The sequence below is a fragment of the Pollachius pollachius genome, assembly GCF_949987615.1.
Source record: "Pollachius pollachius genome assembly, chromosome: 8".
Taxonomy (NCBI): Eukaryota; Metazoa; Chordata; class Actinopteri; order Gadiformes; family Gadidae; genus Pollachius; species Pollachius pollachius.
The window spans coordinates 9707382-9762526 of NC_136941.1; the positions used below are offsets into that span (position 1 = coordinate 9707382).

Here is a 55145-nt window from a genome sequence, read left to right on the forward strand (position 1 = left end):
CACCCACACACACACACACACACACACAAGCACACACCCTCAGATGATCTTCACAGAGCTTGCCATTTTTTTGTGCTCTTTATTTACCGACTTAGTAGTCCGTAAATAGGGGAGGGAGGGGGGAGGGGAGCTAATTTTATTTAAAGGTGGACATTTAAAAATGGAATCGATCCAAAATAGAGTCATATTACCAGATCGATAACACTGATGTTGTCAAACACTTACACTATCTTATCCTAGAAATTATGGTTAGGATGGTTTACAAATGATCCTATAAATATAAGTAAGAATACAAATAGCAGAAGTAGCAAAACAACTGGCAACTATTTTGGCAGGAACATTGTTTTAAGTTAAATAATGTATGTGAAGGTGTTTGTGACTTGTTTAAAATGTTCAAAAGTTCCAAATGGATAACCTGACTGCAAGCCTATCACAGCGCGGTCTGTCATGTGATCAAAGAAAACAGCTGGAGAATTAAAACCAACGATGGCCAACAGGGAGAACGACAGGGTTTCGGTAAATTGTGGGGTTTGTGTCAGTTATGTTATGAGTAACTCAGAGAACAATAAGCAAAGGGGTTTTCAGGGGTTCAGAAAACCAGCTATGATGACAGCAGTCTCTATTCAATTTAGTCTTGATTGCTCATGCCTGTCCTTGGAATGCCTGCTACTTCAGTTTGCTACTTAAATTTCTGGTCCACTTGAATATGATTAATGCATATCGTAATTTAAATATCTTGAATTTTTATATCTTGAAGCACTGAAAAATTTATATATTTGTTTTTAAATGGACTAGAAATGCCAAATATGAATTTCGAAGTATACATACAGCTGACCTCGTCTTCAAAGTATTATGTTTCAATGTTGAATGAATTCAATGGCGTTTACATTTCCATACATTAATATAATTGAAAACATTAAGGCGGTGACTTGCTTCCATAGTTAGTGTAGTCTTTCAGAAAAACGAGGAACATCTCAGCGAATAAACCTAAATGGAGTGTTCTTCGTCAGGGATAATGCTAAGATCATACAATATTCATACGGCAACCACTTCTTTGCCCAAAACAAATAAAACTCAATTTATATATATAGAGCGAAATGCTGTTGTCTGACCTCCTATTTGCAGAACATGCATGTCTTCTGTATAATATCTAACCCGTTCAACCCACAAGTGCTTTAACTTGATCCACCGTGTCGAGGTCATTGTGACAAAGCAGTACGCCCGAGCTTCAGCCTGGACAAGCCCAGCGGGGAAGACAGCGCCCAGTCCTTAAAGACTACCACAGCAAACTCTCTCCACTGCCCTTTATCTTTCCCTAGCAAATTAATTCCTGAACAATTAGAAAAAACCCTTCATGTGGAACCACCGTCTTTCAATGGTTACCAGCCATGACCTTTCCCCCAAAAGCCCAGGAGCCACAGAGACATGGAGCAACCTACGCAACAACATGGGTACTACCCAGCTCCCCATAGGCCCCTCAAGGAAGAAAACATAATGACGTTACACCACCTCATCAAGGAATTAGATGAGACGACGCGCTCAGCCTACCTGCCGGATGTGCAACCGACTCAAGCCATTGTGTGATTATGATGATGATCTCGCCTTTGACGGCTTCGGTGTGCTTTGTACAATTCATTCACAAATCATGTTGATAATAATGTCATTACTAATTTATTAGTAATGACATTAGAGAGAGAGAGAGAGAGAGAGAGAGAGAGAGAGAGAGAGAGAGAGAGAGAGAGAGCGAGAGAGAGAGAGAGAGAAAGAGAGATCAATTGATAAGAATGAATGTACTCAGGAATATGTATTGGGATTCAAAAGGACGGGCGGCAGACTGCTTCACCATGAAAATCACTGTGCACTGCAAACCAAATACAGGTTGCCCAGCAGTGCGAGAGAGACGAAGGAGGAGGAAGGGCAACTCACTTTCTGAGTGGCCGCGTAGAAGGGGTCGAGGTCCTCCAGGGGTACCGCCACCAGCCCTTTGGGGATCTCCCCGTAGATGAAGGGCAGGCTCTTCCCGGCCTCCAGGTCGCTGTTGGGCTTGGGCTTGTTCTCGTCGTCATCGTCGCGGTAACTGCTGTCCTGCCGGGGAGGCTTCTTGTTCTTCGCATCCTTGAAGCGCAGCTCGAGGTTCGCCAAAGACTCCAAAGTGAACTCCTTGATGCTGTTAGGGCCTGGGGGTGCGAGAAGGGGTGCGGCCATGTTTTCATCCTGTAGCTACTTGGGTCCTTGGGGTCTGAACCATCCGCCGGGCGGCTGCTCTGGAGGAGGAGGAGGAGGAGGGAGAGAGAGGAGGATGATGAGAAGAGATAACACGTGCACTCATTTTGCAGAGGCCAGCTGGAAGACCAGGGTGCCTAGTGTAGTGAACCTTCATTTAAAGCTCGAATTAGAACCCTCCTGAGGGAACCTTCCCAAGGGATGAACAAAGTTCCTATCTAGAACAATATTAGATTTGAAAAACAACGTTTTGGGCTGAGAGTCTTAGGAAGGAGGGGGGGTGTGTTATCCTCATAGTTACGAAACCCATGGTGAGTTTGTGATTGTTTTTTACTACAGTCGTTGTGTATGAGCTTTATAACGAGCAACGTGCATGAAATCCGCCACATACGTAGCGCTGCACTATCAGTGTCAAAGAAGCGTTATCGTCTTTTGGACGCCAACATCCAAATCAACCGCTGGCCAGACGGCGAACAACACACACCATGACTTTAAGGGTCCAGGAAGCTTGACCCTCTCTCTCTTAACCAGCGCGGCCCGGACGGAGCTCCACACATTCACACACACGTGAATGTGTGGAGAAAAATGACCTTGGCCTTATTTCCGTAACAGTGATATCATTGCATAGATTACAATGTTCAAGATCATATAAGACATATTGCCAATTTAAAATAAATAAAAAGAACGTTCACAACCCCTTTAATGTCAGATCCAAACTGGCCTCTGGACAGCAATATTGTGGGTCTGAGCGAGGGCATAATATATGATGCAATAATACTATAAGTAAGAGTGATTTGCTTTTGTAAATACATTTGTAAAGATGTAATATGCTTTATACATGTTACCATATTATAATTGTATGGTTATTACACTGTAACATTGTAAAAGTCCAAAGGACGGGCTTATTGAAGAGGGTTAGAGATTAGCGTCTGTATTGTAATGGTTCAACAACATTAAGATCAGCCTCACGCTTAGCATGTTGGTTTTAAAAACAATGTAATAACATGACATCCAATTAAAGCTCTAACTAACGAACATTTTTGCGCACAGTGTCAGTGTCATAATGTCCTATTTTTTCAGTCTAGCCAATAGCAGTACGTTTGTTGTCCAGCAAAACATTCAAACAAGCCAAAGAGGTACATTTGGCCCCAAATAATCCACTATCATTATCCTCATTACGATTTGTTTACTCATCCTGATTCATCCAACAACACATGTGCTTAGTGACAGCGATGAAGACGAAGAAACAGCAGCAGCTTTCTCGCGCCCTTTGAGCTGCCTTGCTGTGTCTTGACACAGACATTGTGGACGTGCATGAGGGAAACATGAATGATAGGTATTGACTCTGCTGAGCAATGCAACGGGGCGGCTCTGTGACTGGTTGTAATCATAATAAAATAGCAATAATCTACTCGAGCGTGCGTGTGAACAGGAGCAGTTGGTTTGTAATACTTGTTGTTCATTGGCCATAAGACAAGATAATAAAATAATACTGAATTGTTGCAGCCATGTCTTAACAAGGCTTTTCCTGTTTATATCGCTCTTTCAATTATTGAAATAAATCCTTCGGTATAAATACAGATTTTGTTGATATGACAACATCCACCACGGTTACAAAAGGCATGTCTGTTTAAAGGGCACTGGGGAATGGGGATGCCTACTAAATGTCATACACAAGCTGAATACTCCATTCATCTATACTGTATTTTTAACAGTCTTCTGATAACAGAGATGTTTAGGCTAGTAACAAAACCTAACCCTGGATGGTGGCTTGCTGCCCAATACAACATTTTTCAATAGCAGACCTTATAGGAAAATTGACAGGACAACTGCTTATTAAAACCACAATTAAGGCCTACCCTTATATTTATTTATTTGAAGCAACCTACTGCTAAAAGCCCAAATCGACTAAGGATTTCAATAAAACAAAATAAACAACCTAAACACCGACTTTGACATCTTGCAAAATCAGCCGTCCCCGGAGCAGCGATAACATCAGCATCAGAGCGTTCCTGCCTTTCACATTCTGACAAATGCCTGTGTAACCTGGTAGGATATCCATCTCATAGATTCTCATGGATAAAATCGATAAGAGCCAAACGGATGCCATGAAAAGGGTAAGCTAGGACACAGTCAAGCCTCCCATGTGAGGGGAACCGAACGTCTGTTTATAACGTTCCAGAACGTTCCGGTCCTCGGAGCTGCGCTTCTTCTGCTGCTCACGGGCGCTGTCCGTTTCAGAACCACACCACACACACTCGACCTAGTTCTGACTGAGACGACACCAAATAACCAATATTGCATTCCCACTCACGTCGGCCTCAGACAACACACACACACACACACACACACACACACACACACACACACACACACACAGAGACAGAGACACAGCCACCCAGGCACGCACGCACGCAAACACACACACACACACAAACACACAGAAACGCACGCACGCGATCGCACGCACGCACACAAAAACATACACACACACACACACACACACACACACACACACACACACACACACACACACTACCCACTAAGCAGCGTCTAACGAAAGAAACCATTTCACACGATCGCCTTGCCTTGGTTTTAAGCAGGCCTAAATGGTCATGATAACACTCAGTGATCCGTGCTCCAGGATGAGCTTGTAGAGGCATTTCGTTTGAGTTCCTAGCGTCGTGCAGGCCTAGGAGGCTCAACACGGTCCTTTCTCGCCGACAAGGCCAATACCCTTCACCGATAGGTGATGTTGCCTATGTGATGCTCCTATCATAGCTTATCATATAACCGAGGGCTAGGCCTGCCTGTATCCATGCGGGCTTCACTATTTACATCGCCGCACGTATTGTTCACTCGTTCCAATTCGCCATGGATGAACGGTGAATTGTTTTGCTATTTTCCCCGATAAGGACACCACGCTGAACCCCATTCTATTAATAGACATACAGCCTACACTGAACGGTGTTTCTGTCCAGCGACCGGTGGAGCTCCGGTGGAGCCCCACATGAAGCCGCAGCATTGCGCACATAAAAAGCCCCTTTACACCAAACTGGCCGAATTATCGCTTGCTGCAGTGGGTGGAATCTGTTGGACATGTCCTGCTGTGATTTTCTAACCTGAACGAATCTAAGTCAATGGTCTGATATTGCGATAGATCGTCAAGCCTGAATGAAATGCCATCCCGTAAGCACGTCGTTGAACGCACCTGGGTGTGTTTTTTTTTCTCCCTTCTATTCTTTAGGTTTCATATAGCGTGGAGAGCCGTGCACCACACCCGGGGTCCGCGTCGACCACCCGATCAATACGCTGCTCCATACGGGGAGAGATGGCATGAAACACGAATAATAACGTCTATATAACTAACAGCGATTAACAGCGATTAGATTTTTTTAAAAAAGGTGATCGGAGACCGTGATCGACTGATACACCCATAAGAGCATTTAGGAAGATGATATCGATGATGGAGGTATCGCCTACTCACACACCAGTCACATATTCCAAGCTGTATGGAGTGACATCATGTAAAAGATGAATTCAATATTGATTGATTGATGAACTGGCATTGTAAAGCTTAAGATTTTACCGAGAATACTCTCCGCCGGCCCGCTTACCTTTTTGAATGAATCAGTCCATCCAGTTTACACACACCTCGGATTTGCTTTCCCGATATCTAATTCATGCCATATAAACGATGATTAAATTGAGCTAAAGACATAAACCGAACACCATGTTCCAGAACGATCGGTATTTTTTTTCCTCCACACGCCAAAAAAAAATGCCCATGTATATTTGACACGCATGGAGTCTTATTCCCATTCACCTGGAAGATGAAGACCAGCTCTGCGACATTTATTTATGCAAGCATATTGACGCGACGGAAAAACATATTTCCTCACGAAAAATCGTCCTCGGGTAAAAGAAAAAGAAAATACTTACTTTGTCACCGTTACAGAGAATCCAGAAAGGCGTTGTTGGACTGCAGATGTGGAAAAGATTGGGGAGAAACTGCGGTTGTCGCCATATTGTTGCTGGTATCCGTCCCCTACATAATTGATGACCCTCAGCAAAATGTAAGGGAGCGTCGCCAAATGCGTTTCTTAGAATCACGAAGGGAATGTCGCCAAGTGTGTTTCTTAAAATCACAGGTAATTTGAGCAATCGAGTTAGGAAAAGGTATTATACATCCGAATGCATCATGGGATGTTTTGTTGGTGAAAGGGCCATTTTCAGAGGACGAAATTGAAAATTGTAAATCTTAAATCAACGTAAATATTCCGTAACCTAATAAAACCCTTGTTTTTCCATGTCCAGACTGAGAAACACTGTGGAGGTTTTAAACCTAACAGTCTTCCTGTAACAACAAATAATTTCACGATTAATAACAGTGACCAAAAAACTTCGGAATTGAATTCACGAAAAGTATAATAGCCTATTTAGTGGTTTACGTTTTCAAATACATCATCAAATACATTTGTTGATATGTCATATCCCTCAAAATTTTGAATTAGAATCGAAAAAAATAAATGAATGCCAATTTCCATCATCCATTTACTTGATTTCTACCTCACATGGAACACAGTAGGTCTATTTGCGGAGCAGTAACTTCAGGTATGTGCTGAGGAGGGCGGCACTGCACCTGTCAGGTCATTCTAGTTGTGGAAGTTGGTGGACTGAAACACACATGAAGGTAAAAGGAATTGACTTGCTCTTAATTCAAAAATAGACACAACTTGCTTGAGATAAATTTTAGGGAGTAGTTTAAGTACTTTGAGGAGTCTAGTAGTGATGGGTTCATTAATGAGTCGGCCCGAAGAGCTGGCTCCTGGAGATGAACGATGGGAGCTGACTTGTCTATCTGAAGTGCTGAAAGAGACATGTTTGGTTTTTATATACATTATATAGCAGTTTTGGAAAGTCAGGGGCTTGATAGCTGGACGCTTTTCCAAAGGCCTGATTTATTATATCAAACTGTTAGATGGGAATAACTTTAATCAGAGCAAGTGGCATGGGCCACATTTACAATTCGGTAGCCTTAGATCCAGCCGTGTTTAATTCCATCCAACAGAATTATACTACGAAATAAAAATATCATAGAACAAAGACCCAACCATCGACTATTTTCGAGCCGAAAGAGTTGGCTTCTATTGGTGAGCTGAGCCAAATGATCTGACTCACTGAAAAGAGCCGGAAGGCTCATCGTTGTAGTCCAGTGACAAATGTTGAATTTGAAAGCATGGTTGTTCTCCTTAAATGCTCTTCTATCCTACCAGGGACAAGGCCATAACAAAATATCATTGCCATCTATAAAGTATTTTTACGGTTTGTTGAGGATAGGTATTCGCCACAACGCCTGATTCAGTTGGACTCTGCCCTTGGATTGTTTTGTTCAGAAGTCGAAACAATATGAGGCTACTTTCATCAGTCATCGATCCTGGCCCCCGACGTCAACAAAGCCATTCGTATTTTCAAAGAGGACTTATTAGTGTTTGTACTCAACGTCTACACATATTTTAGAAGCAAAGATTGGCCTGTAATCACATACATGCAAACGGGGAGCTGCATATTTTATGGATAAAAAGCACTGACAAGTTATAACTTTTACATTTCTCAATAGATTTCAATGAGTAGTTTTTATTGAAGGGTTTGTGAGTAAAAGTATGGTGAGTAAAACATTAATTTCATGTAAAATATATAAAATTGAATAAATATGAATAAAAAAATGACTCATTGAAATCTGATGAGAAATATAAACGTAATACTAGCCAAATTTGTATCCAAAAAAAAAAAAAGCTCTCAGTTGACTTCAACTGTTTCCAGGCAGTCTATGCCTCAAACATGGCGGCGGCGTTAACGTATCGACGTTAACGTATCGTAGCAACATGCCGAAGCATTCAATGCGGCGTTTGATGCGCGTCGTTTCAACCTCCCAACATGGTCAAAATGTTGGCTGGGAATACGGGGTGCTTTTGCTTTGAAGTAAAGTACGGTATTCCTTTATTTCGACCAAAACTTTGTTATTGTGCTGTTCTGTTGCCAAATTCCCATTTATGGTAATCTGGTCAGAACGCATTTATCCAACGATTGAAAAAAAAGTAGAAATGGATTTTAGGGCATTTCTGAAGATGCTCAGTGTGTTCGTTATATTTCCTAAAGTTTCATCGCACGGTAGGCAATTAAATAACTAACAATCTGATCAAACGCAAGTGTCCCACTTGAAAGCAAACGGTATAATCGACGTTGTTATATCTAAATATTTGATATAGCAGGCTGTGGGAAACGGAGCCTGGTGGCCCCGCCGGGTGGATCGCGCGTCGTTGGGGGTCGGGAGGCCCCCATTGGGGCCTGGCCCTGGCTGGTGAGCATCCAGATCAAGGCGAGGCACCTCTGTGGGGGAACGATCCTCAACAGTCTCTGGGTGCTCACAGCAACTCACTGCTTCAGAAATTACCCGTAAGTAACGTCTATTGACATTGTGGATCGACATTCCTAAAACGGTATTGTAGTTGACGGTATGCACACACCTTGCTCTATATAGATCGGACTATTTGTTCAATATACAATTCAACACATATGCTGTTTATACAAAACATTATATAAGGAGCTAGCCTACACCCTGCCTTCTCCATTCTGTGTCTGCCTCTGCAACCTACTCAGTTATCTATCCCTATCCCTGTCCACAGCTGGGGCTCACCCTCAAGGTGCAGTTGGTAGAATTGAGGGGCTTTATGTGGAACCAACTTGGTGGAAATTACTTTATAATTCATACATTTGTTTTTATTTCTGTAATAAATTGGTTGAATTTGCTCTTTTTAAAACTCATTGAGATTAAAAAAGTTCTAGGAAGAAGGGGGGACGTGTTATCCCAATGGTTATGACCCACACCAACTGTGATTATGCGTTTGATGCAGAGTGGAACGTCCACAAACTGGTTTGCAGAGAGTGGCAAAAACATAGACATACTCTTGATTTCTTTAAATTATGGTCTTATTTTAGCAACAATGACAAAATGGCATAGATAAGAATGAGGATATGTTCCACCAAAACACACTAACACACTAAATAGCTTAACACAATAACTAAATGGTTGCGATCTCTTAAATCTAAACTCTGTCTTAGTAATTGGAAGGCGCAGTCAACTCAAAACAGAAATTCAGTTTCACTCTCTCAGAGCTGACTGACTGTTCATGCCATGTCTAACAAACTATACTCTTAATGTAGCTCTTAAACTATGCCTTCAGCGGCCTTAAACTGTGTCTATGTGCTTCTCTTTCTAGCACTGCCAGCCACAGACACTTCAAGGTGGTGTCCGGATTAGACGTGCTCTCCACGCCGGGAGAACAGTCTCAGAGCCGGTCCGTGCACAGCGTGAGAGTGCACGAGCGTTTCAGCGCGGCGACGTTCGACAACGACGTGGCCCTAGTGCGTCTGGCCTCTCCTTGGACCTTCGACGACTACGTGCAGCCCGTCTGCACCCCCCACAACCTGACCCACGAGCTGGGGCTCAACCTCAGCCTCTGCTTCGTCACGGGGTGGGGGAGCGTGTCGTATAATGGTGGGTGTGAGGATGGATGTAGGATCCAGGCCCACCTCACTGAGGCCAAAAAAGCTAAACTTGTAATGCACGTGCACAGTTTTCTGTAGGGCAGGACGGAGATCCTCTCTGTTTAGCCGAGACTCTGCTTAACAGTTTCATGTTGGTTGTTAAATGGTTCTGATTGGAGTGGGCAGGATCATCTAGTGGTTAGGGTGTTTTTTTTCTAGAATAGTTTGAAACAGTGATATTGTGGCGGGTGTTGTCTGTGAAGGTGTGGGCGTGGACAGACTGCAAGAGGCGGAGGTGGAGATCATCCACACCTCAAGGTGTAACCAGGCGGATTGGTACAACGGTGTCATCTCGGACAACATGATCTGTGCCGGGTCAGAGGCAGGGGCTGTGGATACGTGTCAGGTGACCCCATCATCCGACCAATGAGAGCGGAAAACCTTGAATCAAAATTCAAAAACAACAACGTTGGTGGTCTTTTTATATGGTGGTTGTTTCCAGGGGGACAGTGGTGGGCCCCTGCAGTGCTACAGTGAAGACGAGGACAGCTTCTACGTGGCCGGGGTGACCAGCTTCGGGCAGAAGTGTGGCCTGCCTCACCGACCAGGGGTGTACGCCCAGACCAGCAGGTTCAGCAACTGGCTGGAGAGAACCCAGGCAGACGCCTCGTCTGCACCGGCACGTCGCCTAGCAACAGCTGCCTCCATCACACTCCTCGGCACGATTTTGATACTAGTCTGAGGAGAAGGACGAAGTCACCTACAAACCACTTGGCTCCAACGTCTGAGCGTTTAATTAAAATAGTATATATATATATATATATATATATATATATATATATATATATATATATGCAGTATTTATGTAAAATGTTCTCAACCATAGCTGGATTAAATGTGATCATGATTTTCAGTATCAAGTAACAGTGAGAGTTGGTTAACTATAAGAAAATATATCCATACAGCATATTGTTTATCGTTTTCAGAATGCTTCACTGTTTTAGACATATACCGGTAGACATTATGTGAATGTTTTGAATGACTACACCAACAATTTCAAAATGTATGCTACATGCGGCGCATTAACTTAACAAATGTTAAGTTATTTCCAAACAAATATTATTTGACATGGTAAGATTATGTTTAGACATGGTTATAACCTGCCACAACAAATCTTGAATAACCGCTTTGGGATCAAAACACTTTAATTTAGTTATTAATTTTAAGCCTCCATTTGATTACATATTTAGTTCTTCACAGATTAATACTTCTAAAGACCCTTGTTTTATAAGGACAGTTTAATACCGATTTTAAGATGCAATTTAATTTTCATCAATGCCATCAAACCTATCCTTATGTAAACCTAATATTGAAGCCTAGATGTGAAGTGAGATATGTTCTTCAGTCACATAATGACTGCGGAATATATTAGTCATATCCACCTCAATGGAGCTATAATAAAGCCTTAAGGTGAGGATAAAATCAAAAATAACTGATGTAATCACTGTGGAACCATTAGTTTGAAAAAAAAGCGCGCATTACTGCCTCCTAGCGGAAGAAAAGAGATCATATGTTGCAATACTAAGCAACTTGAAAATAAATATAAATATGGTTTGATCTTTGGTTAAAATGTTTGGATAGTTATATATACATGGTCGATTGAATAAATCGATATATATAAATAAATAAATTCATTATTCACTTACTTCATGACACCAGCTTTGTCCAACCGGATGAAAACGTATCACTGGTCTGAGGAGCTCTATGATCTTCTAAATCAATAATTAAGAACATGTGAAACCAGAGGATCTTAACATTAGACGGGTTTACAGTAAAGGGCCAAGACATTTTTGACAAAGCCTTTTTTTATTTTACACGAAACATCAACTGACAGCATAACAGTGTTTGACAAGGATGTACTTTCAGAGTTAGAAGTTTTTGCACCATTGACTATTGTGGAACATCTGGTTGATGCACCTTGACAATGCATAGTGTACAGACTGTTGAGGTATACATTTTTGGGCCCTTGATATGTGATACCCTTACCCTAGTTTCATGACCTCACAGGTACAACAATACAGACTGATGATGTGCTTACAATATTAACTTTGGAGGCTACTTACGCGCTCAATTCTACATTAAGTTTGGCGTGAATTAAAAAGATTTTAAAAGAATTTAAAAATAACTTGAGAAAAGATCAAAGATAAAAGTGTAGCAATAATTGTGGTAGAGTGCAAAAGGTAAAAAAGTGAAGAAAAACCCCACTGATATTACGCTCATTTGAGCTCACTGAAAAAGTGATAAATGTTTAAAATTGTTTTCCGACCCCGGCCTAACCATTCTCTATATATAGCACCATAGTCCATGAAAAAGGCTTCTAGGCCGTTTTGAAATTATAAAACTTTATTCAAACGTGATGAAGTAAAACAATAGCGACAAACAAAATAACATAAAAAAACATAACACCTGTTGCTATAAAGGCTTTAATTACAGTTATTTATGAATTAACCAACTTTGTTCAAAAGACTAGCTTGCAGACATTTCAATGTCTGCCAGTGAAGTAGTTAAACTACTTCTGTGTTACAATCTTTTGTAAATGTGCAGGTTCTTAGAAAGAATCGTGAAGAATAATTGCTGAAACTCACAGAATATATTAAGTTCCAATTTAGATGGAAGAGTTACGAGTAAAACTACAGTGGGGGCGACATGAAGGAACATAATAAAAAGGAAAATACCTTTTGTAATGAATGGTTTCAAAAGTTTGCGGCATAAAAAATTATATATTTAAACTTAATGTGCACTGTAACTGAACAAATAGTCTCCCTCTCTGACACTCACACAATGTATTATGAATTAGGGAAAGTGCATTTGCACTAATTGCCAATTATATTTAATTTTCACTCCTGTAACGTCCTACTGTGAAAATGACGATGCATCAATAATTCTGTCAAGTGTGAGAACGGTCAAGTCATCAAAAATGTAATGCATACAATAGAACCAGTCAGTTTTCAACCTCAAACTTATGGTACAGACAACATTCTCGCCCTCCTTAAATAACAACCTGCCCTTCCCCTTCAGAAGGAGGATTTGATCTTTGTCTGACAGACCTTGATTGCTGTAGATTTCCTATGGTCAGGGTATGTTGTTTCAGTGTAATTGACATTCATAGACAATGGGTTTCAATGGTGACGCCAAAATGTGAACATCATTTTAGACAAATTCAACCCTGCTTAAAAAAATCTGCAGGGAAGAAACGGGTGGGCCAAAATGATGGAGCCCTCCATGGGGAATCCACACGTGAAAGCTTCGACCAACGGAAATATCTCTTTTAGTTCCACAGGTTTAATAAGGCAAAGTTCTGTCCTCATTCTCGTCTTTGCACCATTTAAAGAAAAAGGGTTAGGAACACCAGTGTTTCTTCAACGCCATGCATGCCGTGATGGTCTGATACAAAAGGCACTGACTTGCCTTCAAATAACCAACGTCTTCCTGGTCAGCTGTGATGCTAATTGGGGGGGGGGGGGGGGTTAACTGCGAGACGCACTGCTTAACCATTGAACATGATGAGTATATGACTATACTCTTGTGTTAAAATGTGTTAACAGTAGTTTCAAAATTAGCCCTGCATACTGACCTTTATGGCTGCCAATAGTCATTAATACCCTTAACAATGGGTGGGTACACAATCAATTAAACATCTAATAGCTGGAGTTAGTGTGTCTTAAGCCAATGATTAGTACTATAACAATTATTCTTACAACTATTGCATTATTAATACTCCTACTCTTACTATGCTATCGACGTATTGCAATTCTCCACATCCAAGAGAGAAAATGCTTGCATTTTATTCATGATGTAGATTCTATTTTTTTTTCTTTTTCCCACGCACTAACAAATCTTAATTCTGATGTACTTTATAACACACCACAGGACTAATGGACTTCCACCTCGTTGAAGTATTTTGCGGGTTGCTGTCGAGTTCTTATGAAATCCATGCTGCGGGCAGAAGGTCCTGGAAAGGCGCGTGTGTACTTAAATGCAGTACTGCCGTACTTTAAATGAAGTATCGTTGTACTCTTTTGGATGAAGGCTTTGTCCAGGCGAGCTGCGTCTGCTGGTGGTACTGCAACACTGTGACGTGAATTGTTTTGAGTGTTTTTTTTGTAGAGCACCAAAAGTGTTGGGGGGGGGGGGGGTGGGTGACGATGCAGGGAAGCCTTGGGACTCCGGACATGGGCGGGATGGGGACAACGTAAAGTGCATGAGGAAGGGGTCCAGGTCCTTGCACTGGTGACCTCCCTGGAGGGGAGCTGGGCAAGGGGCTCAGGGGGACACTGGTGACAGACTAGGCTCAGTCGGGGGGGGGGATAAAAAGTGACCGAAATGAACGAGGAATTAATTAATGTCTAGTTAACAAAAAATCGAAACGGCTAAAATCATAACGAACGACCAATGTATAAAATAGTAAATCGAGGGGAGCAGTGGCGGCGGAGAATCGGGCGAAGGCCACCTTCCTACAGTTTATGAAAGATATGTCTTATCAAAAGAGGAGGAAGAACTCTTTTTCTTTTCTTAGAACCCAAAGTAAAACTCAGCAGCGGACAGGGTCATCTACTGCATAGTCACCGAGAGAGAGGCCGAGAAGGAGAGAGAGTGAGAGAGAGAGAGGGGTGTGCTTAAATCTGTGCTGCCCCTCCAACACCCCCACTCTCACATGTGCCGTCCTGTGCTTCAGTGTCCGAGTTTACATCCCCACGTCTAACTAATTGTGCACAATCTACTCACCACCGCCATCCCCCGCCCTCCCTCTCCTCTCCCACCCTGGTTCCTCTCCCATGTGTGTCTTGTAGCTCAGTTTCCCACCTTCCCCCCCCCTTCACCCTCCCCATACCCCCCGCCCCCCCCCATCCGAACACCCTGATCATCAGTCTGGGCTGGTGGGGGTGACCGGAGGGCGGGGCCGGTGGGGGGCTCACATGTTGTAGGCCACGTAGATGGGGTCCAGCTGGTCGGCCAGGAAGGAGTCCCGCAGGTGCATGCGCTGCTTCTCCCCCCGGGAGTTGATGGGGATGACGCCGGGGTCCACGATGACCACCACGCCCACGATGAGGTGGTGCTCCTCCAGCACCACGTTGGTGACCAGCGGCACCAGGTCCAGGGCCTCCTGCTCCGAGCCGCTCAGCTCCGCCACCACCACCAGCAGGTTGGTCCATGTGAACACCGCGCTGTGGGAGGGGGGGGGGGGGAAAGGGGTTAAAAAGAGCCGGGGTGGATGACGACAAGTGTTCTGCGGAGCTGTTTTTTTTCTGTTTTTACGTTAAGCTGTGGAGGACATCACTTTAGACTTAAAGGTTCTGTTGGTATTTGAAGCGAGATCCCAAACAAACAGAGCCAACTCGCCCCTCCCTTCCGTGTTTCGTGCATCCAGTAAAAACTACAATGAACGCAGCGCAAAACCCCACAACACCCACTCCTTGTCGGTGATCGGTTGGAATACTATTTATTTTGGTTTTGAGTGGTTGGTAGTACCATTTGTTTTTGTGTAAAATCTCGGAGCATAGGCTGCCTACACGGTTTTTGACGGCCTGCTTATGAGGCGGGCAGCTAGCGGATCTTTAGGAAAGATCAGATTAATGTGATCATTTATGTTTCGGCCTTCAACCTTTAAGCTGCATATAAATCTGCTTTCGGTGTCCTTAAGACAAGTCGTGTCTTTCCCTTAAATCTATTTGATGTGAAGCAAAGGAGGAAGGGAGGGGGGGAAGCAGGCAGACCTCTCGGCGATGCTGCGGTGGGCCCGGGACACAGAGGTCTCGATGTCGATGGGGTGATACCTCAGCCCCCTCAGCTCCAGGGTCTCGTCCAGAGAGCCCACCACGAACAGGGCGTCGTGGAGATCTGGGGGACACCAGGTCCAAGGGTTAATGCACGTCCACCACGGAACACAGATACATGCAGCACGCATGCAGCAATAACACAATTATTATTAAGAAAGAATAAGTACAAAACAGACAACAGCTGACAACATGGCAACCTGCTAGACTAGCTGGTAAGCATGAGGAAAGCTAGCTCAATAGACATCTGGCTCATCTCCATACAGATATCACATATTAATAAGACGTGCATGTAAGACGTGTTATACACGTCTTATTAATTATATGTGATACCTGTATGATTTTCCAATGTAAAAACATTACATTTGTATCCTATTCCTATTTATCTATTTCATATGTGTAACATGTTTTATTCACCACTGGTAGCCCACAACATCCATTTTAAAATGTACGTTAAAACAAGGCTCATTGACGGCTGCATTTACTTAAAGAAAAACCAGCCTCTTCTACCATCACAAGTGAGCGTGTCCACCTAGATGTGTGCTGGATGGATCAGCCCACCGGCCTACCCAGTGGACCGTAGCAAACGCTGCTCATCTGTCCGTCATGCATCTAGGTGGACACGCCTGGTGGTACAATATGTCACCTTGGACCCCCAAAACACACAAACACATTGAACCGATTGGAACCGCTCATGGCTCCCGGGGGCACCGGGGAGCCATGAGCGGGACGCCTCACCCCCAGTGGAGTCCAGCAGCTCCGTCCTCTTGACGAAGCCCAGGTAGCCGGTGCGGGCCCACAGCGTCTGGGGCTCCCCGAAGCTGAGCGTGGTGTTGAAGTGGTCCGCCTGCAGGCTCTCCTCGCCGTAGATGGTGTAGTAGCCACTGGCGCTGTGAGTGCTGCTCACCCAGACCTACACACACAGCCACCACCACACGGGTCAGGGCTCACATGGGGCTTTCGTGGTTTCAAAATACAGGGCAAATGTTCCCGCCGTGATTCCTTTAGGTCGATTGTCTTTGCATAGTTTGATTAACACATTGAAGGGATGGGAAAATGATAGCCCAGGAACGTATGATGACAAGGAATCTAGGTTTGGCCAGCGTGTGTCTGCCCACTCACCTCCCCCAGGTGGGAATCTCCAAGAGGCCCTCTGGTCTCAGGGTTCACGATGATCACCCGGACCCCTGGTAAGATCTGACCACCAGAACGCAGTCATTTCACTTTACTAGTTCAAGGCAAGGCAACTTTATTCATGTAGCACTTTTCATACACGAGACGGACTCAATAGCTATCTATATCTATGTCTATATATTTAAGTGATAACGTTATCACGCAAACGACCACACAGCCCCAATCCTTTGAAAGGGCTCCTCGATAATACTTTATGATAACAAATAATAACTATTTCCAATATTGTTCTGATATTGTTTTAACTCTATACTTACAGTGCCGGACTCCATGAGAGGCAGACTCTGTGGCGCGCCTCTCTCCACCAGCCTTACCCTGAAACAGACAACATGTTAACCATGTGCTCTCATTTGGATTACCCAGGTTCCCCTGGGGTGGTCCCTGGGGTGGGTTTGGGTAGTTACCGGTCTCTGGGTCTTACCTGTCGTGCCGCAGAGACTTCATGTCCACATAGACAGTGGAGGGGTCTGGACCAGCCGTGCCCTGCTCATGGAGATACAGAACAAAACACACACTGCCACCATTAATACATTTGGTGACTTCTTTGAGTGTTTCATTATTTTCACTAGGTCCTTTGTTGCTTTGCCCCTGGTTTTCACGATTTGGTCAATGTTAATATACATTTTCCATGATGATGATGCTCTTTTGAGTTTGATTGTGAGGGCTAGAGTCAGACAAAGATATATAGTTAGAGATAGAGACAAACAAACAGACAGTTAGAGAGATAGAGACGGACAAAAACAGTTAGAGAGATAGAGACCGACAAAGAAAGACAGTTAGAGATAAGAGACAAAAACAGAGACAGTTGGAGAGATAGAGACAGACAAAGAGAGAGAGATAAAGACAAAAAAAAAGAAACGGATAGATAGAGACCAACAAAGATAGACCGTCATAGAGATAGAGACAGAGAAATGGAGACAGACAAAGAGACATTTATGGAGGTATAGACAGACAAAGAGACAGTGAGAGAGATATAGACGGACAAAGCTTGAAAGCAAGAGACAAAGTGACGTAAACAGTGAAGTAGAGCTAAGCAGAGAGGCAAAGAGAGACCAGCGCTGGGGACAGCAGACCTGCATGCAGAGGGCCAGGTTGACCCTGGAGCCGAAGGCGGTGCTGACGGCACGGGGAGAGAGGCCCAGGTCTTTGAAGAGCTTGGAGAAGGACTGGGTCAGCAGCAGGCGAGGGCGCTCCTCCGCTATCACCACACAGCTCCGCACACACGACAGGTTCAGCCCCCGGGCCTGGAAACACACACACACACACACACACACACACGTCAAACCATGTTTTGATTTGATTTGTTTTTAGGCAATGTATTCAATGTACATACAACAAGTATAGTATTGTTATTCATTATATATCATTATATTGTGATAACAATACAGATAATTATAGGGTATGTATATATATACATATATATATATATATGCAGTATATATGACTTCTTTGTTCCGGCGTGGGAAAAAACATTCGGTACTTCTAATTGCATGAAACCATGTAACAAGGAGCTCAAACCGCAGCCCTATTAGCCATGTGATAGACACTGTGTTTCAAAGAAGAGCGATCGTGGTGCGAGGCTGACCTTGAGCATCTCGGTCTGGGTTCCCAGGCCCTTGGTGCACAGCTCCATGACGGAGTAGGAGCAGAAGGTGTCTCTGATCTTGTACTGGCTGAGGGTGCTCAGCCACACGGACAGGGAGCTCTCCAGCTCCAGGGGGGGGATGAGGATGGACTGGTGGCCCGAGTAAACACTGGGGGATGAGAGCAAAGAGCCGGTGGTGAGGATTCCCTCCTGTGGGGACGCGTGGTGTGCACGCGTGGTCTGACCTCGGCTGTGTGTGGACGGCGGGGGTTTATGAATACATTGAAAATGTGTTGACGTAACAACAGTTTATTTCAAGGGGGCCCACAAAACACACCTCTCAGGAGCCTCCGAAGTAAGACACGGTACATATGGAAATATACAAGAGCTCCCCTTTCTGCCCCATTTCACATTTGACCCAACCATTTCCCCTCAAATTGAATCAAGTTAAAACCTATAGAAGCAGTCATGGAAAAAGGCTTGTGTGTGTGCCTGTGTGTGTGTTGGTTACCTGGAGAGACACCACAGGACAAAGCCCAGGCCGCAGTAGGGGTCCAGGCAGATTGCTATTTGGCGAGAGGAGTAGAGCTCACACTGGAGCTTGATGGAGCGACAGAGAGTGCTGACGGCCGCGTGCGACATCTGAGGAAACACACAGAGAGCATAGCGGGCAGCTGATGAGCTAAGAGCATTCCAAGGGCTCATCTATCCGGCGTTTGGATACGGCCATTCAAAAACAATTGTAAACTCATGTTATCGTTATCAAATCTACAGCTATTGAACTAAACTATAACACATTATCGTTTTTTGTAAAAGCTATTTTTACATTGTACGTATAACATGCATCATTTAGTCGTTACCTTGACGCCAGTCAACATGCCCGTGGTGGACACACTGAAGTCCAGGTAGGCCAGCATCTCCGCTGTGGGGGGCTTGTAGATCTGGGGAGGACGCTTTCGAGGGAGGTCGTCTGGGAACGGAGGGAGGTCAAGACGTTACAGACTTGTTATTATCTTACTATATTTCAAACAGCAATCTGTTGAAGAACCTTTATTTTACTTTTGATTGAACCAACAATAATCTAATCGAAGAACATGTGCTGTGGACCCTTTGGTCTTACCTAGTCCCAGAAGTATATACTATATATAACTGCCAGGTACCTTACAGGATAGGACACGGTTCAGTCAGGTGCCGTACCTGTGTCTATGATGGTGGGCCAGGTCTTGATGTTGACGCTGGCAGCGGCCTCCCTGGACCTGAGTATCCTCATGAGGGGCTGGGTAGTGAGGATGCAGGCTGCTTTGCTCACCTGGGAGTCACAGCATTACGTTTGGTTAACCTCATTCAGATCCAGTGAAATGCTTCACATAGTGCAAGAAGAAGAGAAAACTTGATTTAAATGAAAAGGAAAAACACAATCTCATCCCATTTGCTATGCTATTCTGATAAAATTCTACCCTAACAACTAAAATACAGCCTGAACAACACAGAAAGAAACAAGATGGAGAACTGGGCTGCTATGTGGCTCTGCATATTGGGAGAGTCAGAGAAGAGTGCATGTTCTGATATAACTGACATAGATGGACGGTTTGCACTCTAGTCGGCCTCTTGTTCGCGTGCTGGGACAGGACTAGGTGCACTTACATCGATGATCATACGGACGGTGGGGAGGGTAGCAGTCAGGTTCTGTGGGTGGGGGGGTCTCACTGTCACCGGGACCACCCCCGCATACAGACAGCCATAGAAGGCAGCGATCAGGTCAATGCCTAGAAAGGAGAAGAGAGGAACCAGGAAGGAAATGAGTGCCTTATGCTAATTATTTAATTGCAGTACAGATGAATGAACCAGAGTGTGTGTGCACATATTGTGTGTGTGTGTGTGTGTGTGTGTGTGTGTGTGTGTGTGTGTGTGTGTGTGTGTGTGTGTGTGTGTGTGTGTGTGTGTGTGTGTGTGTGTGTGTGTGTGTGTGTGTGTGTGTGTGTGTAGATTACCAGGGGGATAAAGCAGCACCACGTTGTCTCCTGTGTTAAGGCCTCCTCTCTCCATCAGGGCAGCGGTGATCTTCTCTGCTCTCTTGTGAAGCTGGAGACAAGTGGATGTGCACACTGCTACCCCCTAGAGGACGAATGGAGAATGTTAAGAGGAAATGTCAAACAGAAAATATAAAAACAATGCACATATCCAATAAAGCTAATAATACATCAATTAATTACATATAAGTGAGTGTGCATGTGTATCTGTGTGTGTCGTGTGTGTTCTACCTTGGCATTTAGCAGCACATAGAGGACATGATCCGGGTCGGTCTGGGCTCTCCACTGGAGGGCTTCAGACAGGAACTGGTGCTGAGCGGAACACCAGGAGAACCAATCAGACTCCATGCACAACATCCACCAATCAGGGCAGTCAGAGTCCGTTAATGACCGGTTAGGGGATGAATGTTTAGTCCAGTAAGTTAAAGGAGGATGAAACATAATGAATATGATTCTATGGTATATTTATTTCATATGACTCGAAGGTGGCTGAGATGAGTGGAAAGGTCCTTTTAGATATGATGAGAAGAAAATGCACAATGCTATAAAGTGATCCAATGAATTTAAAGGACTCAATTATATGGAGTTTTCTTTTTTATCCCATTTAAAAGTGTCTGAAGATCATCTTTCCTATTATTCCGTTTCAGTCTTTTTTTCAACAATAAGATTGCTGTGGTGACAACATTGCAAGGGTTTCATAATGAAAAATCATTGGTTTCATCCACCTTTAAGAATATTCCATTACATGGCCGACTTCCAGTGGGAAATCACACAAGAAGCGCATAGTCAACACTAGCCAGAAAAAGGATTGACAGGACAATAGTCAAACAGTACTACAAGACAGTGTTTATAACCAAAGGTAGTACACGTACGTGACACTACAGCACAGTACATAATATAAATAAGAACAAACACTACATGTGTGACGCACATCCACACAGAGCGATCACTAGCTGCACCTTGGTGCCATCCACACACTCTGGTTATTCAGACAGAGAGGGACTCCGGGGGCCACACCCACAGTAGAGGACACCATGCAGGCCGGCTGCCCTGACCAGGGGCCACATGGGAGCAGCACAACAGAGCTGAACTGATGCAGCGAAGCACAATTGCATACAAACAGGCCCAAATGTAGCACTTGAAGCGGTTTGCTCATTTGATTGATTTCATTACTAGCACTACTCTTGCAATTTCTGGGATGTATCTACATGGTTGAGTGCACGTATTGTGAGTCACTTTGGATGAATGCGTCAGCTAAGTACATGTCATGTAAAAACAGGAACACTGATATGCTAATCCAGTCATAATGACCCTTAGGCTTCTGAATTAATAATGACTGCTGGAATCCTCTATAGATCTGTAAAAGAGGCAATAGTCCAGCTGTCTATTGGCCTTTTCCATGTTTTATGCTGTAGTGATGATGCGAGTGGGTTATGATAATAAATCATGAAGTATTAATGAACAGAATTTACCAACTAGTTTATATTAATTAAAACGTCAGTTCAACTGCATGTCTTGCATGGAAAATGTAACTTTATACAATACATTGTATAAAGTTAAACGGTTGACCCAACCATTTGACTGTATATCTAACTGGTGGAGCCCATTCAGCTTTAACACCGTGTGCTTCAGGCCATTAGTTGTCTCCGGGGCCACACACACACACACACACACACATCAGATAGACAGCAGCAGCACAAGCAGCAGCGACTGGTGCCGAGCCAGAACCTTACCATCACTATGGGCCACATATTGAGCTACATTGGCCAAAAGGAGAACACAGGCAGAACAATCACAGAATCATTGTCAAAGGATGATATATCGGCAGCCATCCTTTCTGACGGACACCGTCTTTAGCTGGGTCCTCTTAGTTTACATCACAATTTATTCATGGTGATGTGTTTGCATTGAGGTTTCAATACAAATTACAGATGTTGAATCCACTACTTTGTGACATTGCAGTACAAAAAAATAAATTTATATGCCGTGTGATTTAAATCCCATTAATAAAAACCGTACGGTAGTCCAGTTACTTGTTTAACACGGTAACGATAGTGTATCTAAATGCAGATCCCTAAAACGGTTCCTAGTATCGGTCAGCCCTACTCTGTGGGGGTGAGCTACTCCGTGGCTTGATGTTTTGTGTGAGGCCGGTACCTTTCTGATGAGATCCTGGTCCTCGACCACGCCCAGCTCTCTGCCTACAGCCTGGGCCATCCTCTTCCCCGCCACCAGGTTCCCCACCATGATGGAGGCCGGACCGACGCCCACTACATCGAGGAGAGACACAGACAACAAGCTTTAGTTTCTATGCAGCACATATTGCACAACACCTGACGCCTGCCTCAACATTTCATAAAGTATACATTTGATCATGATAATCTTGTAGTTGTTCTATACATTGCTCTTAAATGATTGTGTGATTATTATATTTAGTATTTCATTGGTTGTCCTTTAAATCCACCTCAAGTTGTGGTGATTCCTGCCTATATAGAGCACTCTGAACAGCACTTGTGTTTGAAGGGTGCAACATACATGTTTCCTCAAGAGCCACAAACACAATTCTTGATGACCAACTCCTTTGGATAATGAAAATGATTGTTCATTTATATTTTCCATCTCAGTGACACAACAGCGCCCTCACCTGGCTGTTTCTGGCGTGGCTTAGGCAGGTTGGTGACGCAGGTGTGGGGGCACAAGAGGATGTTGCAGGGGTGCAGGTTACCATCCAGGAAGTTCTGCTTGGTCTCACAGATGTGGATGCCACCCAGGGGCGTCTTGGGGAGAGTGTTGGCTGGGACCAGAGCCAGGCAGTACAGACCCACCTGGTGGATACTGTCGATGGCCTGTGACAAAACACAAACAAACAGACATTTAGAGAGGGTTAAAAGGATGTGGCTTGGTGGCTCAGTATATAATGGCCAAAAATACATGACATACAAAACACATGGACGTAACAAGGACGTAATGTGGAATCAAAGCAGCAGAGCTTCTCACCCTTACCCAGCTCGGCCTACAGTCAACTGAGGCTGGACCGCGGAATCAAGCATCTCTATTTCTTTGTGGCAGGTCTATTTTCATTCACACTATGCGCGGCTACATGACAGTTTAACAGGTGAAACCTTGATATATGTTATAAACCTAGTACAATCTGTTTAACCACTTAGTCTTCAGGCCATTTTTGGCAATGTTTTAGGTTTTGCACTGTGCCTAATCTAGAGAGCACTGCTTCTTTATAGTATGACCTCTAATCACATGCTTGGTCTCTTCGGAAAGCTGAGAACCTGTAGAACTGTATGACTTTATCAGAATAATTGTATCATGTACTGACACAGTGCTGGGAAGGCTACAATATTGTTTTTCCTTCCAGCCGGTTACACACACCTCTAAAGCCAAGCTGATTGTAGTACCCTGGGTAACTCCATATCCCTTGGAAACACTACTGAGCCCTAGGTCTTGTGATGCTGTGTGTAAAAGCAGATCAACAAAGCATAAAAGATGAAGTCTCCAGCTCCTTTTATGTAATGATATGTCCATTCGTTTTGGTCAGGGTCCTTTTGGAGACCCCAAAAAAGACCTTTGGCTACCCAAAATGCATACTGTACAAGTATGCAAGTATGCACTGTACAAAAGGTACTACACATGAACCCAAACATATAGAAGCATAATCTTGGTCTCAAATGAAAGGTTACCCTCTGGGCTTTCTTGTGAACCATTTAGGTAGCATACCAGATGTTCTGATATGTAATGAGACTTGCATAATCACACAAAAATCAAATTTTTAGCTATTCCGCCTATGCAATTTTGACCAAAGAAAATGACAAAAGAATAAGCCAAAGTGTTTTGGCAATTATTTTTACTTAAAAAGTGCAAACTGCAATGGTTTAAAAGACCAAAACTGAAATAGCAAAAAGACTATAAATAACTATGCACAAATAAAGAAGAATAAGTAAAATTACAATAACTATGTACAAATAATAAAAAATAACTATTTACATGAATCCCTCCCTCCCTCCCTCCCCGGGCGTTTAGCCATCTTTCAAAATGTTCATAAAACCACACTCTACCACAAAAATAAATAAAAATAAAACCACACACAGGAGCGTGCAAATCAACCACCTGCTCCACACTCGCTCTCTGGCGACGAGCCTGCTGCTTTACACACACCCCTTGCGCATTTGTTTTCTCACCCACACGTGAGAAGGTGTTTGACATGCTGGATATCATCAGAAAGGTCTCTTCATTGGCTATTAGGATATCTAAGGCCCGTCACCGACACTTGCTGTCTGCTGGTGTAGCTGTCAATCAAAGTATACATGCCCCGTTTTGATAGTGATCGCCTCATTTGCCTGTAAAGCTTGTTTACAAGGAAGTATTGGTCTTAGACATGTGTGAGGGCTCTATGTCATCGTGAGACCCTGGCAAACACAGTGGATACAATGAATCAGACGACAATAGAGGAATTAGAACCCTAAATCGCAGTTTTCTACAAAAAAACATTGCAGCGTTTCGGTTTTCTATTTTTCGGCTGCTTTGTATAAGATGGCTTGTGCATATACTCAATGTAATGAGACTCAAATAATATTGATATTCGATTTCTGTGCACTCTTATGAACATTTCAAGACCCAACATGAAGTATCAACTCATTGCTAAGGATATCCACAACGACGATAAAGTAAGAATACACCAAGGGAGGGGGAGGGTGAGGGGGGCTATTTTGACCTAAGACACTAGGATATATTTGATCTATATTCGCTAAACATATTTATTCCACAGAATGGTTGACATTGGTTGACATTCCTGAGATTCTAAGCTTTCAAACGGTGTATGACAGGACTACATCACTCAACCTTATGATGAAAATTGACCCAGCATGTTGGGGGGAAGGGGTGGTGTAACTAAAACTTGCCCGCTGGCGGGATTTGACGATTAAGTGGTTAAGAATGACCTAAATAAATACCTCGTACCCGAGGCATTGCGACACCACACAGCAACCTCACGGCTGTTTTTACATTGCACATTAGAATAAATTAGTCAAATAGATATGAATTCATGATCCGGTAGTTGAAACCATCTAATTAATTAATTCGGTACCAGTTAATGTAACCCAATGCTTAACACCTTCGGAGGTATCCTACTTTAAATCTCCCTTGGAGAACCACAATTGACACACAACCACATGCTACACAGTCAGAGTCTGTGTACCATGTGAATGACAAAAGTGATTTTGAATAAAAAGGGACAACCAGTGATAAGTGGATACAGCATTCAGTAGTGAATGAGGGGCCAGACCTGCAGCACTCGGCTCATCCACTGGAAGCTGTCCTCCTCGCTGGCGTCGGGTCTCTGCTCCGCCACGACCACAATCCTCTCATCGTAGAACGCCGTCACAGAGAACACCGCAATCCTGCACGACATACAGGTGTCAACACGTTGCGAGACAGGGATATAGACACACACACACAACCGAGCACACACTGCCAAGACAGAAACACATCCTCGGTTTAAACTGTAAGTGTAAAACTCTGGCCTTGCATTTCATGACCTCCATCTACACTCCCAATGGGCCTAATGCTGGGAATTAGCCAAGTCTAATCCCGGAAAAATTGCTGGATTAACTTTTCTGTGATCACAAATCTCTGTTTAAACATGACCACAACCTGGTAAACGGCCAGAACATTTACGGTTAGAGCTGAAGGCATGGGAGAAGCTTATGAGTTTTTATATGATTTCACCATAAAAGTTGTCATAGTTTCCAGAGCTAAGTAAACACTCTCTCTCTGAGGTTAGAAAGTGAGTGCGAAATTCAGAGCTTGAATATCTGTTGAATATCCAATATCTTTCAACTTCGCAAGACAATTATAGTTTATAATTTTTTTTTAACCTGGACAAAAAAAATCACAACGTACAATTATGTTCAATCTGAAAGGAATTTCAATCTTCTGGCGTATCTAGGCAACGCAAATCACGTTTGCTGGGCACGTTTACATCCATCTCGTGTCATATGACGCAACGCGGTCCTGCCCTAGCGACCCACCTTCCTCTGTAAACGGTTTTGACCGGCTCCACCGCCAGCGCCGTGGCAACCAGGTCATCAGCGTTGTGCCGACGCCCGCTCACAGACAGCAGGCCCTCGATCTTCCCAACCACAAACACCAGGCTGCCCTGTGGGGGATGAGGGGAACACACAGAGGGTTGGGTGAGTGAGTGATCGAGTGAGTAATCAAGGGAGTGTGCGAGTCAGTTAGTGTGCGACTGACTGTGCGAGTGAGTGAGCATGTCCTCACCGGTCCTACGAAGCCAAGCAGGCCTGTACGAGTGAAGGCAATTTCTCCAATAGGCGCACCAGCCTGGTTCACAGGGATCACCTTAACGACAGAAACACAGAAACACAGCAACACACAGTTTACTAGATGATTGATATATTTTGTTTGCCATGGTTGGACATAGCTTGAACGCATTCTGTCCCCTGTGTTAGTGTCGGTGTTACATGATAATGAAGGTATAATATAATAATATTTGATGTGTCGTGAACATACAAAGCATGGAGAAAAACAGTTACATAACTGAGACAAACTCAGCCTTTATGAAGTGTGTTTGCACAGATCCAGGTGGATATTGGACTTAGACCAGTAAATGATAGCTGGCTATATCTGGAAGACGATTACAATATTTTGATCCACTTTATGTTTCTGGTTCTGATGCCCGGATTCTATTTTTTCTTACAGTAGAAATATTACCTGAGGTTAGCTGCTCTATGTACTGAGACTCTTTTGCTAGCAGCAAAAGACTTTAAATAATGAATGCTTTATCGGGTGTTTTCGGTTGGATTGTTGTGTGCACCTTAACGACAGAGCCTTTGCTGGCGTGTACTGACCTCAAAGGTGTTCTTGGTGACTCCCGGCAGGCCGTAGTACATTGTTCCCCCAGCCCGGGAGTTGAGCACGATCTCCCCGATCTCGTCTGTCTTACACAGCTGGGGAGGCCCGTCCGGTTTCACGATACACATGAGAGCTGAAACACGCACGTACGCACACGCGCACACACACACACGCACACGCACACACACACACACACACAAACACACACACACAGAATTAAATTAGAGTAAGTTACGGGGAAGATGCCGACTCCTCATACATAGAAAGGTAAAACAAACAGGAAGACAGGAAGAAAGCCCCGCTTTATCAAATTGATGGGAGGAAACAAGCGGGGGTGCATCTGTGTGGGGCTTACCACCAGGCATGACGTGGCCCACATCCTGCACGGTGAGGGCAGAGTTCTTGTCTTCCGTGTTGACCCTGATGACGCCGTGGCTCAGCCCAGCCATGGAGAGGATGGCCCTGGCTGGTAGGGGGGCTCCACGGGCCCCGGGTCTGGAAAGCGCGGAGAAGAGGCGTGAATAAAGGGCACACAGGACAGGACAGTGCCCCACTTTATCCAAGATGGGAATCGGTTCTCAACCGATTTGGTTGAGGATCGGTTGATTAATAAACATGCAGTGGCTAGGCTGGGAGCTGGACCAACCAAAAAGGTACCAGCTTCGATCCTCAACGCCCGATGCATATCTCTCTAGGCATCCTTGAGAGATATGTCTAACCCTTTAATCACATGTATCTCAATCTAGCTCCTTAATGACATGCAGCCATTACCACGTCAAGGATAAAATCTGTCCTAAATGACTGAAGTAGTAAATGGTTACAAGAGAGGAGAAACACTGAAGCAATCGAGGACTGCCTGGGTATGAACCCAAGCATGCTTTACATGATGGGCGATTAGTACTGCACAGTATTGGATGAGAAGCTCCCATTAGCGGTGCACAGAAGACCTACCGGCGTATGGCCACGGTCAGGGCCTCAGGGGAGGAGGCACATGGACAGATGACCTCTGGCTTCAGACCGTGAGCCTGGAACACGTTCAGGAAGGCGTCGCACGACGACACAGACCCTGGTCATACAGCAACACACGAGGGAACTCTTTAAAACAGCATAGTGAGGCATGAGTCATCCGGAACATCTCATTGCACCAAACATATAAGTTGTACTCTCATAATGGATCAGTGGCTGCATCATTATTTTTTATGGTTACATTTCTCAATCCTATTACCGCAGTGAATGTTATCCAGTTGCACCGATCCACATTAAATTAGATCTATTTGAATGCGGTCAAACTTGGAACCTTTTTAACATCCTTGGATGTATCAACCTTGGAACATCATTCCCATGGCATTAGCATATGCTGTCATTTGCATCAGCTTACCTGCCAATTAAAATAATGTAAACAGAACTAAACTCCTCAAAGGGCAGAAAAAAATAGCACACAGGTCTTTTATAGGGCATAATGATGTGTGTGCCGAAGGGGTTGTGTGTGTGTTTGTGTCCATGGACGTATGTGTGTCTATGGGTGTGTGTGTGTGAGTGTGTGTCTGTCTCAATGGGTGTGTGTCTGTGTGAGCCTATGGGCGTATGTGTATGTGTGCGTCAGAGGACTCACAGGGGTTGGCTCCGTCAGCCACGATGAGCATGCGTATGGAGGAGAGGTTGGTGTCCTTCTGCTCCCGGTGGGCCATCATGGCCCAGTGGAGGTCTCTGCACTTCACCAAGGCCACACGTGCTGCAGGGAGACCAAGGGAAAACTGCATTAATGTGTGGTACAGAGTCTGTGGATACCTATTGTTATTGTATAATAATACAATTGTATTGTATTATTGTGTATTTGTACAATACTTCTTGTACAAATAAATATTTTAACTAGATTTTATGTCAAGCACTCAACTAATTTTTTTTTAAAAATGTACAAACTTTTGTAGGAGAGAAAGAGAAAGAGAGCGAGAGCGAGAGTAAGAGTAAGAGTAAGAGTAAGAGTAAGAGTGAGAGTGAGAGTGAGAGTGAGAGTGAGAGTGAGAGTGAGAGTGAGAGTGAGAGTGAGAGTGAGAGCGAGAGCGAGAGCGAGAGTGAGAGTGAGAGTGAGAGAGAGAGAGAGAGAGAGAGAGAGCTTGGAATAGAGTCCTACCTTTGTGGATGTGAACTCTTTGGACCCAGGACATGGGGCAGGCCTTCATGACGGCGTAGGGCACGGAGATGGTGTGGATTCTGTTCATGACACTCTGCAAGTCAAACAGACACCGCTGGTCAAAGGTGCACTGCAACACACCACCCAGACATTAAACTATAACACATGAAGTGCAGTTCAGTTGAACAGGTATATCAAGACTCACGGTTAAGACCCCATGCCACAGGCCCATGTCCTTCTTGCAGTCCAAGACGTTGACCAGTGTTTCCCCTGAGGAAGGACACACTTAATATTAATATATAGATTTTAATTGATGAACCTGCCTTGAGTGCTTTCTACTTAATTTGCCAAAGTAGGTTGAATGATATTCTAAATGTGTCCCTGCTGCTTAGCTGCTACTGTGAAGTTTAGCTGATCTTCACCAAGACGAGAGGAGGCTGATCTAACATTGGTTCACAAAGAACTACCTTAAGAGCCAAGTGAGGGGTAGGGATAGGTAAGAGGGAGGAATTGGTAGGGATAGGTAGAATTGATAGCTGCTCTTAAACTGTAGCAGAACATGTCCGTCCCACGCATCTCAGGGCAGAGTCCTTGTAATGTGTCATCACGAGTTGCCTTTGTATATACATTGTACCCCGTGTGATCTGTTCAAATAAACTGTCTACGATAAATGCTGTATATGGGTAGCTCTCTATTGCTGGGTCTTCATGATCTCAGAGAGGCCTTACCCTCGCAGTAGTTACAGGCTTGTGTGAGTGCCTGGCAGTGGGTCAGCATGGAGATCTTGGAAACAGCCACACCCATCACAGTCCCCTCCTTCGTGGCCTTGTACTGACAGAGGGATGATGAGAGAGTCAGAGATACATTCGACTGGAGAGAAGGTCAGAGTTACCCTTAACCATCCTAGAAGAGCGGCCCTTGACATGTTGGGAATACTGGCCTGTGAAGCATTTGAGACGTCGATTAATAATTAATGAAAGTCCCGCCGGGTAAATTGCATTTGTAGAGGCCTGTTACAATCTGAAAGGGCTTCACAGTATCACACTGCTACAGAACACAACACATGAAGGAGCTCTCACCTCTATGTAGGCAGTGTCTGTGTTGGCAGTGGGGATGTGGGGCTGCCAGTCCTTAGAGGGCTTGGTCAGGTACTTTGTGTCCGTCACCACCCACTTCATCCTGGGCCATCCTGAACACAACAACACAAACGACAAACAAGTGTCATACACAACATGGGAGATGCATATACCTCTGACGCATCATTTCAGTACACAGATGATAAATGATGAAACAGGAATATTTCTAACATGGCAATACCAGTGTGATATCACCTTGAAAAAACTAACCGCTGAGCCTTCAGTAATGCAATTCCACAGCGGACTCATTGATTCACCCACCCACAGGCAGGCAAACCAGCCAAGATACACAAAGCATTTTCTCTTTTTAAGTCGCTCTAATGAGTCCCACAGAATCATGATGAGGGTGCGCTCAGTATGCGTTGTCTGTGTGTCTGTGTGTGTGTGTGTGTGTCTGTGTGTGTGTGTGTGTGTCTGTGTGTGTGTGTGTGTGTGTGTGTGCCGGGTGGGAGGGCGGAGATGACTCTGCCTGAACTTGCTGACCTTTAAACTGCATGATCTCTCCGTTGGGGGTCTTGGGGAGTCCCTTGAGACACACCTCGCTGGTCAGTGCCAGGCCCACCCCACAGCTGCCCAGCAGGAAGCCAATCTGCTGGCTGCCAGAGTCCTGCGACGACAGAGAGGGAGAGACAGACAGATGGATAAACAGTTACAATCCATAACCCAACTGTATGTCTATATACCCGCAGTATGAAGAATGTCTTTGTTATGAGGGTTATGTAAGCAGTTATTCACAAAAAGAAGAGATTGATTAAAAGTGCTTTTGAGGTACTGTTAGATAAAAGAAATACAGATTAATCTGCTATCTGACAAAGGGTTCATGCAAGCGGAGAAAGTGAATTGACATTAACTGGTTAATTAACGTTGTGCCTAAAGCCCAATGACTTAAAACTTTAGAAAGTATACATCTCCAATCTTCATGCCACTCAGTGGCGTCTGTGATGTGAACCATCTACCTGTCGTGACAGTGGAACCTCAATAGGTACAGGGATGACCTCGGCCAGCAGGCAGCCGTAGAATGCCACCCAGAGCATCCCTGGGTCACTGTTGGGGTACACCAGCGCCACCTAGGAGAAAAGCACATCAAATCTCATTGTGGCTAAGGTCCACCAGCATTTTTCCTGATTCCGTTGATAAATCAGCTCATACTAGGGCTATCAAAGCACGTTTCCAAAAAAACATACAAAAACCATTCACACACACACACAGTTCCAGGTAAGCTGTTTTGCTCAAGAGCAAAGGACAGAAGCGGCGACCCTGACTCTTACCCGGTCTCCAGGTTTGAGGACGGGCTCTGCCTTGGTGCCCAGCTTGTTCAGCAGTGTGTAGGCCAGCTTTAGACTGCGACTCCATAGTTTACCTAAGGGACCAATTCAAGAGTAGTGGTCACCGCTTTAATCATTGCTGTGAGATTTTAAAAAGGAGCACATTGATTTAAATTGACTTTACTAACAACTTTAAAAAAGTAATCATGAGCAATTGCTCTCAAATGAAGCCATTGGGAAATAAAAAAATACATTTTCTTAAAGCTGCTGTAGGCTGGAAGGGGAAGTGAGACAGATTCTGTTACTAAACAACCAAAACCATTTTCTAACGAATGACTAAAAGATTACAATGATTTTAAACAAACAGTACTCAAATAACAGTTGGTCAGATTGGCGGTGCGGCTCACCATAAGTCAGGGTGTAGAGGGGCTTGCCGGTGATGTCCAGGACGCTGAGTGCAGGGCTCTTGGCCTGCGTGGCCCCCCAGCGTGCCAGGGAAGCCTGGAGGGCTGGGGGCCAGTTGCTGACCACCCCGAGGGGCTCGCCCTTCACCGGGATGATCTGACGGCCCTCCGGCTTGGGGGTGTTGGGGTCTGGTTGTTGCACTGGACCAGACAGCAGAGAGGATAAAGAGAAGGGGGAACAGAAAGCATGTGAGAAGATACCCCCTTTACACAACCTGGTCTTTAACTGTAGTAGAGTATAGTTTAAAACTAAACTCTATCTAATATTATATTTTTTAGACAGATAGTATAGCTCAGTCTAAAATCAAAGTGAGGGGAACGAAGTATGCATACAGGCATTTGTATGCAAAAAAGACGTAGAATGAGTAGATATTTTCACAAAAGATAAAGCACACAAACACACACTTCATACCTTCTACAATCTCCTCCGAGTCGTCGAGGAAGAACTCGCTGAGTGGGGGTCTCTTCGGCCGCTTGAGGGTGTTCAACAGCTGCTGGATCTTAGTGGACACCCTGCTGTTGACTGGCACGCCTAAACAAACAGAGGTAACATCCATATTTAAATCACTACACCCGCACGCAGGAACGCACACACACACACACACACACACACACACACACCCACACACACACACACACACACAGGTTCAGGAACACAACCACTAGCAGAAAGGATTGGAAAGGGTTTGCTACGACTTTGGAAGAGGCCAAGACAGTTGAGAGTTTGCAGCGTGGCACAGAAGGAGACTAGAGAGCTAGAGGGAGCGCAACACATCTACAGCTAGGACACAGGACAGACACACAAGGCACGAGGGCACACACAGATGGGAACAGTTGGAAAGAAAGGGAAGCTTGACAGGATCCGGTCGGCATCCCCTGCCCTAAGCCCGTTTAATGGTTGATATTACCTTTTCGCTTTCCTTTTTTATTAAATGAACAGGGGGGTAGGATTAATGGTACCCAAAAAAAGAACAAAAACATCCGTTAGCAGCATCAACCACACAGTAGCCTGGAATGAGGATTGTGTTGAGATCCAATGGACATGAGCAGAACAACACACCTCTTTACAGCATTACACCACAATGCCGTCAAAAACGCTCCAAAACGCACAAACAAAACAGGATGAATAGATACGCACATGAGAACATATTGACATTATGTACTAATTATTGTATTCGAAGGAACCCAAACTAATTGTACAAAAAGTTAAGTAAAGGAAATGGATCAAGCTGATGCTCTGCATCGTTGGCTTGATACCAACCAATCATTTTACTTCAACATCAGTGTTTCTTAAACCCACAGTGTAAAGTCATCATGTTTAGCGGTGGTGGTTTATTCAGAGCAGGACGGATCGACTGTCAGACGGAACTGCATTACCCCCATCCATTAATGCTTTTAACTTAAAGATTTTGGACCGTACTTGAACTCTAATGGACCACAACAAAATCCATTTATGAATGACAGTTTTGTGCAGACTGATTACTTAAGGAGCTGAAATGGATGATGTTGATGTTTTTTCGAAGTTTGGCATCCTAACAAAAGAAGATGACCAGGGCTTTTAGTCCACAAATAAAACCCAGTAAGTAAGTAAAATGTGGAACTTTAGATAGATGATAGAACAGTGTATGCCACCTTTGGTTTGAGGAAGGCGCTATATAAATGTAACTTATTATCATTAGTATTCTGCATGTGTATGGCAGGTGTAAGTATGTGTACACCAGTGTGTGGGTGTAGGTGAGCGTGTGTACCATCAGCTGTGTTATCCAGCATGCTGCAGCGACTCTGTCCCCGGCTCATGCCCTTGACAGCAGGGGGCAGGTCCAGCCTGGAGCTGGAAGACGTAACATCTGGAGGAACACTGTTCTCTGGGGGAGAGTGAACAGGGAACCATGTTCAACATTGACTGGGCTCTCCAGAAGACCAATGATGTTGTTACTAAGGAAGTGTATTTAACGATAGGATTAAAGATGAGATATGCTTTATCAATCCCAGACAGGAAATTAAAGCGTCACAGCAGAAAGTAAGTACAGCAATAGGAATTAAAAAAGATTAGCAGAGAGAGTAGAGCAACAAAAAGCAGCATATTTAGCATTTGAAGCATCAAGAACTATTGTTTAAATTGTTAGCACAGTAAAGTAGCCCATTGTGCATAAGATACGAGCCTATGAAGCACATCCAACGAGCAGCATGTCTCGGGGGGGGGTGGTACCTATCCGCAGGTGGGCCAGGACGTCGACGATGGCGGTGGAGGGTTGGGGCTGGGGCTGGACCTTGGGCTCGCCGTGGGATAGGGTGGAGGAGGCGGAGGAGGAGGTGGACGAGCCCTGGAGGGAGCGGTTGATCCAGTAGTCGGGGCTCTGCAGGCTCTGGGCCAGCGCCACGCTCAGAGCCGCCTGCCGCCGCAGCGAGCCCTCGTCCTCCGACGCCGAGGACGTGTCTGGTGGGGAGGAGAGCAGAGAGGGTGGTGCTGTCAGGGTGGAGCTCTGTGGGAAAGCACCGGATACTTCTGGAAAGCCCTGCACCCATTTGAAAAGGTGCCGTCGGTAAGATTTAGGAGCAGTTTTTGAGTGTGCTTTGTTAGAAAACGGCATAGCCGGCCGTCGGGTCTCAGCGTTTCGTAAGCTCCGAATCCTGATTGTAGACCACTCCCGGCTGATTTCTGACCAATCAGGGAATGGCTTACGTGATTGGTTCGGGAAACCCGTCTTGCATGTCAATCACAGGTGTGTGAAATGAACCACTTCTCAAAAGACGGAGAAAGCTCCTCTTTTAATCCAAGATAATAGAAAATATGATTGTTTGCTTTTTTAAACAACTGCCTCAACTGGAAAATGGATGCAAATATCCCCATTGTTCTCTGACATCAGGATCGGTGACACATTCATACATTTAAAAACCCAATGAGGTGTACCTGGAGGTGTGCAGTTTTCCACAGGAGACTGGACAAAGGCAGAGCGTCTCTTGGTAGGCATAGGCAGCCCCATTTTCTCTTCTTTGTGCTTGGCCAGCGCTGCCTGCACCAATTCTGTGTGGATGTCTGGAAGAGGAAGAAGAAAAAGCGAATGTTTATGTGTGTGTGTGTCTAGGTGTGCGTTCCTGGGTGTGTCCGTTCATAGGACTGGGCGAGTGCATTGTGGTTCTGAGGGTGTATCGGTAGGTATGTGTTGCATTACCTGATCTGTAGCGGTCGTCCCTGGTCCCTCCACTGCGGTGACCACGGTGGCTCCTGGGAGCCGAGGAGGTAGAGGGCCCCGGGGCCTCCGGACTGGGGCTCGGCTCTGCACTGTGCCCCGGGGTGAGCTGCACATCAGGCAGAGACAGCTCCACACCTTGGGAGCAACAGAGAGAAACTGAATATGCTGCTCACAGCAGGGTTACATTGCCAATGCTATTGTAATGGAATAGGTTCAAGTACATTCAAGTTTGTTTTACTTTGAGCGCCAATTTGTTATGTGTGTTGATTCATGACTGGTATTGTACATCTTCTAGTTTGAATCCTACTCCAAACAAATCTCATTAAAGCTGAATAATTTGACAGAATTTGAATTTTGCACCAAAACATTTCTTAGATACACTGACAAACTGTATTGAAATTGAGTTTCATTGACCAGCCTAGCTGCCGGCCAAAGATATTCCATTCTCAAGGCTCACGGCAAGGCCCACTCCAAACAATCAGAGAAGTTCAGAGAAAGAGCACAACCCCCGGCTGTCAATCAACTTTGTGCATGTGATTCAAGGCTAGCATAGCTTATTGAACATATAGTTTGCTAGCTAGCAGCAGTTGCTGGTTGGAAAGATACTTCTTGGTAAGATAAACATAGCTAGGAAAAATAATGCGTAACCTCGCTGTGAAATGTGAGAATGCAATATATCTGCAGTCCTGCTACATTTGTCAAACTCAAATCACAGTAGACAGAGTCAATGATTCGATGTCAATATATATTTGGTGCCCAATTAAAATAATCAAAAGAAAAATTTTGTACCCATTGCAGCTTCCAATCAGATTATTCATGACATGTTCACAGACTGATTCCCAAAATGCTTATAAAGTTGATGCATTCATTTTGTGTCGACTAAATAGTAAGGGAAAATAAGAGAAAAACGAAGTTTAATGACAAATGTAACACACAGTCTTTAAAGAGCTGTAACACAAAGTCTTTACAATGTGCCCTAGATTCTAGGAGGCATGCTTTTTGCCAACTATCAGAAGTGAAAGGAGGTCTAGCAGAATCCTGCAGAGATGAAGGTCGTGGAGGCTCTGGAGACTGACCCAAGGATAGGAGGCGATCATTCAGTTTAAAGCCTCCCAAATACCAGCTCCGGCCAGAAGAACAAGCCATAGACGAAATCCATCAACCATGTTCATTAAAGAAATAAAAGCCCTGATAGTCCAAAGAGTGATCACTTGATTGATATATTTATAAATATTATATATATGCATTAATACAGATTCATTATTAAAAGGCAGCGCTAGCACTAGGGTGGAAAAACAGTCACAGATAATGAGCCATGATTTATCCTTGAGGCAATATGTAGAAACATAAATCTAATGCACATCTCTGCCACAAGATGGCAGACCAAAGCCATTGGGAAAAGTAACAGCCCTACCGATTAGTTACAAAATGTTTCTGATACAACCCAACCTTCGTAAAATATCTAATGTTTCAGTAATGAACAATCATGTTTTTTAGACTCCCTTGGAACAATACAATGATACCAATATCTATGTACACCACCAGATTTATCTCAACAAAACGTAACACAAAGAATACGGCTGGACAGTGTAGGGAGGGGAAGATGACTCTGGGCAGGGAGTGAGTCTTACTTGTAATGTGAGGGATGTAGGGAGTCAGTAGCCTGGATCTCTTCTTCTCATATCCCTTCTGGGTGATGTCACCTAAAAAAGAAGACAAAACCGCAATATTTGGTCAGTCCGAGCAACAAACTCACAAACAGTGTGTGTGTGGGTACATGAGCAAACACACATACTCATATAAATTAACCCAGGCAGACAGTTGTTGCACAGAACCAAAATGACACACACACACTCCTTTGGCGAGCACATTTCCAGGGGGTTGAGTCATAATAATCCTCTTTGGCCAGAGTCTGGTTAATTGCGATCGGTGGTTTAATCCCCCCCCCACACAAGCAGTTGATTAGACCATTGTCTTACTGAGCATAAGCTGTGGCGGACAACATGACAAGAAGCAAGGACACAGACACAGGCACACAGACAAACAGACAGACACACACACACACCCCGAAAACACGATTACTGTACTGGCACTGACACTGAAGCTGGTGGAAAACAATAGCGAGGAGATAGCAGGTCGCCTGAGAACAGCTGTGGGGCAGTCACCAGAACCCTGGAGGAAGCCATGACACGCCGGTTGACATGGGAACCCTGCCTGCCTAGGAAGGGGTGACGCTGGCAGGGGTGATAGGGTTGTTGGGGGGAGGGACCTAGCGGGGGGGGGGTTTGTCCTTGGACTGGCCAGAGAGGGGCAAACGAGGAAAGTCTGCTGAAATGCAAATACACAAGCAGGGAATGGTGTTGGTGTGGAAATGGGTACACACAGCATAGCAAAGTGAATTTACCCAAATAAATAACACGGATCTGCCGACAGTAGACACACAGACAACCCATGTTTTTCCCTCTCCAGTTGTCCCTGCCTGCCCCATTTTTGTGCATCCATCTTTAAAACGTCTTCCTGTATGCCCCAGGGATATCCCTGCACCTACTGCTGAGCTACCCCCCCCCCCCCCCCCCCGCACTGCTTTCTCCCTGCCACTGGCCCCTAGATACAAGTAAAGACAGACAGCAAGTCAGCGTGCAAGCAAGCAAGCGAGCGAGGAGAAGGAAACAAGAGAACGAGAAAGCGAGATAGACAGATAAAGAGACGTGGTGTCTTGAGATGCACGTGTGAAAACAACGATAGAACAAATATCAGAAGGAGATGGGATTGTCAAATAGGTGTGATTGTGTAACAGAGACAGGGTTGGGAATCAATGGCAGGTTTCCTCGATTCAGGTGCATTCTACAGGCTATTGGAACGAGGCCTTGGGCACAAGTCTCAACAATATGCCAATCTTAATCTAACCACACAGACACACACAGTCAGACACACGCTTGGACTGAAGACAGTGAAGTCGTGCAACTGATTGAAAAAGAAACAATGTTCCAGTGAGGATAATGAAATAATGAGCCAGCCTAATGGGGTAGAACAAGACAAAAACAGAGTAGGAGAATAGAACAGAAGAAATTCAAAGTAAGAGAGTGAGACTAAGCAGGGGGCCGATAGTGTTTGTTAGGGAGAGCTGGAGAGATGGACTGTGAGAGAGATAGACTGTGAGCGATGGGGAAACTGCTTTGTTATTATCTAGTGGGGAGGACAGGCAGCATTCAGCAGAGTTCATGCCCGGCTACACACAGGCCTGAGAACCTGGCTATCCTGGAGTGCCAGAAAATAACCCCTGCTAGAGTCAGCGTGTCCAAGACAGCCTATCTGTCTGTCTGTCCGTCTGTGGTTCAGCTTACAATAGCCTGTCTGTCGTTCACACCATCTGACTATGACAGCCTGTCTGTCTGTCTGTTTATGATGACCCGTGTGTCTGTTTTTGATTGTCCGTTTGTATCCATCTGTCCGGTCGTCTGTTTCTCTGCCAAAGACCAGAGGAACACATAAGCAAGCACGAGAAGTGGCCGAACACACACACACACACACACACACACACACACGGAACACTGTAGCCCCATTGTCATTGTACTGCTGTGTTCTTCCAGGCACTTCACAGCACCATGGCCCCTTGGCATGATGCAAGGAGAGTTAGAGAGAGGAATGAGGGATGGAAAGATGGAGAAGGGCAAGGAAGGGGGGGGTGGGTGAGCGTTGGTGGTGGTAGAGGTAGGAGATATCATTGACGCAGACAGAGGTTCTCTGTACGCATCGGGACGTGACAACAGACACAGAGTGGCACAGAGGCCGGCAGTGGTCAGTGGTCAGACCGCGTGGGTGAGTGGGGAGTGTCAGTGACAGAGGGCCAGCTGTGGCAGCTACTTGAAAACAACAGAGCAAGATGTGGGCTTTGAGAGGGCTTGGGCTTGTGTTGTTTTGAGGGAGTGCAATGCACAAGCCCAGGCAAATAGCGTGTGCGTGTGCGTGTGTGTGTGTGTGTGTGTGTGTGCCTGTCGATTTGAATAAATAGAGTGTGTGTAAGTAAAGCGGGAGGTCAGGGGGACAGGATATGAGCCTTACTCCACCCTGCGGTGAGTGAAGCCAAAACCTTCTCCCTGTGTCTGTGTAGAAAAGAAGGAATGTGCTGATTGGAAAACGGCCTGTTAACGGACTGGGCCAACTGGCCAGACACAGCGCCCCATTGGCCAAGAGACCCTCTGCAGGAACTGTTTGTGTGTGTGTGTTTGAGATCGGGAGCATGTGTGCGTGAGTCTGTGTTCACAGCTGGTGCGGGTTAGGTGGTTCTACTACACCGTGAAAAAGAATCGCTGATTGGCCTGAAAGGGCCAGGGACAGCCCAATGACAGTGAGATGTATGTCAGTGTGTCAAATTTGCATGTGTGTGTTTTCTTGTCAACATTAGAAGAGGACAACATCAGCTGAGATTTGATGTGTCTACAGGATTCATGGACGCACACACGCGCCAACACAAAGGGAGACTCCTGTCGTACAGTACACCTCTATGGATGCAGATGGGTGGACTGAGACAGCTGTCCTGGAGCTCATTAAAAAGCGACACGGCAGTGACCCGGTGATTCCTCCCTTAAGCGGCTGTTGTTGACCCCTGACCTCTTGGTAAAAGGAAGATGCATGGTCCTCACTCATTGCTGACAGACTGGCCTAAGTTGTTTTATACCCGCACACACACACACACACACACACACACACACACGACTTCTCAGACATTATTGACGTTTCATTTTGTGACTTCATTCGTCTTGAATGAAAATGATTAGCCATGGCTATATGCACTTCATTTGGGGAAAACAACCTTTAACAGAGGGCAACTCCGTCAGAAACAAAGTGATAAACAGAGGCAATTCAATTATTTCAGCTGGGAGATGATTGTGATTGGACACTGGGAGATTTTGCAAAAATGAGCAGTCAGTATATTCAGAGGGACCGAAAGTGTCGAATGACTTAGGCTTATTGAGAGGGGAGGGTTTAACGAGACTCAACATCCAACCATCGGTCCTTCCCAAGCTGACGGACCTGCACTGGAGGGGAGGTTCGGGGCACCAGGGTTGCCTCTGAATGGTGTTATGGGCATGTTTATAATCCATGTTTATGACCCATTATCCTGCAAGAGCAACGACTGCTTAGGGGCACAATTATTCCAAACGACTGCGTGTATGACCCTTCACCACTATTATTCAAACTGAAGATACAAAAGGTTATTGTTTCTTCAGTTTGAAAATAGGGCTTCATGCTTAATAAAGAGCCGTCTTTTTAAGTCCACATAAGGCGCCCGTCCTCATAATGCAACATGTCAGCTGATCTAATTTGGTCTGTGTGCTGTCCTACAATGTTAAGCTCGCAAACAAGTGTCATATTTGCCAATTGCATTTACATGCAGAGCTGGTGATGACCCTCCTGGCCCTAACACACACACACCTATTTGTTTCTGCAGGATTTACAACCAACCATGCCAGCTAAATAATTACAGTAGAGGGATGGGGGCTTTGGGCTCCGGGGAGGAATTCACATAGCATTAATTTCTCTATAAAAACAAGAGTTTTACGTGATCAACAGAACTGTTTCACTGAATTGATGACAGCAACTGTAAAAGCCCAGAGGAGAAGTACTTTTCTATTGAAAACACATCGGGTCAGAATGATCCCTCATAGGGCTGGTCCGAATAAATAATTCAAGCTCGGATAAACATTCGGTTTCCCCACCGAATATTTATATATTCTGATTTAATTTTTAAAGATTTTATTCAAAGTGCTCATCTTTCCCTGCCTGAATTTGAGCCTGTGAAACCTGTTCTGTTCATGTTTATCAGCCCATCATTATTAGTAGGTGGCGTTCTTTGGGATCGCTTTGCTTAGTTTAAACATTGAAATATATTTACGAAATACGTCCATTATTCAAACCCTTCTGAAACACTTAACACCTTTGGCTTTCCACAACCTCCTATTTATATGCGAGCAACTGTTCGCATATACTGGGAGTGCCACCATGAAAAACAAAATCCTGGGGAGAACGTAAAAATTTTTGATAAATCCGATTATTATTACAACCAGTTGGTCCAAAGTCGGTCGATCTCCGTCGGTCTTGCCGTTCCTCACACTGGACGACACGAGTCAACGTTCTATCAAAGTATTGGAATAATGTTCTTATATCAGAATATTAAAGGAGGATCATTTGGTCATCCCATGTTAGGCCAGGCCATTTTGACGATGGCTACCGTAACCTCCACCAAAGGGTTGACGTAGAGTGTTCTCGAACTCTGACTTATTAATTGTTTAAACCCTAGGGTATTCAGATTAATGGTTAACTAGCCTACAACCTGCGGATCGAAAAATGCATAAAAAAATGTATTCAATCATTTTTAATAAATTTGTATCTAAAAAAATTAATAATTGAATCTTGAATTTAGATTTGAATTCTAACTCACAAACAAATACCAGAGTATTCAGAATTTCGGTTCAGCGCTAATCCTTCAAAATCTCCCCTAATCTGTAATCTCAGATTACACAAACACCAACATAGGTTTACTAGTTTACATACAATGATCCAATCTCTCCATCTGGCTATAGTAGTAAAGGAAGTGTTGGAACTGTGATGCAGGACTGTCTCTAATAGGGATAAACTAGGTGTCTAGTCAGTAGCTGTGCAAAAAAAAGAAAGAAGGAAAGGGCGTCGCAAAATTTAAGAATTTCCACAACATAAGACGAACAATACTGAATTGCTAGTAATAGTCCGAAGGACAGAGCAGTGGAAAGGTAGCCATCTGAGGTCCAATGAGGGTACTTTAATTAAGAAATTCGAGAACTGGACGGTTGTCAGTTATATGGATATGATGAGTTGGTTAAAATCCGTTCTATGGCTTTCAGTTCACATCTCATCGTAGGATGGTGATGAGGGATGAATCGCGAAATTATGTATGATACTTAGTTAAATTTGTTGTTAAAGTGAAAGATGAATCCATAATTGGATAAATGCTCAATCTAATAGTACTGATATTTCAGGTATTGCTGTGTAAGTCTAATGGCATGACAACACAGTGAAAAAAAATCATCAGATCCAGTTAAACAAAGCTTGATCATCTTCACAAATGGTATCTTAATTTCACAATAATAGAGTCGACTCAGAAAGCCATATTATTGAATCTTAACACAAACACACAAAGGATATCTGAAGCTATGGTTTAATTGCTTATGACTAAAGCCAGACACAACGTCCGTCATTGACTATAATATTATTACATTTCATTAAAAGAAGAGCATTTATAATTTAAAACTGTCACTCAACAACCACAGAAAGCTTTGATTTATTGTTTGTTAACAAACAATAACTGAAAACACACAGAAATACAAAAACACAGTGGACAGGCGAAGAGGGCGTCACCTGCAGGATCGTATTTTTAGAAACTATTGAGCCAAGAACGAGGCAGATTAGGAACCAAACAGAACAAACAACATTATCCAAATAATGTGTCCAAACCAGATGCTGTCAGCCGCCACCTGCCTACCAGTCAAGAGGGTTGTGTAATTTCACCATAGTTACCCGACAAGGTTAACAGAGGTGTGTGTGTGTGTGTGTGTGTGTGTGTGTGTGTGTGTGTGTGTGTGTGTGTGTGTGTGTGTGTGTGTGTGTGTGTGTGTGTCTTTTCAGGACATCTAATCATGCTGGTCTGTTTAATGCAGAGGAAACACACACACCCTTATATTAACTGTAGTTCCTAGCCATTAAAAGGACTACTTAACACTGATACATAATATAAAAAAAAGGAGGGCTAGTTCCCAGGGCTCTCTCGCCACTGCATCAGCATGTCCCATTTAAAAAGCAGGCTACAAATCCACTGGGACGAGTTCACTTGAGGGCACCAAGATGGGCAAATCTATGTCTAGGGAGTAGGTTGGAGAAAACCATTGGTTGTCGGAGTTGGGGAGGGTGAGTGACTGAGAGTGAGTGACTGAGAGTAAGAGAACCGTTTCAGCCTAGAAAAGCCTCAGAAGCATGCATAAAACCTTTAAGTCCTTGAGTCACACTGAAAATACTTCTTGACCATGTGAGTTCAAAGCCCAGCTCACTTTACCCTTCCATGCCAGCACATATTGCCACATCCCGATTAAACTAGTCCGTTTACTTACTAGCATTCCCTGGATAGCTGTGGCCTCGCAGATATTTAAGGCTTATGGCAAACCAAAGCTATATAACCGACATACATGAGACCGTCATGATGACATGCTGATACATGTAACCGAAGACTTTGGAAAAAAAAAATGGCTGAAAGTAAAAGCCGAGATGAATCGTGGGATAGGTCATACCTAATAAAAGGAAGGAAGGAAGGACCGAATGAGAGAAACACCAAAAGGCACTGCCAGCCAGCAATTCAGACTAGTCCGGCACGCCAGAATGAAGCATGAAATCACTTGAATAATTATAGCCTTCTGCTAAGAGGAAAACAACAAACTAGGTCAATTGTGTGTGGTTTATTAGATTAAGTTGAAGATCTGCAATGTAAACTGAGTCAGGCCGCTTGCCTCTGTAACAGGGCTGTAGTCAGGATACACAGTATAAATACACCTAAACATTATATCAACCTCACGGGGAAAATTATGTTTCTTTCAGGCTTTTGAAGATACTTTTGGGATTTAGATTTGGCATCCAGGCCCATGCAGGGCTCCGTTTAAGCCTATATGCGGTGTGTGTGTACATTTTGCGATGGCTGAGGAAGCACTTTTAGATCACAGCTGTTTGTACAATTCGCTGAGCTAACTATGGAGAACAGAACAGTTTAAATAAAAGTGCACCAAGCCAGTGAAGATGAACCTGTATATTATATTGAGAGTAGCAATGACTGCCACACCTACTCTTGCCCTTAAAAGATATTCCCCGTAAACAAGTTTGACCGTACTTAAAGTGGGACTTTTTCATAACACAAAATTCAGAGCAATCATTTCAATACAACTTTTTCTGACTGAATGATGATTTTTTTCTACAATGTGTTCCAGTGTTCAAAAGTAAATGTTTACAAAGAGGTAATGATTTTGGAACGGATTGTTTTGCGTCGAGTTTGTAAATAGATCTCTGACTGGGTAGGACTTAATAAAGAAAATGTTAACAAGAAAGTGCAGGCACACACTGTTCCATATAGATAGTCTATGACTAGTCTAGATAGTGGGGTAAACAATAGATATCGCTGTTAATGAGAAATGTCATAGCGCTAAAGATAGTTGCACGGAAAGCATCACCACAATATGAAGCTTGCGAAGCTCCAAAGAACCAATAAAGAGCTATACAAATGGATGACCTGACACTGAGTAATCATTAATTTGAAATGGAAAAATACATAGAGAGAGATCAATGTGTACGGCTTTTATTTTGTTAATTGTGAACTTCAAAGTTCATTGATGTTTCTAAGGCAACCGGCTGTCCATCAATCTACAACACCATTCATGCTTCAGACATAACACATTAAGAAACGGCTGGCCTTTTTAGCACCTTCCAACTGCATTACAATACCACAATGAATCAACTGTGTTACTCAGAAGAACACCAATATTTGGTTTTGGGATTTAAGATAAAGTTAAAAGCTTTTACAAAGAGATATCACCAACATGTGATAACGGGGAGAGGGGTGAGTTATGGATGGTCAATCACTGAGTCAGATCAGTAACGTCATACAAGCATGGACGATGTACTAGTTTTGTTCCACGTTAAGAGATATACAAGCTAAACAATGTCCTCTATGAATCACTTTATGGAGGTTACTGTTGGTCAAAGGAGCCACACTGTTACCTGGACACATTCCAAGGACATTCCCCAGTTGGCGTTTAGGAATAACGTTTAAGATATTTATAGCGTGATGGATGAATAACGTGCTGTCATTGCTACTCTCATTGTGCTTTATCTTTGCTTTTCATCTTTGAGAAGGGGTGGGTTTGCAGGGTAGTTATATTCCACAAGCATTGGGCCTATATGTAATATTTTATTCTTCCAGCAGGTTAAAAGTTTACTATACGGCCATGCACTACACGTGAAGAAAACGTTGGTAACCTTTTAGAAAACCCTTATCAGGCTGTCGTTGTTTGCAATGCATCCTTTTAAACTGAGGGACAAGCTGGTCGCAGTTATATTGGCACGGCAATTAGTTCCTCCACTATCCACATGTCCAGCTATGACAGTTGGGTCAGTGTCTGTATTCAGCATGGTGAGGGTCACACAGAGAAACCCCCTGTAAAACAAATACAGTGTCACTAGGGGAGTTATTTAAAAGTACATAAATAGGTTTGGAAAGGGTTGGCATAAGTCCGGTAGCCCCATGGCACCGGTTCCTTTACGACTAGTATCTATCGGAAAAAATTGCGGGGCCGATTTGGGTGGCTCGGTCCCGTGCCCGAGCTGCTGAAAAAGCCGCCCTCCGGTGCCGAGAAACCACCATAAGGGCCTACACTAACATGGCTGTTTGAGCACGCCACTTGGGATCCTTTGTATGGGGCACTGCCAGTTCCCTCTCCTGTGCGATTCGCTTTCTGACTTTGAATCAACAGCCAAACTGCTGCCGAACTTGGTGCCTGTCACATCAAGTTTGATGAGCCATGGCAGGTAAAAGATTTCACCTCCAATAAATTTGGGTTGATTTAAAAACAGTCAGTTATTGTTAACATGTAACAGGGGAAGAAAATGTACCAAGGACAAATGGGTTCATTTTAATTATTGTAACTGTTCAATCATTGTAGTTGACTTGTTGAATTGTTTTATCCCTGGTATTGGATAAAACCTAAACAATAGCTAATATTATGAATGAGGGTCAGAGCGAAAGTGACATCAACGTGTCAGGTGTCACAGCAGACCTGATGCAGCATTGGGAGACGGGGGAACCAACAGCATGTCCCTTTACGGTCGGAACTACATCCTGCCAACGCGGTCGGCGGTGAACAGACACAAGACCAAACATAATCGTGTGTGAATCATGGAAACAAGAACTCCCTTGGCCTTGCATGGATGACTGGTGGTCAGAAAAGGTCACTTCTTCATCTCAACCGGCAATACCTTCAAACCCCTCCCTCCCTCAAAACGGTCTTGCTTCCCGTTTTGGGATGAATTTTCAGTTTCATGCAAACTGACATACCTTGTCATCTAGATTTTACTTTTACTTGAGTATATTAACTCTATCCAAACATTCCAAAAAGACAAAAGGTTTAGGATGATTAACATTTGATAACCTGAACGTAAAACTATTCTTACATGATGGCAACAATAAAATCAATAACTGATCTCAGCAGGGAAAAAAAATCGCAATTTACAACAATAAACAGCAAAAAGAATTGTCCCTAGGAGATGGTTTGAGTCCAAATGGCAGCAAAAAGGTTCTTTAGATGAGAGATAAGTTAAGATAATGGTACATTACTTAACAAAGACAGGACATGTGAGACATTTAGAGGGCAGAATGTTTAACGGCTTTGCTGAGTCTCTACCTGTACCAATATGGAAAGCTCATAAAGCATGCTCTAAAAAGGTGAATAAGAAACACCAGCTATCCGGGGTGTCCCAAGAGGATTCACAGACCATCAAGGCGAGACAGGGGGGTACCTTGCTGAAAACATTCTAGACGGGGCACGTTCTCGTTCTCCCACCTGCCGTGGTATACCGTCATTATTAAACCAACGGCCCTCTGAAAAACAACCTCCCACCACGGTTACACAGATCTCCAATAAACTAAAAGGGCCATCAAAGTAGAGATGGGCGATATGGCCTAAAATCCATATTGCGATATACATTGCAGCCTCTTGCGATAACGATATATATCACGATATAAAATCTGAACAAATTCAGAACAGGTTACATAGACCCTAAGGAAAGCCAAACTGCTAAATGTATTTAAAAAAAAGAGAAATATAGTATATCATTTCGAGAACATTTATTGTGAAACACTGTAAACATACAACATAATGTTGCAGATAAATAAAATTAGTATTGGGTTTCTTTCCTTTAGTGCAAACCATTCTAAAAGGTACTACACTTAGTTTAAGTCCTTTGTTCTTAAATGCCACCCAAGATGCAGAGAACAGGAAAAACGGGTGTCTTTCTAGATAAGGAACAGACAGTGTACTGACAATTAGGGATGGGAATGATTAATTGATGATCGATCATTGATTGTTACTATTTTTGTCGATTACGTGATATTTTTTATCGATCAAAAGGAGGTTGACCCAGCCGGAGAGGGTGTCTCGGAGACGTTGCTCAACATGGAGCAAAGAGGAGATGGAACGTCTATTGGATATTTGGGTCCGATATCCAAAAGACATTCCGTCTCCTCTTTGCTCCATGTTGAGCCACCACCCGACGGACCGACAAAAGCAAGTAAAAAGTATGCTGGAAAACATAACTTAAAAATGCTGATGCATTTAACACATTCCGAGTCAGGATGAGGGAGAAGGAGTTGGACCTGTCCGCAGATCAATGTATATCACGCTGGATATCCATGATTTTTTACTTTCACCGGTGCTTCCCCCCCCCCCCCCCCTTTTTCTTTAACGCTTTACCCCGCCCCAGACCTTTTTGTCTTTGCATTATCGCGATAGAATTAAAATCTCTATCGTAGGCCATTTTTTATCGTTTATATCGTATATCGTTTATATCGCGCATTACTACATCAAAGAGAGCAGAACATTTGCCCTCACTGACAGATGAAAGCAGCACCCCCCGGAAAGTAATGCAGTAAAAGGGTTGTCATCATTACACAAAAGCTCTTCATGACGTAGTCACACTGTGAGTAACACTGGCTTCATGTTAACTACAGTTTGTCTGCCTCTAAACAGCCATTAAAGTATGAGAGAAAGGTGCCCTTATTATTGAGTATACGGTGAAACCTGATAGTAAAGATATCTATAAAAGAGCTATTGGAGAAGGCGGTTGGAGCATTGGGGGGGGTTAATAGGAGGCACGCACGCACGCACGCACACCTCTGGTTTTGGAATTCTGGTCTAACAGTGCTAATAACAGACCACATAGTGTTACATTACAACAACAAAAGTTGTTAACCCTTCCAACTATTCATTCTCTCAGAGAATTTGTTTAAAATGGCTGTGGTTAGTAAAGAGACCGGTATTGAAACAGTTACAATTTCTCAAGTTCTTAGGCGTGGGGGTTCTCCATTAAATTAAGGGTATACGTAAACATTGTAATTTCAAGAAAGTCACATTGAAGAATTGAATTGCAAATCACATTTAAAATGAATAAGAAACTGTATCCGATTTCTCTTTTTTCTGCTTGTTAGACACAGTTTATGCAAAACAAAATGGCTGGATCCTTCAAGGTCCCGATATAAATCAATTTAACATCCCCACGTTGTGATTCCAATGATGTTGAAACATGAAGCTGCTCTCCTCATTTCAAGTCGATGAAAAGACATCAGGCCAAGAATGAACTAGAGTTGTCGGCATGGAGGGGTTAAAGAAGCAGAAACCACACCCATGTGTTTTCATAGCCTTTGTTTTACCTCATACTCTGGAGAGCTGAATTAAAGGGGTCCATGACTACGACCTAGCCTACAACACAATGTGTTCTGTGGGGCCAAGAAGGGAGATAGAGATCCGTCTGGGTGGGGGTTTCCTGAGGACTTGCTGGAAAATGTATTGTGTCGCCTTTAACTCTAGGACTGTATGATATTACAACAGATAAGAATTGGGCTGTGTAGGCCTACTCAGAAAATGTGATTGACAGTTGTGATTGGATGGCCTGCGCAAAAACAGACCTTTGTCTGTCTCTGTGAAATAAACCTTTGAGCTTAGTTTACCCATAAGCCCTTGCTGTGACCTGGGTTGTTTTTATTTATAGAAACTGAGAAACTGTCTCATATTTTCCATGCAGTCAGCATGATCAAAACTTGCGGAAGTCAATACAGGGTTCAAAACAGACGTCTGCGAGATAAAGAGGTTTAGGAGGAACTGGAAATGCTGAAGAAAATTCAGCAGTCGTGAGTGGATGCCAGTGTCTATTCACAGCCCTTCTAATTCACAAGCTTTCAACAATTAACAAGCATACAGATTGTTGGTTCCGGCTGGACCAAACAGCTGTACGACTGGCCCGAGAAAGGCAGCTCTTCAAGGGCTGCAGTATTTCACACCAGGCCATCGGGTCCCCATGTGACCCACATGTGTTAGATGGCCAGTTAAACAACGCATGTGAAGCCATGTTCCCCTGTGTTGCACCAGAGCTGGCCGCACCCTGCTCAGTGGTCAACACAAGCATGTGACTCAGATTTGCCACCGCACAAATAGAAGTGACATCTCGGACTTCCAAGAAGGAGATGTGTGTCTTAAAACTTCAACAATGGCAGAGCTTTTGTTTGGAAGGGGGACGCTTGTTTTTTCATTCTGAGCCATGAAAGTGAATTTGCCCAGCCCGGCGGGTCTATTTATATTCACAAGAGCATTCTTCAGCATTAGCGCAGTCACAAGCACTCCCAGGCAGCGAATAGAGCCTGGCGATAGCATGGAGGGCCTCTCCATCAGCGTTCAGTGTCTGAGAGCAGCAACACAACTCTACCCAGCTCCATTGTGAACCAAGAGCACTCCATTCGGTCCAGGAGGCCTCCGTCTCGGTGGGTTTAATTGAGAGATGCAGTTAAATTTGAGGGGCTCAGTAAGTCCACTTTATGCAAGGGCTGGAGATGACACAGTGCTATTCATTATTGATACCGCAGAGTCATCCAAGGAGACTTACAGTTACGGATAGTCTTTTTCAGGAGATTGTGAGTCTGGCTTTTTGCTTAAAAGGATGCCTACAGCAGCCTGCATACACCGGGGATCGAACCCAGTACCTTCCGTAGTCAACAGCCTAGTCTCCTAACTAGGCTGTTGTCGCACTAACCACTACACTACCCTACCTGCACCAAGTATCTAGCGGTCTGTTTCTTATGGAAGAAAGAATATGTCTGGATCTAACCTCCAGGTGACTGCAGGATACTAGAGCGGTAGGTTGGAGGCTTGCGCAATCGCAACATCAGCCAGGAGATCCAACACAGTATCTGATCCCATTCTTCCAAGTTGGGAGGCCGGATTGCATAGAGGCAACTAACTGGGGACGGGGGTCTTGACACTGGGGAAAGGGCCATTCATCCATTCAGCACGGTGGTGACTCATGGTTTCGTTGTGAAAGGTGGGCACACTGCTCGCTGACTGAGTACACATTAGGGCAATACAGCCGTTCAAAAACAGGTTCTCTCACTTGGAGTGTGTGTGTCAGCCCCGGAGTGGGGGACACACCTAACGCCGGTGAATCATGGTTCAGCAGGCTTTCCTTAGTGTAAACATGCCTCATGTCTCCACTCACTGATGGTTCGGCTGTGGAGCCCACGTGGGACTTGAGTATCATAAATGTTAAAATAGTGCTGGGTTAAACGAGCACGCCTAGCACTTACACAACCATGTTTACATATACTCCTGGGACACACAGGAATTCAATGTTTTCTAATTATTTGTACATATTTCAGAAAGATTGTTTCTTATTAATCTAGTGAAATTACCAACTTTGGTTTTAAAGGAAAACAGTTTGCTGAACAGTTTTCCAGAACTGGTGACAGTACAAACCCTAACTCCTCATATTTCCAAATTGAAGAACTCGGGAGGGATGATTCTGTCAAGGAAAGTTCCCTTGAATTTCAACGTGAGTCAACACACCATCAGGAGAAAAACAGTTTTTTTTATAAATGTGTACGCTGTTTCAGCAATTTGTTTGGCAATGACATAAAGTAGGGGCTTTGTTGCATTGTATGCCTCTACCTCAACCTGAAAGAAGGAACATTACCAGCAGACGGTCACAAAACCAAGTGATCGTGACAGTCCAAGACTTGGGTTCTGGCATGTGAATTATTCAGCCTACTGCAGGGGAAGACGAGGGGTCCACACTGTTCATTAACTATTTCACACACATTCACCCTATCCCAAGCTCATGATATCATCACACACACACACACACACACACACACACACACACACACACACACACACACACACCAGCCCCCCCCCCCCCCCTCCCCCATCTGCTAGGGCCTGTGGTTTTGGCTCTGAAATCGACACCGAAGATGATTTGTCCCCAAGACCTATTCAACCATAGATTTCTTATTATCAAAAAGCGGATTATTCCTATTTACCAGGTCAGGCTCTTGTGAACTCAGCCCTAGTATGAAATAGGCATCACAGCAATCTGGAGAAAAAGTGTTACCATCATAACACACGTTTGAATAAACAAACATAATCTATTAATTACCATGTAAACCTTTGTGTTTCAATATGTTGTATATGATACAATAAACCACTTGGTATAATAATTAAAATAAATAACTTTCTATCTCAAAGTTGTATAACTAGGCTCAAAGTGGAAGCCAAGTAATCACTCTTAAGATAAGCCAACCAGACACATAGTGTGAGCCATGGCAGCAGTTTAATGGCAGTTTCCATTTTAAAAATGCACAATCTTTTTTTATTCCTCTTTTGTGTTTCTGTTGTTGACAAACCAGCAAGGAGAAGCTGTGGCTCTGCTTCAACAGATCTGTTGAGCAAGAGGAAGTGTCCCGTCTGTCACAACTCCAATTTGTCTCATAAAGCATAACACAATGAATAGCCAGCTTGCCTCTAACCCCGACCCTAAGCAGTGTTGAGGTGGAGAAGGCTTATGACATCACCATGCTCTGATTAGGAGGCATTGTCTTAGTCTCCTCAAAGCGGTTACCGACTGTGGCTAAGAACGCAGCATAACACCCACATCATGATCCCACACAACGCAATTGGAATAGAAGCCGGCATTAGCAAGTGACTACTAAATGCTGAGTGGGATTTTTGGAGAGGTGTGTGCTGACTTGTATGGCAGAAATACTTAAAGGAATCCCCAGCGGTGAAACAAAAAGCAATCCAACTTGTCGTTAGAATGTAATGCACACTCACACAGACTTGGGTGTCTCAATCGCCGAAACTCAAAAAATTAGATGGCAAGGCAAAGAGTCGATTTCCATTTCATGCTTTCTTCAAGGGGGCGGAGGGGATGTCTGACTGGGGGGCGCAGGCTGGCTGGCACACTGAGAGACATTTTAGTGCTATGACTTCTTCACCTCTACTTAGGGCCAAAGGAACTCACTCGCCTAATGACACAAATGGGCACAGTCATTTTCTGCTCCATCCATACACTGGTTGACCTACATATAAAGCCATTGGCAGTAGAAAGTGTAATGCAGACATGACGATTCCCTTGACATGGCAAAGACCAGTTCAGTCCCTGCTGGCCCTGCAAAAATTCCAATGAATCATTCAAGCGTCATAGTTAAATCACTCAGTGCTTTTAACTATAGTAAAATACCCATATTTACAAAGACATTAGTAGATTGCAAGTAATGACACATCCTAACTACCTCATACACAGCATTAAAAGGAATAGAGAAGATGAGCAATGTCCGGTCAACGTCAAGACCGACGACAGTGCCTGCCTACCCTTACACTGGTGGAAAGATGACATCACACAAGAGGGTGGTATGGGAGACGTCTGCTGCTGGCCGAGCTCCCGCTGACATTATAAACACTACACATCATCCTCCACAAGTATGACTGATGACCAGCTCCTCCCTGCCTATGGAGATTACTCTTCCCAGCTTGTGCACAAAGAACCAGTTCAGCTGAATGGCCTAAATGGCAGCAGAGCTCCTTGCCACGGCGGCTCGAACCAGCTGAATGGTGCTCATTGTGTCCTCAAAGTCACTGGGGGCCAGTAGAACTGAGTTGTTTTTTAAGAGAGCATTTGATGGGCCTGTGTTCTTCTCCAAGCAGCACAACAGGCATTTCTGCATGGGTTTGCTATGAACACAGCGAACCTCACACCCTACATGGAAAACACTTGTCAAGTGTGCTAGGACAACAACTGAAAGTGGAGGTACACCAAACAGTAGCTGAGGGTTGCTCAGTTTAAGAACATGAAACAAAAAACAAGCTAGCCTTTATTCTTCAGGCAAATGTCAAGCAACCATGTAGGTTAGGCAGTAAGAGGATTGTGACTTGGGTGGGGTAATTGTTTAATTTCACCAAAATAATGCAGTCAAGTTGTCACCATCAGGGGGAAGGGCTAACAGTGAAGTGACAGTGACCAAAGTAAGGGATGTGGCCAGCTGTTTTGGGGGAGGGGTTGGCTTTGATTTCATCTGTTGACACGTGTGTAAACAGAAACAAACAGACAGCCCCCCACACTCATGCGCTTGCATAAGAAAACGTAAACAAACAAACAACAACAAACGTGTTTACATGCGCTTATAAGTATATAACCATTGTATTATCAAATGTGATTTTAAAACGTCTAAATAGTAAGCATCAAGCAATTTGAAAAAGGCAAGTCACAGGTGAATTTACAGGTGCATGCAGCTCTCTGGTCTCATCACCAGTTTCTATGAGTGGTGTATATCTAGTACGATACCTGGAAACAAGGCCTATGTTAGTCATTATAACAGATCCCATCTCTGGACGGCCAAGAGGATGGCCGCAGGGCTTATCTCTCCCCACTAGCAAGAACCCAAAATGTGAGTCACAGCCGTTGAGCAATACAGTGTGTCAGTTCAGTGGGAATCTGTACTCTCCCCCTGGTTCAATTTGGAATACAAGTCGACCTAACCCACTGTATAAAAAGGAAACCATGGTGAATGGATGTACCTTTACATATCTCAAACCGGACTACATTGTTTACCAATTTGGGAAAAAATTGTAATAGACCAATAACATTCACGGGACTGAAATAAGAGTGAGAGCTTAACATTAATAGATTGTCGCTGAGAATGTCTCCCAGACAGCTAGACAGAGGCACGCCGGGCGGCGTCTTTGACATTCACCTCCATTAGTTCACTGATTTGTCCCAGAAACCTGATACAATGTACATATCCTTAACTTGTAATGAAAGGGCGGGACATAAATACATGAAACTTGAGGCAACGGTTAGTCCTTTCTTTGGCCCATTCGGTACCGCTGCCTGTCATGTAGTGTTAGCTTATTTCCTCAGCCTGCTACCACATCTTGTATTAGCTTACAATGAGCCGGATGGCACCGCGTTTTCTTAAATACTATAAGTCCGCGTCGGCTTTTACTTCTAAAAGGAGTTCTGAAAATACCAAAGGATAGGTGGACATGGTAAACAACTTCCTTGATGTCTCGTAGCTAGACACTCACAATGAACAGCTAGCTTACAATCTGCTGTAGCATCAGCCGTCACCCATCCTTACCTTCAGATAGCTCCAAATCCAACTCCGCCAATTGGTCTCGAACCTCTTTTGGTACACCAGACAAATCCATGGCACGGTCTGCCATGACTGGTAACATAAAAACAACAGTCCTCAAATAAAACGTCAACCTTCTACTGTGAAAAGTACTCCTTGAGACACAAAACAAGCAAGGAATGAGCGAGACAATCCATTTGCACGACTAGCCCCTCCGCCATAATGGGGAAAACTCACCAATGGCAAAGAACGGTCACGTGACACCGTTTACCTTGCCTGTACGTTAAACACTGCATGCGGTCGGAGGGGAAACGCTCGTGCGCCCTCTTGCGCTCAGAGGAATGCATTACAGCTTTGGTCTGTTGACATTGCGAGGCTTACCAGGGGCGTAGCTAGAAATTGATTACATGGGAAGTTGGTAA

General features: G+C 44.1%; 3 protein-coding genes across 7 annotated transcripts in view; 1 reads left to right on the forward strand and 2 right to left on the reverse strand.

Annotated features, from left to right (window-relative positions):
- scn8aa (sodium channel, voltage gated, type VIII, alpha subunit a) overlaps window positions 1-2205 on the reverse strand; it is a gene marked incomplete at both ends in the record, with an annotated part of 39038 nt that extends 36833 nt beyond the window's left edge. Inside the window, one exon of the mRNA XM_079742343.1 lies at window positions 1927-2205. Within this exon, the coding sequence (XP_079598469.1) occupies window positions 1927-2205 (279 nt within the window). The remainder of the gene's footprint in view (window positions 1-1926) is intronic.
- A 6122-nt stretch (window positions 2206-8327) lies between these two features.
- On the forward strand, window positions 8328-10513 carry LOC307079624 (acrosin; the record flags this gene model as incomplete). The annotated part of the gene is made up of 5 exons (XM_079742065.1): window positions 8328-8394; window positions 8493-8679; window positions 9504-9781; window positions 10035-10177; window positions 10274-10513. 5 exons carry the CDS (start codon window positions 8328-8330, stop codon window positions 10511-10513), a joined length of 915 nt encoding a protein of 304 aa, XP_079598191.1.
- A 4177-nt stretch (window positions 10514-14690) lies between these two features.
- Window positions 14691-54937, reverse strand: dip2ba (disco-interacting protein 2 homolog Ba). Of its 5 annotated transcripts, XM_079741977.1 has the most exons (40): window positions 54730-54937; window positions 37115-37186; window positions 35463-35618; window positions 35201-35326; window positions 34499-34726; window positions 34038-34154; window positions 33198-33209; window positions 32702-32821; window positions 32233-32430; window positions 31829-31920; window positions 31517-31627; window positions 31044-31167; window positions 30504-30613; window positions 30153-30255; window positions 29630-29694; window positions 29425-29518; window positions 28906-29025; window positions 28245-28359; window positions 27649-27788; window positions 27290-27426; window positions 26700-26780; window positions 26450-26577; window positions 25705-25819; window positions 23056-23257; window positions 22569-22681; window positions 22145-22168; window positions 20643-20723; window positions 20373-20496; window positions 20026-20147; window positions 19579-19690; window positions 19242-19351; window positions 18893-19023; window positions 18382-18550; window positions 17870-18040; window positions 17218-17279; window positions 17054-17111; window positions 16728-16802; window positions 16344-16518; window positions 15546-15669; window positions 14691-14996 (listed from the first exon to the last, which is right to left on the reverse strand). In XM_079741977.1, the coding sequence occupies exons 1-40, from the start codon at window positions 54824-54826 to the stop codon at window positions 14744-14746; spliced, it is 4767 nt and encodes a 1588-aa protein (XP_079598103.1). In that variant the 5' UTR covers window positions 54827-54937; the 3' UTR covers window positions 14691-14743. The 5 variants fall into 5 exon arrangements, with proteins under 5 accessions (XP_079598103.1, XP_079598104.1, XP_079598105.1 ...); XM_079741978.1 differs by lacking the exon at window positions 33198-33209; XM_079741979.1 differs by lacking the exon at window positions 22145-22168.
- Window positions 54938-55145: the final 208 nt, after the last annotated feature.

What these genes read in the sequence shown, in the direction of transcription:
- dip2ba (XM_079741977.1), bottom strand. Translation starts at nt 54,826, where the DNA reads ATGTTACCAGTCATGGCAGACCGTGCCATGGATTTGTCTGGTGTACCA. An exon ending in GAGATTCCCACCTGGGGGAG is followed by an intron (nt 16,519 to 16,727) that starts GTGAGTGGGCAG and finishes CTGTGTGTGTAG; the next exon opens with GTCTGGGTGAGCAGCACTCA. An exon ending in CACCGCAGCATCGCCGAGAG is followed by an intron (nt 14,997 to 15,545) that starts GTCTGCCTGCTT and finishes CCCCTCCCACAG; the next exon opens with CGCGGTGTTCACATGGACCA.